The sequence below is a fragment of the Mytilus trossulus genome, chromosome 14 (genome assembly GCF_036588685.1).
Source record: "Mytilus trossulus isolate FHL-02 chromosome 14, PNRI_Mtr1.1.1.hap1, whole genome shotgun sequence".
Lineage (NCBI taxonomy): Eukaryota > Metazoa > Mollusca > Bivalvia > Mytilida > Mytilidae > Mytilus > Mytilus trossulus.
Window position 1 is genome coordinate 22745883 of NC_086386.1, and position 72089 is coordinate 22817971.

The 72089-nt window shown below is 31.8% G+C and overlaps 4 protein-coding genes across 6 annotated transcripts in view; 2 read left to right on the plus strand and 2 right to left on the minus strand.

The window, feature by feature from the left end:
- The window catches only part of LOC134697321 (torsin-1A-like), a 16824-nt gene extending 16012 nt beyond the window's left edge, over positions 1-812 (plus strand). Inside the window, exon 5 of the mRNA XM_063559524.1 lies at positions 1-812. This exon is cut by the window's left edge and continues 2944 nt beyond it. The gene's annotated coding sequence lies outside the window, so the exon portion shown is untranslated.
- A 10556-nt stretch (positions 813-11368) lies between these two features.
- LOC134695986 (torsin-1A-like) lies at positions 11369-20505 on the plus strand. The gene is made up of 5 exons (XM_063557495.1): positions 11369-11571; positions 12653-12918; positions 15934-16109; positions 18024-18151; positions 20085-20505. The coding sequence occupies exons 1-5, from the start codon at positions 11397-11399 to the stop codon at positions 20351-20353; spliced, it is 1014 nt and encodes a 337-aa protein (XP_063413565.1). The 5' UTR covers positions 11369-11396; the 3' UTR covers positions 20354-20505.
- A 7202-nt stretch (positions 20506-27707) lies between these two features.
- On the minus strand, positions 27708-44013 carry LOC134696416 (major facilitator superfamily domain-containing protein 6-A-like). 3 transcript variants are annotated; one of them, XM_063558201.1, is made up of 5 exons: positions 43602-44013; positions 36076-36171; positions 32767-34377; positions 30536-30718; positions 27708-29423 (listed from the first exon to the last, which is right to left on the minus strand). In XM_063558201.1, exons 2-5 carry the CDS (start codon positions 36158-36160, stop codon positions 29296-29298), a joined length of 2007 nt encoding a protein of 668 aa, XP_063414271.1. In that variant the 5' UTR covers positions 36161-36171; positions 43602-44013; the 3' UTR covers positions 27708-29295. The 3 variants fall into 3 exon arrangements, with proteins under 3 accessions (XP_063414271.1, XP_063414270.1, XP_063414269.1); XM_063558200.1 differs by lacking the exon at positions 43602-44013 and adding an exon at positions 39330-39395; XM_063558199.1 differs by lacking the exon at positions 43602-44013 and adding an exon at positions 39330-39395 and having other exon boundaries at positions 36076-36174.
- Positions 44014-51828: 7815 nt separating this feature from the next.
- On the minus strand, positions 51829-54554 carry LOC134695917 (UDP-glucuronosyltransferase 2C1-like). The gene is made up of 2 exons (XM_063557405.1): positions 54445-54554; positions 51829-53846 (listed from the first exon to the last, which is right to left on the minus strand). The coding sequence occupies exon 2, from the start codon at positions 53843-53845 to the stop codon at positions 52301-52303; it is 1545 nt and encodes a 514-aa protein (XP_063413475.1). The 5' UTR covers position 53846; positions 54445-54554; the 3' UTR covers positions 51829-52300.
- Between the last annotated feature and the right edge of the window lie 17535 nt (positions 54555-72089).

Sequence of the window (72089 nt, forward strand, 5' to 3'; positions counted from 1 at the left end):
TTTTTAAGACATATAACTCCTTATTTTCAACTTGTTTATGCATCCCTGGCTTTCAAAATGTTAAGGTTGAAATGAAATGAAGTTAAATCCAAACAAGTGCTGTATATTCACAAAATGAAACCAAAGCATTAAGAGCAAATCTAGAAGGGAGAAATTGTTTATCTGGTCAAGACCTATGTGTCCTGAAATTTTTAGACATATATGACAACCTGTTGTTTGGTTTCTGACCCTGAATTGGTAATTTTAAGGATATTTTGCAGTTTTCAGTTATTTTTATGAATTGAATATCATTATAGATAGAGATAAAATGTACACAGCACTAATGCTCAATAGAGTAAGATCAACAAATAAGTCAACATGGCCAAAATGGTCAATTGACCTCTCAAGCAGTTTTAATTGTCCTTTATAGTAATTTTTTGTAAATTTTTGTAATCTTGCAAACATGTTCTCCTTAATTATAACTGAGACAAACTTGTCCACAAATAAGCATTAGGGTATTTAGTTTTTTAAACATGTATCTGCTAACCCTGCTTGTCAACCAACATGGCTAAAATAGAAAATAGGGGAAAAAAGTACTTGTATCTCTGAAACTTAAGCAGAGTATAAAGGTTGCATTATTTCATGCATTTATTTTATAAAAAAAAAAATGGCATGTGAGCGACACAGGCTTCTTGGACTACTATAGAACTTTTTGTCCAAATTTGGGAAAGTAATTACTTTGTTTTGATATAGGTTTGACTTTTTTATGTTATATTATTTGTGATAATTTGCTGTAAGAAAGACATTGCAATTAAAGACTTCTATTGCTTAGTTATCTTCTTTACACATAAATAATTAATACATTCACGACTTGGTTGGCTCTCATGGAATAACTGTTTCACTGATGATATCGAATATGTTTCTTCTGTCGTACCTACAATCCTCTTCCCTTTTATGAATGTGACCTAACAAATTTGACTATTTACAGGGTTTGTTATAACATGAGCAGCACAACGGGTGCCTCATGTGAAACAGGATATGCTTACCCTTCCGGTATTATTTGTCTTTTTGTCTTTTATTTTTTTAGTCATGGCGTTGTCAGTTTATTTTCAATTTATAAGTTTGACTGTTCCTCGATGATTTTCTTTCGCCCCTCTCTTGCCAGTTTGTCATATTAACGCACATCCTTACGTTTTTAATCTTTATACGGCAGCTATGTTTATTGCATTTTCTATTTTTGGTAAAACGGGAAATACGTTTGCAGATTAGCTTATATATCTTAAAGAACAGTTTCGTCACCTTGAATAACATTTCCAGCAGAAAAAATTAACAAAACGCTTTATCTATTTATGAATATATCTATAGAAAGGGAAGTATCTATCAAAATTGACATAAAAGATAACAAAATGTAAACACTATCTGTCAAAATGATAAAAACGAGACAAAATAAAGGTGGAATTAGTGTCAACACCCATTGCGTGTGTGCATCATGACTAATTAAAGAACGTTTACTTAATTTTACTGTAGCATGTGTTCAAAATTGTTTTGTTTTATTTTAATCGCAACATCTACTATTAATGTTGACGCAATATGGACCTCGATATGGACATGGCCACGATTATGCTGGTTGCAGGAAGAATGGTGTCCTGAAACATGGATTCCCGGAAATTCAAATGGTAAATCAATACAAATAATATATTAACAGGTATATCTCTTAAATCAGTACATCAGCACTGCAAACTATTTTGAAATTGTCAATTGCGTGAACAAGTACAAAAATAGATTACTATAAACATAGGCTGTTTTTCCATTCGGTAATAAAATATTCTTTTTTACATTTTTCTATGATGTCAAATTAAGGTTTATGAAATCATTTTATTCCATTGGAATTTGTAGAACATTGATTTTGTCCTGATTGATAAATTTATTTTTGTTAAATTTTTTGTATCCAAAGTAATCTATAACTAATAAAAATACACTGCATTATAGTTGTTAAAACGATGGCTCTATTACTCATCACTCACTCTTTTTTTAGCTCACCTGGCCCAAAGTGCCAAGTGAGCTTTTCTTATCACTTTGCGTCCGTCTTTCCGTCGTCGTTAACTTTTACAAAAATCTTCTCCTCTGAAATTACTTGACCAAACTTTGCCACAATCATCATTGACGTATCTAGTTTTAAAAATGTGTCCGGTGACCCGGCCAACCAACCAAGATAATCGCCATGGCTAAAACTAGAACATAGGGGTAAAATGCAGTTGTTGGCTTATAACTCAAAAACAAGCATCTAGAGCAAATCTGGAAGGGGTTAAATTGTTAATCAGGTTAAGATCTATCTGCCCTGAAATTTTCAGATGAATCGAACATTCCGTTGTTAGATTGCTGCCCCTGAATTGGTAATTTTAAGGACATTTTGCTGTTTTTGGTTGTTATCTTGAATATTATAATTATAGATAGAGATAAACTGTAAACAGCTTTAATGCTCATCAAAGTAAGCTTTACGAATAAGTCAACATGATCAAAATGGTCAGTTTACCCCTTAAGGAGTTATTGCCCTTTATTGTCAACTTTTAATCATTTTTCGTAAATCTTAGTACTAATCTTTTAGAAAAATCTTCACCTCTGAAACTAATGGGCTAATTAAACCAATCCGGGCCACAATCATAATTAGGGTATCTAGTTTCGCCCTGGAATGTTCAGATGAATCAGATAACCGGTTGCTAGGGTGCTGCACCTGATTTGGTAATTTTAAGAACATTTTGCCGTTTATGGTTAATACACTAGCTAGTATCTTGGAATATTATTATAAACTGTAATAGTGTACTGCAAAGTAAGACCTAAAAATAATGTCAACATGACCAAAATGGTCAATTGACCCCTTAAGGAGTTATTGTCCTTTATATTAAATTTTTAACAATTTTCATAAAATTTCATAAATCATTTTCCACTGAAACTACTGGGCCAAGTTCATTATTGATAAAGATTCTGTTTAGTTAAGTAAGATCTACAAACACATCACCATCACCAAAACACAATTTTGTCATGAATCCATCTGTGTCCTGTTTAATATTCACATAAACCAAGGTGAGCGACACAGGCTCTTTAGAGCATCTAGTTTATTCCTCACCTACGACAGTAGAGAGGCACTATGTTTTCTAGACCTGTGTTCGTTCGTTTGTCTGTCACGCGTCAGGATAAAACTTTGATCGAGGTAGTTTTTGATGAAGTTTAAGTTCAATCATCCTAAAACTATGTATACAAGTTTCTTTATGATACGATCTTTCAAAATTAGAGTTTTGACCTCAATTTCATGGTCTACTGAACATAGAAAACGATAGTGAAAGTTGGGCATCCGTGTACTGGGGAGATATTTTTGTTTTCTGATCTTACTGTGACGATACGGCAATAATCAACTCATCATTAGATTCTAGGATTACAATTGTGCACACCGAATATTTGTTACTTTTCATAAGACACACAAGTGTCGCTCAAATAAAAAAATATTAAAAAGACAAAATATATAGACAATAATAGTGCATTGACTTGACATATCAACGATATAAGGATGAAGCTTAGAAACGAGGAAATTTATACTGTTCAACAAGCTGTCAACAGGCACATAAGGGCCCATATGACCGACGAAGATCCGCCCAAGGCAGTATCTTTATCATTTTATGGTGGACCAGGCACAGGGAAGACTACAGCCAGTTATATCATTGTACAAAGTATATACAAAAAAGAAATTAAAAGTAAATTTGTTCACTTCCTTTTTTCAACAAGACTGTTTTCTCACAGGGAAAACATAGATCAATATAAGGTAAATTTGTTACATTTAATGATTTTTAATGCCTTTAAATTGTCTTATGCATTTTGAAAACACCATATGAACTTTCCTTCGAATTTGTTTTTTCGGCTTTACATTTACATTTTTCATTTGTTACTGTGTGTATTTTCGTTGCTACCAATCTGCAGACTATTGAAAGCTGTAAATGTTACTCTCCTAGGAAATATGCAGCAGGCGACATTTTAAATTTCCATAGTTCATACACGAAGACTAAGGCATAGATGTGATTTGGGACTCTTCATTTCTGTGATATTCGTCAAAAGTTACCTATTTTTCTTGATAAGAATTTGCTCAATGACATTTTCTCTACGCTTCATTTTGGAACCCCTTCCAAATTCTCATCCATCAACAGGAACAGGAAGGGACATTGTCCGAATATGTTAAAACTCGGCACCCTCACGTTAAGTGACATATAATGTAGGAAAACAGCTTAGTTGACAGCTTCCAATCTGATTCATGAAACACTCATACAACGTCTAGAATATCTCAAACGTTCGATTTGTATTTCTCACTTATTTCCTGATCAGTGTACGTGGTGTCAATCTATATTTGTTCGTCCAAACAGAATTTCCGCTGGAAACATTGTTTTTTAAATCGTATCATATATATAATATCTGTTCCCATTTGAACATATGTTCCATACCTTTTATTCCATAATGAACAAATACTGTAAAATGTGTTTCATTGGAAATAAAATTGCAGAATATTTCTTCAACTTGGAACCTACATTATGAAAGGAACTTCTATTTCGTGACACAGGTTGCAATATGTTGTATCACGATGTCACTACCTTGCAGAAGTTGATTTGAATGACATCACACAGAACGTTAAGCAGGACATCTATTCTTTCTAACCAATGCTCTGTTTGTAAGAGTATTCCGTAGTAGTTTTCTATTTACCAAAAAATGGTCGTTGAATATATTGGTTTATATAGTCTTAAAACGTAAACCACATATGGTAATATAATATCTTCAAAATTAAATAGTGTAATGGAATGGGTGTCAAATAATTGAATATATTAGAATTGTTCAGACACATTTTTCTATGATTTAGTAGGGATTCAAATTATATTTTTAGTACTATAGAGTAAAAAACTAAACATTTAACAAATACACACAAATGGACCAGTGTTTGTCTGTTCTAATGTAAAAAAAATGTATCTTACGATCAGAACAGACGCAATAAGGTCACTGGCATGTTACATGTAAAGGTTATGATGTCCAGAGACCTTCCCAATACTATTATACACTCCTAAAATATTCCTTGTTGCATTAATGTACCATACGCTATGGTATTTATTTATACGGTTAAGAATGTGTTCAAGTATAATATTAATGCATCCATTGGTGAGGTTGTTGTTTCTTTGACACATTCACCGTTTCATTCTCATTTTTTTTAGTAGTTTTGCAATAACTATTTGGTTTTTGTTTTTTTGTAGGAAGAACTGAAATAACTTATAGAGACAAGTGTAAATAACTGTGAGAGATCAATGTTTATATTTGATGAGATAGATAAGATGCCACAAGGTATAATCGATGTTTTAATACGGTAACCATACTTGGAAAATCATGATAATTCCATTCCATACACATACGATCAGGACTCTAATTCGTCATAGATCAGACGAGAACACTCATGAAACGTTCGTTGGTGAAACATCGTATCTTCGAAACATTCCGCGAACAGCTATCAGTCAAATCATTGATAGAATTTCTCTCATTTCACTTAACGCAAGATCCGTAAAGAACAAATCGACTTCGATCTGTGATTTTATGCTTTCAAATGATGCAGATATACTAGCACTGACCGAAACCTGGCTAGGTACTTCAATTGACAAACAAGTTATCTCGGAAATTACTCCAAATGGATACAGTATTCACCAAATTTCGAGAAAAGGAAAGACAGGTGGTGGTGTAGCCGTTATCCACAAATCAAATATTGAAATTAAGCGTTCCAAACACGCACAAACCTTCACACATTTTGAATTGCTAGAATACGATGTGGAAGTTAAATCACAACATTTCCGACTATGCGTCATCTACCGTCCTCCTCCATCTCGGACAAATAAACTGAAAAACACCACATTCTTTGAGGAATGGTCCGAGTTCCTAGATCGGCTTGTTGTCATACCAAACGAGTTGCTTATTACGGGCGATCTTAATTAGTGTAAATTCCTTAGATGTTTTTAAAAAGCAACTCAAGACTCATTTATTTCGGACTGCTTTTAAGGATTTCTTGTAGTTTTTATATACTTTTAATTGACTGCATTAGTTTTAGACAGTTTTACATATTTTAGAGTACATGCATTTTTATTTCTTTTATAAGTATCTTATAAATTTTTATTTGCTTGTTTAATTCTTTTAAGATAGTGCTTTGTAATCTATGATTTATGTATTTTTGTATTTTATATATTTTTTAATGTGAAGCGCTTAGAGTAATTTTTGTCATTATATAATGCGCTCTATAAATATTGTATTTATTATTATTTTATTATAATCGTAATGGAATAAACTACAGAAAAGCTATCTTTATTTTCATAAGGTAAGAGATTGAAATTAAAGTCGCTACACACCTCTCAAGTATTGTTGAATATACTGTATTTCCTATGTTTTTTTCTTGTCGTACATAAATGTAACAGTATTATACTGTTGTTCATACAACACACCTATATGAATTAATGTCAAATCTAAGGGTTTTTTGTCTGTGTGCAACGCTGACATCCCAGGGTGTTTTTAACGAAAGGAAAACTATTCAAAAGATGCATCATCTGCCTTATATACCGTACAACAATGTTATTCCTGTAACGATTTACAGGATTTATATCACATTTTAACAATCACATTAAGGTGTTATATTCGTTTCCTATGAGTACTTAACGTTTTATAAAATGCACTTATTAATCTAGATACGTCTCATTGACAATCATATCATACATTCTAATTTGTATATTTAGAAACCACTGTCTCTATTACTGTAACTCCATGGGACAAGAAACAATTGACTTGTTTCAATAGCATTGGGAAAGTAAATTGATAAAATATCAAAGAGACATCAACTCGACCAAAGTGCAGATAGCAAATAAACTCATCATACATACCAGGATTAAAATTTTATATTTACGCCAGACGCGCGTCTACAAAAGACTCATCAGTAACGTCCACCAATGAGTCTTCAATGCAGCGTGAAATTTCGTCACTCCCAAATCAGAAATATGTCAAACAAAAAAAGATAAAAAAAAAATGGTCTGGTTTATTATGAAATGATATACGAAAAATGATAGCAACCAAATTCAAACCCCGGGTGACTGGCTCCCAATATGAAACAAGAAACATATAGAATAAACTATTTTATCCTGAACATATTATTCTAGTTGCTTTACAAATTCTTCCCTATTAGGACAGTTTGAAATCATTTTGAACAAGCAATGTACAAGCACATTTGAAAAGAAACAGTGTGAAGACAGAAAAAAAAACTTTGGTGATATGTTTCAATTAGAAAGTATTATTACAGCACTTGATAAAAACAGGCTTAAACCATCAGTTTACAAAACACAATACTGATAATACGTTTGAGCAAAAAAATATTATCGTAAACTAGCAATGTATCACACATGCCCTGTGGTAATCGTGGTAGCAATTTATTAAGAGCCAACGCGTAAATGTACAATGAATCAAAACATTTTTTCTTCAAACCAAGATACAATATACTTCCTGAAAATGTTGTAAATAAATAATGTAAATTTGTTTCAAGTAATACAGCAGGAACAGAAATACTACATCAAACACTAAGTTTCTGGTATGATGGAAAAGAAAGAGACACTATAGAACTAAAGGATATGGAAACGGTAATAACTACATCAGCTGTGAATACAAAAACTAGTAAGTCAATGTGTATTAGTAAAAAAGAAATATAGAACAGCCTGTCTGAGAAAAGGTTTTTAAGAATGTATAGCGATAAAATTGTAATTTTTGAAATACCGTCTAAGATATTGTCAGTCTCCTCTATCCTGAAAGCACAAATATGTTTACGAACTTTCCCGCTAAAAAACATAACTCGAAAGTGAACTATTAATAAACATGTCTATTTTAGTCCCAACATTGTATACTTATCCACTTTAAAAGTTGAAAATTCGTATTGCTCAGTCTTCTTTTTTTCTATAACGTTTTTTTTGTGTGTTGTGTACTGTTGTTAATGTGTTTGTTTCTTGTTGAGTCGTTGCGTTGTCAGTTAATGTTCAAGTAATGAGTTTTAATGTCCCTTATGTGTCTTTTGGTGTCATTTGCTTTTGGTTTTCCAATGACATTTTACACGTTATTCGTTATACGTATAGTGATAGTTACTTACGTTTAGGAGAACAAATCACATAATTTATTAGGTATTTATTCGGTGCTTTGTTTCTATTGTTCTTATGTTAATTGTGTTTGTGTCTCGTTCTTATCTGTCCAACCCTGTGCTGTTACAGTACTGGTTACTCTAAAGGAACGAGTAAGCATTCACAAACATGTTTAATCTGGTCAAACTGCTTGTCTCAAGTCAGGAGTCTATAGTTCAGTGTTTTTCGTTGGTTAATTGTTTTTACAATCAATTTTTGTTTTTTGCAAATTGTTTCGCTATGAATAAGGTCGTTGGTTTCGTTCGAATTGTCTCACAATGTCATGTTAAGGTGTGAAATCTATATCTGTTTTTTACTATTCATGAATAAATACATAGAGTGGGTGCCCATTTTCGCCACATCTTTCCATGTTTTCTACAGTTTATGGTCAGGTCTAAATGTTTTTGAAGTATACTGATATTTCTATATGAAGATAACTTCAAATGCAAACTATTCTTAAGCTTGAAAACGTGTTTGTTTGAAAAAAATCATCTGAAAAGTTAGATTAAAGGGTGCTTGAAATTTCCGGATATTTTGTCAATGGGGGACACATGTAATGCAGGGCAAGCTCATGCTGAATTGTCACATACATATGTTTTAATGGCATATTTGTCCAGTTTCTGTATTGTACCTTCGATATTCGTTCACTTAGATACATGAAATTAACTGAAACTCGAAAATCAATATATTTTATAAAAAAATCAACATGAGCTTGCCCTGCATTACATGTAATAGTATTCGTCCATACCAATTTTAAGCAAATTAAGTCGTCTTGCAGGCCTCCAGATATTTTTGAAAATTTAGTGTTCACCCCAAGAACCGGTTTGGCCGCAACATAACAATTTCAAGTTTATTTACAATTTACACAGTGTGTATATGTAAAGTATGTTTAAATGAACATATGTTTTCATAGTTAATGACTTTATTCATTATAGGTTGAAAAATACAGGCAAAGTTTAGATGTTTATGAAGTGTCCTATATTTTGACTTTAGTGGAACCTTAAGGTAGAGTGATTTAAAAAACTAACACGATTGCTCACGATTCCTTTATGTGTCTTTAACATTAACCTTAAATAGCTTAAAATAGAATTGGGTATTCTGAAACTAAATATAACTTTCAATTGATTTTTTAAAAGTCTATACAAGCAACAAATGGAACTTTTTAACGACCTTGACTAGCTATACAGCCCTTGCATGGTCGGATCTATACAAGCAACGCTTCGCAGTCAAGAGGTAACATTACATCCTTGGCTTTTAAAGATTCAGCTTTGGTCTTTTCTCAAAAAGTTAAATACAAAAAAGCGCTGCGGTCTCAACACATTCATAAAAATGTATAACATGTTTAAGTCTAAGTGCCTTTAAAGAAAAATTTTCTTTTTTCTTTTAAAGGATATTATTTTCCATTGATATTTGAATCAATCTTCTTGTACGTTTTCGTCCATTATCGTTTTATTCATTTGCCATACTTTCAGATTAAACTGTTGGATATGTTCACATTCATGCATCCTAGGGCCATTATCAAATATTTGAAGAGAGACATGGATTTTACTGGTACACATTCCGACTTGAGTTTTTGGTTAAATATCATAACAATAAAGACTGCAAATCGACAACATCCTATTTGTAGTCATTGAAATTGTGTGTAGAATATTCAGATGATCCACCATATTTGAAAAGAATCGTTGTTACCCAGTTAACCTCTTAAGAAAACAGACTAACACAAGGTAAACAATTTCGTTCCACTCGGATTATAGATATTTCTTTTCATATTAGTATTTATTAACATATTACTTTTTGATAACATGTAGCACGATGTCACGTACCAATTATCAATACTGGTGTAAAGATTCGTATTTAAATTTATTACATTGTAAAATTCTAAAGAACCGATAACATTACCATTGTGCACAGTTAATCCCTTAAATTAATGATTTGACAGTAGACATTTAATATAATATAAATTCCTCTATTTTTGTAGTACTCATCCTTACTTCAAAAACTATATATGTCATTTGAATTTAATAATTTAGATGACACAAGAATGGGCTTTTAACGAAGACTTGAACTTTAAAACAAAAAATCATTTACAGTTAATTATTTAATAAAAAGAACAATTAACGGTCATACTATTTTTTAATGTTTTTTGTATTCTGTACAGACTGATTTACATAGGGTTTTTCAGTCGTTATTTTATAAACAAGGCTATTCGAAACATTCCTGAAACATATATTAAAAGAGAAGGTTTCAGACTGAATTCAGGCATCACGGTCATAAAACTTTCGAGCATGATTTTTGTACTCAGACTCCGAAATCAACCAATCAAATAACTGGACTTCATGTTTCGAGCATGATTTTTGTGCTCCGAGCACTGAGCAAAGTTTATGCCTTCAAGACCAGGTTCTCATCAAACAAATCAATATTTCTGAGCAGGGAAATGATTGAAATAATTATCAAAGGTAATAGGATTATAATTTTGAAACATACCTTCGTGTGATTGCCATTACAATGCAGTGGTTATAATTATTACAACGGGTAAACAAAATAAAATCAGAAATTTGTGTTAATGTCACATAATAAACATGTACAGGGGATTGGACGGTCTTTTGGAATGTGGTGAATATGGAATAACAAAGTAGAGATGTTGTTTATAGTGGGCTAACAATTTGGGTTGATGGATGTAAGGAAAAAAGTAAGTGAGAGTATGGGACATAAGGGGTACAAAAGATGGCAAATGGGGTAAAGATAAAAGGTGGGGAAAATACACCTTAAAACAGCGTAAAAAAACAACATCTTCAAGTCACCCCCTTTTAATCCAGCAATGAAACACTAGTGAAAGCCACATATCGTCGATTATCCAATAACAAATTACAATTACTAGTCTGGTTGAGGCAAACATTAATTATTCTTTTTTTCATAAAAAATATAGCGAACGCTGTTGACAATAACTTAACTGACACAGAAGAAGAAGTGAAATGTTAAAAATAGGATAGCGATAGAAATAACCGACACGAGTGCCGTCGATTTCATTATTGATTATATCCATTAACAATTACCTTTTAAGCATAATTGTTAAAAATAGAAAAAGGTATTTAAAAGACTGAAAATAACCATAATCCGATTTTTTGGAAATTTAACAAAAACGAAACCTAGGTATTTGACATTGGTGCTCTAGATCCAGAAGGTTGACATTAATGTGTTTATAGGATGGATACTCTTCATAGCCACACTCAATCATTACTTGGAAGTCAATGTTTGGTTACATTGCTAACGAGCATAGGGTTTGCAACGTTATTTTTCACTTGTTGGATATCAAGTATTTCAGTTCGCAACATATATAATGAAAATTGCAATGAAAGATGGATTCGTTTAGATACAGCAGGTAACTATTTTGATTATCATACATTGTTTTTCTGTTAATAAATAAAGTGTTACCACCATAGAAACACGATATTGTGGAACATATTAAAACATAGTTGTTTGTGAAATAGCAGGTTGAGAGGATAAAACAATAGGGATAATCATGACAAAATATTGTGAAGAAAACATTTTTAGGGCAATTACAATTTTTCAGCTGGACTTACCGGTTTTCATGCATGTAGATAGATAAACGATGTGAAATAATTGCTATACTTCTTATGAAAATGTTATACCTGACAAAATTATTAAAATGAGCCTGGATTTAAATTTGCATCGGATCGGATGTATACTCGTTCTATAACTTTAACCTGATAACTATCTTTTTGGAAGTAAAGTATGCCAAAATTTGCATATTATTTTATTAAATTTGATTGAAAATAACAAGCCAGTGTTTTATCATCCAAAAAGCTTGTAGTATAAACAAACACTTGTAACTTTGATTTGAACATTCCTAATAAGTTTTATGAAGACGAAACGCGCTTCTGACATGCATAATCTAAATCTGGTATCTTTAACGATTTAATTCACAACGTTTTACTGTCTGTCACGTAAACTGTTGAACTTTTGTTTTGATTGACTATGCTGATGTTGTGTAATTCAAGTAAGCAAATTAGGAAAATAGATTGTTCTTTCATAACTTATTATGTTGATGGTTGACATCTACATAAAGGATCGACGTTCATATCTTCATGAAATATTAGAACATGAAATATTTTCCTTTAAAATGAAATATAAATTACAAGGTGTTTATTTCAATGTATACACAAAACATAGTTCGTACAATACTACTTCCTTGAAAACAATGGGGCTGCATTCCTCCCTAAATGGGGAAATATACCATTTTAATCTTTGAACGCACCAAAAGATCTTAGTGTTGTGAAACCTGTTACCTCAAATCCTAGATTTCTTCACTGAAAATGAACTTGATTTTACAGAAATTTACCATAAAAACCAAAATAAATTTGAAGACTAACATAAAAACCACAATAAATATGAAGACTCTATAATTACATTTGTCATCTTCTTACAAAACTTATTTCCAGAATTGAAGAATGCCTTGCATGCCAATGTTTATGGAGAACACATTGCCGTGAAGACAGTTGTGACTCATCTTAATGCTCATTTTAAAAATGAAAATCCGTCAAAAGCCTTGGCGTTCTCCTTCCATGGCGGACCAGGAACAGGAAAGACCTTGATAACCAACATATTAGTGAATCATTTGTACAAAAAAGGCTTTCAAAGTCAGTTTGTTCATATGGTTATAGCTACTAGAGATTTTCCTCACAACCAGACTTCATATCGAGATAAGGTGGAGTACAATTGATTGTATTTTTCAATTAAACTAAATCGGCTCAATTTGTGATAAGATGGTCATAAAAGAGGGACGAAAGATACCAAAGGGACAGTCAAACTCGTAAATCTAAAACAAACTGACAACGCCATGGCTAAAAATGAAAAAGACAAAGAGAAAAACAATAGTACACATGACACAACATAGAAAACTAAAGAAAAAACAACACGAACCCCACCAAAAACTAGGGGTGGTCTCAGGTGCTCCGGAAGGGTAAGCAGATCCTGCTGCATATGCGGCACCCGTCGTGTTGCATATGTGATTACAAATCCGGTAAATAGTCTAATACGGTAGGTCAAATTCATGAAAGGGAAGGGGATTGTAGTTCCGACGTAAGGAACATATCCGATATCATTTGTGAAACGGTTATTCCATAACGGTCAACCAACTCGTGATGGCGTCCGTAAAATTTTCGAAGGGATGATTTCAACTTCACCATTTGGAACTCTTGGTTTAATAGCTTCTTTGTGAGCAGTAACCCTCTATCAAGAAAATCATGATAGGAAATGCAAGCACGGGAATATCGTATCAATTGGGAGATATATACCCCGTATACAGGTGCTGCTGGAATGTTGCTGGAATATTTCATAATATGCATATAGTATAAAATATATTTCGTTTTAAACTAGTTTTCTTTTTATCCACTATGACGACGATAAAATATAGAAACAAACATCAAGGATGTAGTTCTTCTGCACAAATGGATATCACATCATAATGTCACCACAATGGTGTTATAAAGCGCATAGATTAAGGAAATGATCAATATAAACTACTTGATTCTTTGGATAACATTTTTATTAAAGGTTGTCAATTAAATACCTTAGTCAAATCTTAAAATTTCATTTTATTGGTACTTACATTAATTTTGTTTTCAAACAAAAAAAAATATTAATATGTTTGATATGTTGAATGTGTTCTGCGTGTTACAATATCATGACATTTGATGCGACTGTCATACAAGTTAAAGGTTGAGCTACCTATTAAATTGTGTTTAATTCACAATTTTCTACCTCAAAAAATGCCTGTACCAAGCCAGGAGTATGGCGGTTGTTATTTTTTTGTTTGATGTGTTTGAGCTTTTGATTTGGCCATTTGATTAGTATCTTTTGGTTTTGAATTTCTTCGGAGTTTAGTAATTTTTGTGATTTTTCTCTTTTGAATTGAGAGACAATGATTTATCAAAAAGTTTTGCTTGGCTTTCAGATTACAGTTACTGCAGTACTTTTATGTAAGCTGGTTGTGTGCCGCGTACTAATTTTTATAGGACGATCAATTGTTATTGGTTTTTAGTATGTGTACATATCTTGTGCTTTCCTCCATCGTCCCAGGTTAGGGAAGAATTTGGCACAAGTAATTAATCAGGCAAACATGTTTTACCCTGCCACATTATGTATGTGAATGTCCAGGGTCAGTGACTTGTAATTCAGTGGTGGTCGTTTAACATTGTATATATCATATTTACTTTCCTTTTATTTTTTGTACTTGAATCATGCTAATAACTGATTTTCTATTTTGAATTGTTTTATAACTGTGATATTTTAGCTTGTATAGTTTACTATGCAATATGAGTATTCACGGCGTTGAAGGCGACTTGGAAACCTATATGTGTTAACCTCTATGTCATTTTGTCTCCGGTAGAGATGTTCCCATTTGCAATCATACCACGTCGTCTGATTATTAGCTCAAAAGGACCAGAAGGGCCCAATGCGAGCTTATGTCATCACATGGCGTCCGTCGTCGTCTGTCGTCGTAAATTATTTCTGTAACTACTAGGCCAAATACATTCAAATTTTAACTAAATGTTCCGTATAGTATCTGGTTTATAAATTGTATTCGCAGTTTTGGTCCATCGACAACAATTTTAGAGCAAATCTGACAAGAGAAAATTGTTCAATAGTTCAAGATCTATTAGCCCTGAGGTTTTCAGACGAATCGAACAACCTATTGGTGGGTTGCTGCCACTAAATTTGTAGTTTTAAGGATTTTTTGCTGTTTTTTTTGTTATTATCTTGGATATTATTATGGATAGATATAAACCGCAAACAGCAATGATATTCAACAAAGAAAGATCTACAAAAAAGTGTTATGACCAAAATTGTCAATTGATCCCTGAAAGACAATTTTACAATATTTGTTCATCAAGTTTGTTTACATTTTAAAATATTCTCCTCTGAAACTTTGTGACTAATAATACTTAACTTTAAATGAATGTTTCTTCAAGAATCTAGGTTATGAATTGTATCTGCTTTTTTTAACCATTAACAAACATTGCCGCCATGGCTAAAAGTAGAACATCAGGGTCAAATGCAGTTTTTGGCTTATACCTCAGAAACTAAAGCATTTAGGGCAAATCGGACATATGGGTAACAATGTCAAAAAGGTAAAAATCAATCAGCCTTCCAATTTTCAGACACATCCAAAAGCTATTGTTGGGTTGTTGTCACTTAATGGTTTATTTTAAGGAAATTTTACAGTTTTGGTTATTATCTTGAATATTATTGAAGATAAAGATAAACTGTAAACAGCAAAAATGTTCAGCAAAGTAAGATCCACGAAAAACATTTATGACCAAAATTGTCAATTGAATCCATGAGGAGTTATTGCCTTTAATTACAATTAAACACAAGTTGTTTATGATTTTTTTTTATTTTTAAAAATCTTCTCAAAAGAATCTAGTATAAACTTTGTATTTTATTCCCATATACGTCAAGAAACATAGGCACTTGTAATATGGCTAAAATGAAACATATGGGTAAAACGCATTTATTTGATTTTGAAGAAAATATCACAGATACAATGAACATTTAAATGGCATTTTTAAGCCACTCATTAATATATATTGAAAAGCAAAAGTAATCATTGATGAAAGATTTCAAGCAAAAAATAACAGGTCATCGATTTAGACTCTTGAGGGCCCCTTGTTATATTACACCCTTGTATATCAAAATAGAACGTTTGATTGTTTTGCAGATGAAACTTAGAAAATTAATAGAAGACAAAACAAAACAATGCGGGCAATCAATCTTTATATTTGACGAAGCGGATAAACTATCACCTGATCTTTTAAATATATTGAAACCATATCTGGATCACCACGAGCACATTGACAACATCGTTTATAAAAAAGCCATCTTCATTTTCTTAAGGTAATTTATTTTATACATTTTGTAGCACATGCAGTGAACAATTCAGTATGATGTTGATTTATGCAGTCAAATAAAATCCATTGAACAGTCTGCATATAGAGTTAATATAACAATGTGTCACAGATCTGAATTTACCACAGAATATGAAATTGAAAATGACTGAACAAACAAATACTAAATTATTCATTGTTCAGATCACAATGTATATGTAGTGAGAAATTTTTTATCAAGAGAATTCCTTTCGGGATGGCATTGGTTTTTTAAAATACACATTATACTTCATTAAAGTATATCGTCTGTCCTGCTGCACGAATTACAGCGGTTTCAGCGTCTCAATTTTATAATTATCGTTTTCAATATGCATTCACTGCGTATATATTTTCTATAGATAGTTTATACATGAAACGATGTAAACAAACTTACGCTTACCACGTTTAAACATAAAAGATGGACGAATCATTTTGTAAATAATTTTTTGCACACTACCTGAGATCTCCTTCGGTTTTTCGTTAGATTCTTGGTGCTCATTTGATTGGGTTTCTATAAACCTCATTTTGTGTGTCGCTGCTCTTCCTCCCACAATATATTGATCATCATGCCTCTGTGTCTTATAGGTACCTTACATAGTTGCATTTATCATCCATTCTTATGATGGGTTATTTTGGGAGAAAAACGAAAAAATGGTGAAAATTGGCATGTATAATGCTGATACATGTACAATTCAGGATATACCTGGTTTCTATGAAGTTAAACTTAAGGTAAAATATTTAGAAAGCTGTGAAAATTGCAAAATTTGGTTGAACAGATAGGGGTTTTTAATTGGTGGTCTGACACCAAAAGGCGTCCGGATATTCATTCCGTCATCAAACCGACTTTTATATCAGACATGATTACCGGTTTTAACTAAAATATGGTTCTACTTTCACTTCCGGCTCTTAATTGACATAGGTTCTGATTTCACACACGCTGATGGGTACTGTTGGTTTTAACATTGAAATCCAATCGTATGATAGATAACAAAAATTAAAAATAAATAAGCCAATCAGAGTGTGTGCATATCGTAGTTTTTAGATCGTTAGAACCACTACTATTATACCTCGGTTTTAACTAGCACAAAGTACTCGGATGGGGAGAGGACAATTATGTTTTGCGTTTCTCTGCATGTTCTGAATAATATGAATAAAGTACAAGTCTATAATATATATAGACACTCTATATAACATAACAGTGATCGTCATGGAGAATAAACTTAGAATAAATAGTGAATAAAAAATTAAATACACTTTAATATTTATAATATTATGGATACGTATGTTCATAGTAGAGACATATAATGAATTACAAAAAGGGGCTTAACAATATTTTCCCGTCTCCATGTACCTATAGGACTTTTGATATCATTTTTGAAATTCCCCAGACATTAAATTTTTCTTGCAAAAATTCTTCCTGAAAGCGATATAATTCTTTCAAACTAAGCTTAACATGCCCGCGATTTCGCATTGAAGTCAAACAAGATTTCTGGTTTTAAACTTGCACATAAATTTCATAAGAGTAAATAGCAAATACACTTTATTTATAGGATACGTATGTTCATAGTATATAGAAACGCGAAAATAATCGAACTTAACAGAAAAAAACGGACTGTAGAAACAAGGGAAAGGGCTGAAACTGTTTCGAAGTACCTATGATATTTTTATACCTTTTCTGAAATTCTCCAGTAATGAACTCTTTTACTGAAATTCTCCAGACACAAAATCTTTTACAAAATTTCTCCCTACAATAGTATAAATACTTTCAACCAAGATCTAAATTTCCGCGACTTCACGGGTGTGTTTTGTCTATTCTGAATATAGGTTGTGGCTTATAATTGTAATCATGTCAAAACGCAAGACATTCTATGACTTTTTATTTTAGCAACACAGCTGGTCCAATGTTGACCAAACACATGATTGATTTCTGGCGTGATGGCAAGACTCGGGATGAAATTAATTTAAAGGATTTGGAAAATATAATTGCTGCCTCTGCAATTAATTCTAAAGAAAGTGAGTATACCTTAATTTGTCTTTGAAGCATCCTTCATTTAAATAAATAAATAACTGATATAATTACTTCAATTCGCACCCCAGTATGTACACCTACATAATTAATATATAAAAACTGTTCGCCTGTTATCTTGCCTCCATCGTGTGATCGTTGATCAATAGGTCATGAAGGTGGCAGGGTAGTATTTGCATTCCAGAATTTATGTTGCTCTTTTGTGTACTCTACTTAGGTAAATGTATCTAAGTAATTCAAATAACTGTGACTGTAGAATTTTTTGCAGTGTTAGAAAGTGTTGAAAATTCTTAAAAGGCTATCATTATCCCGTATAGGCCAGGAAATGTACCGTGCCACCTGAACAGGTCAACTAGCATTTAGAGATCTAGAGTCAAAGCGGTTCACGAATGTATTTTTTTCCGGAAATCAATTTCTGAAGTAATCTGTATGTACACAATATTAATATAGAATGTAAATATAACCATTTATTATTATTATTAGTTTACTGAACAATCTCCCTGTTTGTTCAGTAAAACTTACACTACAGGGATGCCCTGTCAAATATTGTAGACATGGTATCCATTATAACAGCAATAGTTCAATCACTCAGATTTAAGAGAGAGAAAAAAACACAAAAAAACACAAAAAAACAACCTTAATTTGTAACATAAAGAAGGACACATTTGTGTTTTCTTTTTTTTGCTTCGATTGTAAGCAGGTGCCGATGTTGGGTTTTTTTTTAAACTGTTGAACTCAACATAATAGTATCCGCTTTATACAGTAAGTTAACCATTGTTTACAGTTGAGAAATTAATATAACGATTACTTTATCAAATATGGAACTGACTGTGTACTAGAGATCTTATTATCCGTATTATTACATGGAACGTTTAGAAATGATTCTGCAAAATGTATTCTTAATTCAAAACGAGCTAGTCAAAATATCCTTGATTATTATTTTCATCAGTATATTTTGTTTCTGTTATTCAATCCAAACATAAGTGAAGATTGCTGCAAAGCTGCAATGAATATTAACGGTACTACATTTTGTCGATGTCTAATATTTTGGCATTGCACAAGAATAAATATGTGATCTAGATCTGATTGTATTGACGCCTAGCTTTACATTTAATCCATCGAACGTGTACTGATTGATACTATTCTTTAATTAATGTTACTAGTGTTTATTGATTTGCGCTGCGAGTTCTTTAAGTAAGGTACTTAATGTCTTAAGTTTGTTATGTGTAAGTGTGTGGATCTGGTATATCAACCTTTTTTCTTAATATTCCTTTAGTTTTTATGTTCTTATGTTGTGCTGCGAATAAACTCATCATGGATGCCAGGACTAATTTTAGTATATATACGCCAGACGTGCGTTTCGTCTAAAAAAAAGACTCATAAGTGACGCTCGAATAAACCAAAAAGTTAAAAAGGCAAAATAAAGTACGAAGTTGAACACTCATCTATATTCAACGGAGGTTTCAGCGCACACAAACATATTGAACCCCTCCCCCCCCCCCCCCCGTCAAAAACCTTTAACATACCATAGACCATTAGTTTTATCGTCCGAATTGTCTTGCATTTGTGATGTCGGAGCCTTTAACAGTTAGCTAGGAGTTATTGTTGAAGGGCAAATAATGACCCATAATTGTTTAATGTTACGTACGCCATTGTGTATATGTAGTGGATACTTGTCTCATTTATTAATTATATCACATCTTTTGATGTATATAGTTATATAAATGTGTTAGTGTATTTAGTCTGTTTTGTTTGTGTGCGTCCATTTCGAATTGAATAACAATTGAAGATAAATCATTGTCTTTATCTTTAATTTCGATTTGATTAATACCCTTTATTCTTTAATTGAACTATGGTTCGTTAGCAAATTCTACACGTTTAAAGTATTTCAAATAATTCAATGCGTCATTTTTCTTTCAGGTGGATATTACAAAAGTGATCTTTTATCCCATTATCTTATCACAGCATTTATCCCATTTCTACCTATTGAAAAAGAGCATGTGGTTCGTTGCATAAAGCATCACCTAGTAGCGAAAGGGCATAAAAACACTTCGATTAATACAATTGAAGAAATTGCTCAGCAACTTCAGTTTTATCCAAATGAAACAGTTCAAATGTTCTCAGCGACAGGTTGCAAAAGGGTAGAAGAGAAAGTTGATTATGTAATGGGAGAAAAAGATCAAAGCTGAATATGAGTGAAAACATGATACAAACAACTGTCCATGTTTTTTCTTTCGTTATAGACTACTACTTGCTCGAAAAATTAGCTTATCTTTAGAAAGACTTTAAAGTGTGAGGAATATTATCTATTTCAAATCTATACATATTCATTTGTCTTAATAACGTGAGAGCTTCTGTTTTTAGAATTTAATAAATCTGTTATGTTACAGCATATCTTTCTTTTAAATATATTTATAAAACATTGAGAAAACAAAAAATGTCCATAGTACACGGATGAAGACTTCAACTTCAACAAAAACTATCTTGACGAGACGGACGGGCAAACGGACGAACGAACGGACGTACGAACGGACAAACAAGAGGGGGCATAATTGTTACCAAAAAAAACTAAGTAGCTACAATTTCAGCTAAACAGGGAACTCATCAATTCATTCGTTTAAAAAGGGGTTATAGACTTTCAAAAATTAGAATAAAACAAGGACAGAATTAACGAACATAAAAAAATCCGTCAAAATGATGTGTTCATAGTTATTGGTCGCTTATGTAAACTGTTAGCCTCACCAACTTATAAGTCTTTGCTTTGTATAAAATTCTAATAGACGATACAAATGATCATTTATATAGTTGTTTTATTCTATCGATGAATTAACCATCTGGGTACCAATTCTGGAATATGACAGTTATTATCGATTTGTTTGATGTGTATGATGTTTTGATGTTGTCATTTCATTAGGGACTTTCCGTTTTGAATTTTCCTCGGCGTTCGGTATTGTTGTGATTTTACTTTTTATTGAAGTAATTTCATAAGTTTAAAGTTGAATAAGCAGTAAATACTTGTGAAATTCTTCAGCCATATTCAATAGTACTTGTCACTAAAGGAACAAGATTTAAAGGTGTAATACTACCAAAACATAGTATATAACTTCTGAATTAATATGAAAAGAGAGTAAACAAAATTCTCTTACATTTGTCAGTTTTAAGATATTTAACTCTATAAACCAATTTTACATTAAAACAAAATGACAAACGGCATAGAAATTAAAGAAACAACACACAAGCCTTCATGTAGGATATTCATGTCCCAAACCAGTTGGTATTCAAGAGCTGCAGCTGCTAATCAGACTTTGTAAAATGTCACCAGTGTTTGAGAAGAAAGTCGATAAACCAATAAAATTGAGAATGGAAATGGGGAATGTGTCAAAGAGACAACAACCCGACCAAAATAAAAAAAACACAACAGCAGAAGGTCACCAACAGGTCTTCAATGTAGCGAGAAATTCCCAAACCGGAGGCGTCCTTCAGCTGGCCCCTAAACAAATATATACTAGTTCAGTGATAATGAACGCCATACTAATTTCCAAATTGTACACAAGAAACTAAAATTTAAATAATACAAGACTAACAAAGGCCAGAGGCTCCTGACTTGGGACAGGCGCAAAAATGTGGCTGGGTTAAACATGTTTGTGAGATCTCAACCCTCCCCCTATACCTCTAACCAGTGTAGAAAAGTAAAAGCATAACAATACGCACATTAAAATTCAGTTCAAGAGAAGTCCGAGTCTGATGTCAGAAGATGTAACCAAAGAAAATAAACAAAATGACAATAATACATAAATAACAACAGACTACTAGCAGTTAACTGACATGCCAGCTCCAGACTTCAATTAAACTGACTGAAAGATTATGATTTCATCATATGAACATCAGGCACAATCCTTCCCGTAAGGGGTTTAGTATCATACCATCATAACATATATGAGAAGAACATAACCCGTGTCATGCCAACAACTGTTTTTAGAATAAATGTGTTTAGTTCCGACGCAAAGACCTTATCAGTGACTCAATATTAACGCCAAAATATGCAATCTTTAATGACTTGACAACAGTATCGTAATTATATCCCTTCTTAATAAGTCTATTCAAAGGTTTTGTAAGTGTATGAGGTGAATACTGACACCTTTGTGCTTTATAAAGAATATTTCCATAAAAAAATTGGATGTGAAATACCTGAACGTATAAAAAGTCTGCATGTTGAGCTATATTTACGAATGATGTCTTTATACCGATGATAAAATTTAGTAAATGTTTTGACTAGTTTGTGATATCGAAAACCCTGGTGTAATAATTTTTCAGTAATACATAAATTTCTCTCGTTAAAATCTAAAACATTGTTACATACACGAGCGAATCGTACAAGTTGAGATATATAAACACCGTAAGATGGTGACAAGGGAACGTCACCATCTAAAAACGGATAATTAACGATAGGAAATGAAAAATCATCCCTTTTATCATAAATTTTAGTATTCAGCTTTCCGTTAGTGATATAGATATCAAGATCGAGGAAAGAGCAGTGGTCATTGTTAGTATTAGCTTTATTTAAAGTAAGTTCTCCAGGATAAATTTCATTAATATACATACTGAAGTCGTCATTATTGATAGCCAAAATATCATCCAAATATCTAAAAGTATTATAAAATTTGTTTATCAGATGTTGTTTTGATGGGTCTTTGCTTATTTTTGTCATAAATTGTAACTCGTAACAATACAAAAAGAGGTCCGCAATAAGTGGTGCACAGTTAGTCCCCATTGGAATTCCGATAATCTGACGATATACGGAATCCCCAAAGCGAACAAAAATGTTATCTAGTAAAAATTCCAGGGCATATATAGTATCAAAGCATGTCCAATTAACATAGTTTTTTTGTTTATTGCTACTAAAAAATGACCTAAAAGAGTTTGAACATATATATTCACATTCTGATTTTTTGAATGCCCATTTAATTAGGTGTGTGAATTTTTTCTTAATGAGAATGTGAGGCAATGTGGTATACAGGGTAGAAAAATCAAAACTTTGAACAGATTCAAAATCACCAATATAAGCATGCAATTTATCAAGTACTTCCAACGAGTTCTTGACACTCCACAAGTAATTTATTCCACTATTTGCGAAGGCCTTATTTGAACAATTTATTATAAGGTTTTTAATTGTACCAAGTGTGCTGGTAAGAATAATAGACAATTTAGTAGTTGAACAATGGCTTGAAGACGAAATAAATCTATATTTGTAAGGGGTTTTGTGTAGCTTCGGAAGCCAATACATAGTTGGGACTTTCATTGTATTTGGCTCTGCTTGTAAAGCGGTGGCTAAAAGTTTATGTTTGTTACAGATTTCGTTTTCTGAAAATGGAGTCAGTTGGAATGTTGGTGAATTGGTGATTTCCTTTTTCAGAACCTCAATGTAAAATTTACGTCAAACAATAATAATATTATTAGCAGCTTTATCGGCCGGGACAAAAACAAATTCCTTGGCTAGTTCTTTTAGTTTATGTTTGATACGAGAAATAGGTTTATTGTGGTTATTGTTAATAGTAAAATGTTCTTTAAAATGTTGAATACGTATATCAACTATCTTCATTACTGAATTAAAAAAAGAGTCCAAAGATTTTTTGTCACTTTTTCCCGTTTTATCCATTTCATACAGTAAGTATGGAGTGAGTCGTGGATGATATTATGACACTCATTCCAATTAATAATTGACGGGCGACGATATTTAGGTCCTTTACTGAGAAATGATTTTAACTCTCGGTCTTGAACGATGTTAAGATCTCCTGTTATAACATGGGAAATGGGTCCATAAATATATTCGGAATTACTGCAATTACATGAAGTAGGTATATTTTCACTGATATTAACATCTTTACACAATTGACTATAATTAAACACAAATTTCCGGGTAGATTTCTTGTAAATATAACAAATAAGAGGAAGTTCAGTATTGTCAAAATATCCAGGAATTTGTTCTTTAACAGAATGGTCGTTAAATATACCGGCAATATTTACAAAATCAAAGCCTTTATTGACATACTTAATTTTGATAAAATGTTTTTTATGATCTTCAGGGCGATCAATTTTGGGAAATAATTTAGAATAACAATGTGCCATAATATTTTGAACAATTTCATACTTAGGACTGCTATATGAAATTGTGTTGCAATCCTCCAAAATTTTATTTAACTTATTAACCGGTAACGAACAGAGTTTTGTTAACAGATAATGTCTGCCGTTGTTTTTAGAAATAGAAATTAGGTCCTAAATAATGGTATGATTGGCCCGAAATTTTCTTTGATTGCGATTTGTTCTACAACCGTGTGAACGGTTTTTACGAACAGTTTTAGAAACAATATCCAAAATGTTAACGGAATTGGTTCTAGATATATTACCAATTCCCATGATATTATCATTTAGACCGAGAGGGTAAACTGTCTGTAATTTTTTAATCCAATTTAATTCAATTATTTTCCGTGATCGTACAAACTTTGAATGCGATTCACCAGGCTGTTTATTTACTACTTCTAAAGGTTGAACTGCTAAATATTTAAAAGGATGGTTGTGCTTCTTAAGGTGTTGGTAAATGATACTTTTGAATTTATTAGGTCTTTTAAAACGATACAGATGTTCTTGAGTGCGTTTTGATAAATATCTTCCAGTTTCTCCTACGTACTGAATACCACATCCCGGTTTGTTTCATGTGAGTAAATAAATAATACTGTTTGTTTTTCAAGTAATATCAGTTTCAAAATTTAAAGAAAATGTGCGACCATTAAACGTGGACCTTACCGTATTGTTGGTGGAAAGACGGGGACATGTAAGTCATTTTTTGGCATGACACTTATCGATAGAAGGGTAACCACGATTTCAAGTTTATTTTAAAAAAAATCTCGTCTTTTTTTTAATACAGTTCCAAATTGGAAGATACCAAAACTTTGTTAAATATTCCGTATTAAAATCACAAATGATAGTATTATACACGATGTTCTTCATGAATAGCTTCTAGGTACTGACGTTGTTTATCATCTTAATAACGTTATATGATATCCCTTTTTTTGTCTTTGTCAATTATTAATGTGCCTGTCCTAAGTCAGGAGCCTGTAATTCAGTGGTTGTCGTTTGTTTAGCTGACTTTGCGGTATGGGCTTTGCTCATTGTTGAACACCGTACAGTGACCTATAGTTGTTAGTTTCTGTGTCATTTTGGTCTCTTGTGGACAGTTGTCTCATTGCCAATCATACCACATCTTCTTTTTATAAGCTTTTCTACATATAGGAAATGTCTGTTCTAAGTCCGGAATATGACAGTTGTTATCAATTCTTTGATGTGTTTGAGCTTTTGATTTTGCCATTTGCTAAGGGACTTTCTGTTTAAAATTTTCCTAGGATTTTGGAATTTAAAAAAAAAAAATCCTTATTCCTATACAAGATTGATTGAATCATCTGATAGTAATATAACATATTTCTGATCAGTCATGAATTTTTCACTATTGTTTCGTTTATCACTAATTTCATATACATGTACAAGAAAAAACAACTGTTTAACGAAAAGTGAATATATGAAAAACATGCTCATTTTATTTTTTTCAAAAATATCGATTAAAAACAATAAACAACAAAATGTATTACAAAGACTTTATCGTAGAAAAGACAATAAAATAAACTATATACAAAAGACTAAATAATCAACAAATAAAAAACATCATTGCAACATCAATTACATTCCTTCAACTCAAACTATGAAAGAAAGTTTTTGGACAAATAACAAAGCTATATTGCTAGACGGCAGTAGACTTTAAAGGTGCATATTCAAATCAGTAACATTAGTCCCTGTTGAAAAATATTATTTCTTTATTAGTGGTGATCGTTGTAAGTCATTTCATAATGGTGGAGACCAGATCTGTGATCATCCTCTTTTAGTTTCTTGGTGAAATCTGAAATGCTTACTCTAGATCAGTTTTTTGTTTTTCGTTTTTCCCTTTTTGTTTTTCGTTTTTCGTTTTAAGTTTTGAGATTTGTTTATAGTCTATAGCATACAAAAAGTTTAAAAACCAATAATAATGTGTCGGGTTCCAGGGTGTAGTTATATAATGTCACTTAAAAATAATGAATATGTATTGTACAATCAACATTAAAATAACATACACTTTACAATTCATTAAAAAGGAGAAGGTCCGGTAAGGACTGATTTTGGCCTCAAATTTCAGGTTCATTTGACAAAAAGATTTTGACCACTTTTTTAAAACTTAAGTGTCTATTTCACTTGATTTAATTAGTTTATGTGAAAGATTTTAACTGATTTAGTCAGTACAAACCATCCGATTCAAGCTCAAATATGAAAAATCTACCAAATATGCCGAAAAATGTCACTTTATAGATGGTTTTTGTCAAAAATGAAAGTGGCCGCATCCGTGTTCATCCACAACCTTCAGATATGTTATGTATTATCATAAAATACAACTTAAATTTCAATATTAAGGATGAACACGAATGCGGCCACTTTCGTTTTACACGGAAACTGTCTAAAATTTAACTAAAATGCTAGAATTTTGAAGATTTCAGTAATTTAGCATGACTTAATAGTGCTACAACACGATATATGTGCATTGTATTGTCAAAAACAGTCCATATTTATGTAGCAGAAGCATTCTTTTGTCCAATAAATAACTAAAAATCTATAATTTAACAATTTTGTAAAACTGCTATATTTTGGGGCCAAAAAAGGGTCTAACTGGACCTACTCCTTTGCTAGCTTTAATATAAAACATTGCTTTACAAATAAAAAATAATAATACATTCATGCATGCCTGCCCAGAAATCAAACAACTCTAATAAAACTTGAGAAATAACAAATATCTACGGCATATGCTAGGTTGGCATGGATTGTTCTGAAGTATAATTAACAAATGTAAAACTTTGTATAATCTAAAAAAGCAGCCTACCAAAACCAATAAAAACAACATATTCTAGAAAACAAATCTGACATTAAAAGAAAATCAAATGTGTTTTGTATGTCTTGCTCTAAACAATTAACCAAGCATGTCATAATTTGTGTTTAAACACTATTTGTACAAATTGATATGTTACATTTCAACACAATTTATAAGAATATCATTTTTGTTTATTTGAGACAAGAAAATAAAGATAGGACTTACTGTCATAAAACAAAATTTATATACATGTTAGCATTACAAGTATGTTATAAAACATAATAAAAATAGTCATACAAAAATCTGAATGATTTCATAATTAAAACAATCTTACATTCATGTAAACCATGCAGTCAAATGAAATCATATGTCATGTACATACCATAAAAAATGAGATTCTTTGTAAATGAAAAAAACCCAGATTATTCACTTACCATTACATGTGAGGGAGCACTGATTTTTTAATAAGGACAAAAACAAATTTCAAACTTTTATTGAAAAAAACTTTCTTTTTTAGTAATATGCAGTTAATATAGAAGTTCCAAGGACCAGGGTTTCCTTTGGAACATTTTTGAAAAAAGAAAATTAGTGTGAGATTGGGTACTAATTATCAATAGAAACAAACTATTTCTAGTAAACTATTTCTGAAACAAATTAATAAGAATCAAGAAAATAATAAAATGATGCCCACAAATATAAATGGTCAGTCCTATGTATGTAATGGTATTTACAGTTTTAATATTACTTTTATCAAATGGTATACAAAAAAAACTAACTTCACAAGTGACTAAAAGAAAGCTAGTCGATAGCATTTAACTAATTCATTCATTCATTCATTCGTTAATGCCTAATGTTTAATTGTAGATATGTTATGCACATTCAGGATACTAAACAACAAGTATAAACAAAAACATGTATATTATCTAATAAAACAACTGGAATGTTCTATTAAAATTTACTCGTAAAATATCAAATCTTAGGAATAATTACTGGTCACATTGCTGCCACTTGTTTTTATTTCTATTTACCCCTCTGGCATTTCTTTATTAAAAGTCTTCGAAAATTTGCTTAATAATCTGTTTTTCATAATTAAATGCACTACATCTTAAACTTCATAACTTCATTGATAAATCATTGTTATGTATAAAGGATTTCAACAATCAGTTCAAAAACTAAATATTTGGTTAATTTCCAAATATTTAAATGCTTGTACTATTAACAAAAACAAAACAAAAAACGCATATGTGGGTTTTTTTCAAAAGCAGAACCACAAATACTGCTTAAATAATTCAAATTTCTCAAAACCAATTTTCTACAAAGAATCAACTGTCCGCTATGAAGTTGCAAATCTATATTTTGTTTAACCAAATCAAAGGATTTCAATCTTCAAAATAGTAAGCCAATATCAACATTGAATATCAGTAGTTATAGATCTATAATTTCTAATTTCATAAATAAATAATGTTTATCAGTACAAACTATGTATGCTGAAAACGAGAACTGCAGAGAGAACAACTTCTGTAACTTTAATTTCATAAGAGTTTTGTAAACCATAACAAAACTTACATATAAAAAATAAAAGAATCAAAGAATATATGAATCAATGTATGAAAATTGCTTTTAAAAAGGCACTTTGTATATTAAAAAATACTGTCATTCTGTCTAAGTGGTTACCATTTATATGACTTAAACTCCTTACTACAAATTCAACTATATATAAGTTGAACTTCAAAGGAAAATTCATTCAAATACTTATTAATAATTTCAATTAACAATTGAGAAAAAATAAATAAGGGACGATTTTCAAAATTTTACTAAGAGCCTTTAAAACTGACTTTTCAGTATGGGATTTAGTCATTGTGGAAAGCTATATAACCTCTATGATTGCTTTCATCCATGTCATTTGGTTTCTTGTGAATTGCTTAATTATTGGCAATCAAAACATATCCCATTACTTTCATATGCTACCACAAGGCAGTCTTGGCTATTTTACAAAATTAAACCAACAATCTTTTGAAAGTTGCTTGCAATGGCAATCCCTACCATACACTGAATCAGATGCAATCAATGCATTTTCATATTTTTGAGAAAAAAAAACTATCACAAATTCTGGATATTAACAATATAAAGCACAGATAACAAATCATCTAAACAGAGAAATGACACAACTCAACCTATATAACCACATCTTTAAATTTCATTTGTTTTTAAACTGTCTGTTTTCTCATCTGTTTTGGGTTCATCATGAAATTCAGCATGTTTATCACTCTGCTTTGCTGTATTGTTGCCAAGGAGATGATCTTCTGCTTCTTCTTCTCCTAAAGAAAACAATGAATTTTCTATCTTGAAATGAAAGCATGACAATAGAGAAAGCCAAGTGAACTTTAAAAATAAACATGTACATTTCTGGTAGATTGTAAAAGTTGCATGATTGTAAAATTCAAAACAAATTGAACATTTGAAATGGTGATGGTGATAAACTAAAAACAAATTAAAATTTTTGTTGCATTTTAAGTTTATAAGTTTTCAGGCTTGTCTACCTAAATTCACCTGTAAATGTTTTCTTTTTAGAGTATATCCATGTTCAAAAACCATGAGCACAGGTATAATATTTTCTAACTCATCTTTAACACTTTTTTCAATTTCTACAAAACATTGAGTTACACATTTTTATGGTCCTGGCACTTAGAGGTGGGGGTCATATAGTTTTACCCTTGTCTGTGATTTCCTCATTCTGCAAAGAGTTATTGTACGGATCTGTATTGAGCTGATACATATATAGTATATATGTTCAGTTTAAAGTTGGTGTTTTTGCCTAATTTTTGCTGAAATAACGGGTCTTTCTAAATTTTATAAAAATTTCTGTCATTCCAATTTATCATCTACATCACCATGATCACTGTACATTATCCTTTTTTTTTAAATTGATCTTTATTCTTTTGACACTTATTTTAAGAGTAAAGTTAATATATTAACAAAATTTATTCATAGTCAACGTCTTGATTGTTTAATCTAAGTTCTTAATTGGTCAAAATTCAATAATGACATGAATGAAGCCAAATGTTAACGATTTTTGTAAATCATACCATGATCATGTTGGGAAAAAAGGCAACCATGTAGGAAAATGTCTCATAAAAAAACACTTGCAGCTCAGTGAAAAAAATGGTTTACAAAGTATCTAAAAATCGTTAAAGAAACAGATTCTACCACCGAATTTGATGACCATATTATTCTACACTGAACATTTAATTTTATATATTTGAAAAGCTTGTCAGGCCTTGCTTTTACAATTTGAAAGTTTCAAGTAGAGACAGACATGTATTGTTTTTCATTAGTTGCAGTGGTAGAATCATTATCAGTATGTATTTAATGCTTTCACAACACTTATTTTGTTATTTTTAGTCATTGTTATATATCATGTTTATTGTACCTCCAGTTTTCAATTCAACTTCTCCACTAGGTCTAGCAGGTAAATCCTCTTTAAACCAAAACTTGTTGACAAGAACATATAAGATAAGGAGTACAATTGAAGATATTGCATATAAACGAAATGTCCATCTTATACCAATCTTCCAGTACAGCTGTCCAGTCACTAGACTACCAACCCCTTTACCTAAAACATAAAAAAAACACTTTCTTATTAAGAGTTGAAAAATTTATTAGTGTTCATATATATTAAAGTTATCAGTCTAAGGTCAAGGGTCTTTAAATCAGTTATAAGGGGAAAATAACACATGTGTAATCAAGGATACTTTCTCTTAATTTGTTGTATCATTGCTTGTTATCAGTTAAATGTGTCATAATTTATTATTTTTTTCAGTGGGCGATTCGGAATTCTTGAAACTTGCGCAGTAACTTAATACATAACCTTGAAAACTAATTTTCGAATTCAATTAATACATCTTGATCAACCATGGAGACAAGCTTTTAAAGTGTTAAACTTAGTTGTATTTACAGGCATTAAACTTATTACATGAGACACTTTTGAATTACTAGGAAGATTGTGCAGGACCTTATTACATGCTCTAATCATTTTTTATAACAATAAATTAAACAAGTGAAACTGCGAGCTACTGCTCACTGATGATACCCCCGCCGCAAGTGGATAATATTAATAGTGTAAAAATATGCAAGTGTTCCGTAAACAGGAAGTTGTTGCGTGATGAATCTGAAAACGCATTACACGGTATAGCTGACTAATACATGTAATATAAATCCTGAAACCAAATTTCAGAAATCCTTGTATTGTAGTTGCTGAGAAAAATGTGACGAAAATTTTCAACTTGGCTATCATGTGTAAAATCATACAAGTGTTCGGTAAACAGGAAGTTGTCGAGTGATGAATCTGAAAACGCATCACACGGTATAGCTGACTTATATAAATCCTGAAACCAAATTTCAGAAATCCTTGTATTGTAGTTCCTGAGAAAAATGTGACGAAAATTTTCAACTTGGCTATCATGTGTAAAATCATACAAGTGTTCGGTAAACAGGAAGTTGTCAAGTGATCAATCTGAAAACGCATCACACGGTATAGCTGATTTAGATAAACCCTGAAACCAAATTTCAGAAATCCTTGTATTGTAGTTCCTGAGAAAAATGCAACGAAAAATATTCATGGGACGGACTGACGGACGGACGGACTGACAGAGGTAAAACAGTATACCCCCCTTTTTTAAAGCGGGGGTATAAATACATTGTGATATATGTCTGTGAAAAGGCTTTGGAGAGATATATAGAGAAGCTCTAATGACACCCTTAAGTTATAACAGGCATATTTTTTCTGAAATAACATGGTTGTGTTAAGCATGATTGGCAAACTATGGACTGTTTTATCTTTTTAAAGTTTAATAGAAATAAAGACAATTATAATATCAATAGAACTTAGTTACAATTTACCATTTAACAAAATAAAGGATGAATGATGTCCCTTTGAAACATGTAACATACATACATGACATATATGCTATTACAGATTTTTTAATTTTTAGCCCACAATAACAAATGTATGTCATTTTTCTCCCTTAACTTATTTAAGTAAGAACCTTGACTGGTTATGAACCATGGTGTAACTGTTAAAAAGTTTTTCAAGTCAGTTTTTAAAAAGTCTGATAAAGATGAAAAAACCCAGCATATCTTAATTTTTTTTAGGAGGGATGACAGGCAAACTTCAAATTAAATAAGTTGTAAAAAACATTAAATTCTCAAGATATGGTAGTAGATACATGTACAGAATACATTATGTTTGCTACATGTGTCAAGGGTAATATTAACTTATGACCTCCTTTGAGTTGGTGATCCATACTGCAATACACACAAAGATTTAAAAAAGTGTCATTCTTATAAAAGGCAATGGCATACACTCTAATTGTTTCACAACAGTAATTATTAGGGTATAAAACTTAAAACATTCCCCCAATCTTTTGAGATAATGTTTATAAGTTGAACACTTTAAGTAATTGGTGGGAATTAAATTGACCTCAATATTGTAGGTGACCAGATTGTGTGCCTTCACTTATCAATATGCATGATATGAGTAAAATATTAAAAATGTTGTGATATACAAATGTACATTCCGTTGTTAGTACAAAAATGTACATTGTATTTTGCTCAAAATATACTTAAAAGACAATCAATACCAAAAGTAAATAAAATACTTACCAAATCCAAAATGGACCCCACTCAGCAATCCTTGTATGGTTCCTGACATTCCTGGTGGTGTTATTATACTGCCATATGATGTTGCAGAAGCCCACATAATTCCAAATGTAATACCATGTAACAATTCAACTGGTAAAACCTGCCACGCATTGGTAAGGAATGAATATGCTGTAAAGCGCATAGCATATGCGAAAAAGGCAGCATATAAACAATACATATGCCCAAATCTTTTTATAAAAAAACCTGACACGTACAATAATGGAACTTCTGCTGAACATGCAATTAAAGAACATAACCCTGGAATGATTTTCAGTTTGTTTCCAAGTTCCTCTTCTAAAAACCAGTAGAGAAAAGCCTCTATTGCACCTGTCAATGATCCAAAATAGAACACAACTAGAAGAAACACTAAAGTTTTACGATTACGTAGCAGAGTTATTGTTCCTTTCAGCAACTGTCCACAGGCTAGGTTGTGTGAAATTTTCATTACACAAGAAGTGAAAGCTATTGCCAGGTTTAAGGCACTAAACAAATAAAATGATACACTAAAACTGTTCATGCTGGTTTTTGAAAGTGCATCAATACTTAAGGTTGATACAACAGCAAACATTGCAAATCCTACTGTTCCCCATAATCGCTGTTTACCCCATTTGTGCCTATTTTTCTCTCCTAGAAGGTCATACAATATGGCATCTCCCAAACTCATTATAGGAGCAAAGAAAATATTTCCCAGTAAAAACAGTACGAAAAAGAACCAAAATGATGTTTGACTTAGATCGTCTGCTACTTTATGAGTACACGTGTTCACATGACTACATTGAAGGTCACACATGAAATCTGTGTCATCACTACACAACATCTGCCAGTACTCTTGACCTTTGTACACTACATCCTTCAGGTCAAAAGTCCTACACACTTGGTCATCAGTTTTTATTCTATTTGATAAAACTTCTTTGTTTAACAAATATCCAAGATCTGGAATTTTAACACTGATATGAGATTCCCATTTTCCAATATTTAAATTCACACTGTAGCATTCAGCAGCATCATATGTGCCTGTTGCATTAGTGAAACATACTTTTTGAGGTAAGTCTGGTGCTATCTTATAATTACAATTCAAACTACATGAAAGTTTAGACTTTGTTGCCACATTTTGTTCATTTGGCATTGTGCTGATAACATATGGCACATTATTACTGCTGCTTGAGTTCCCAATTGTTGTGACAAAATATTCCTCACTAATAATCTCTTTGGCTTTAGTAACATAAGTATGGAATGACATGGGACATGCTTCCATGTTTATACTTTCGTTGACATGGTAACAATCTCGTAAAAATGAGTCTCCTTGACTACACACAATTTCAGTTTTCACTTTTGTATGTTCTGTATGTTTCGTTGGAATTAAAATCATTAGATTAAAGCACAACCCTGTTAGAATGCAACATAGAACAAGAATCAGTTTGTGTTTTTGAAATTTGTCTGCTATGGCTCCAAATAGAGGTCTGACTAAAAACCCAACAAATGGCATAAGACCATAAATTATTCCAGTCTGTGATTTTGTCATACCAATCTGTTTCATATAAAGTGCCATAAACGGTAAAAGAGCACCAACAGCTGCAAAATAAAATAAACAAGTTAATATGTACATGTATGTAAAAAGATGGACATTAGTGTAATAATAGTACATCTCTAACAATATATGGAATACTGTTGATTCAGTCCTTGGATGGTGTAAACTTCCCACTAACACCATACACCATTACACCATACACTATACATCATTACACCATACACCTTGTACCATTACATCAAACATGTTACACCTTTGCACCATGCACGTTACACATAACACCATACACCATTCCCCATTCTATCTTCAGGATCGGAAATTACCCATAACGCAATTAAATTTCAAATATTAAGATTATTATTCATTGTTATTATTGTTTATGTTTACAATCCAAAAAATAAAATAAAGAGAACTTAGTTTTTAACCAATGAAATGTTGTACACTGTTCATTCACAATATTCCCAATCCCACGTTACACAATCACACCATTCCTCATACACCATTACATCATTCCTCTTACACAATACACCATATGCCATACACCATTACACCATACAGGTTTTTTTGGGAAGTTTCGACTATCCAAGGGCTGAACAAATCAAATTTTCGAAATTTAAATCTAATGTTAGTAAATATAGTACTTTAATGTATAAGCATCTTAGCTTTTTATCAATTTGAAAATTCCTGCTTCCGTAGGCATCCTTCAGCTGGTCCCCAAACAAATATTTATACTAGTTCAATGATAATCAATGCCATACTAAATATAAACTCCAAATTATACACAAGAAACTAAAATTAAAAATAATACAAGACTAACAATCGGCCCCAAGACCCCTCGCCAAAAATTTATATTTTGCCTCACTATTAACTGAGGTTAGATACAGACCTGTTACCCCTAGCAAAGGTTCTTTTGGCAGCAACCCTACCAGTTTATTTCTATTCATTTACAATTGAGAGTTTTTCACATCTTGGTTGATGTTGCTTAGTCTTTAGCTTTATTTGTTGTGTTTTGTGTACTTCTATTTGTCTGTTTGTCTTTTCCTTTTATAGCCATGGTATTGTCAGTTTATTTTCAATCTAAGAGTTTGACTGTCCCTCTGGCATATTCAGAGATTGGTTCGATTACTTTCAATGTAATTGATTAAATTACAATTACTTTGTCATTTGTACGATTAAATTAAATTAATGATTACATCATTTCTGAAAGTGTCTGATTAAATTAATGATTACATTGGCAAAGTAATCATGATTACATCTGATTACAATGAATTTAAAAAAACAAAACATTTTGCATGATGTGAATGAATAAACGTTTAATATATAACTATAGCATTTTTTTAGAAAGTATTGTGTTTACTGAGGCCATAAACATATAAAATGATAACTTCAAACTTCATCTATTTAACATGTTTAATGAACCTCAAAAGTTCACTTCATACATACATGAACATTGTGTATGGTTACGACCCATTGCACTTTATCATCATTAATCTCTGAATTATAATGACTTCAATTGAATATAGCTTTATATTCTAGACTTTAATTTATATTTGTTTCAAGTTACATTGTTACATACACGAACAAATTGTACAAGTTGAGATATATAAACACTGTAAGATGGTGACAAGGGAACATCACCATCTAAAAATGGATAATTAACGATAGGAAATGAAAAATCATCCCTTTTATCATGAATTTTAGTATACATGAATATATACATATGCAATCCTTTTAAAACATACCAGCCAATGTAAAGAAGTAAAACCCTTTTACTCTCAACAAACTTAGATCTACCCTGTACCATTTTGAAGTTTGTGAGTCGGTCATGTTACTTCTTCCTGCTAATAAAAAATGTATGGTATAATTAAAAGTACAATAAAAATCTTTACAGCTGATCAACACTTTTTAAATGTTATAGTTAGATTTTGCATTTTTGGCATAGTTCAGGGATTCACAATAATCAATAATGCATTAATTTTTTAAATCTACAGTATTTAGCAGGATTTTGTTTTAACAATGAACTGAAAGCTAATAAGTGAGCACTTATATTAATTATGTGGAATAAGATCTTCTTAACCTTCTGGGGCACATTAGATCACTCCCATTTTTTTATGTTTTTGGTGGGATTCCTAACGCTCATACTTTTTTCTATTTTGTCTTTTGTGTACTATTGTTTGTTTATTTGTTGGTCTTCTGTTTTTTTATGCCCCATTTATGAGAGGGGGTAGGAGGAGTCCTGATCCAGAAATCCAAGGCTTTAAAACATGAAATCCTGAGGTCCCAACTTAAATAAATTAAATACCGAAATTCTGAAATCCGAAAAAAAGAAATCCCTGGATCCTGAAAGGATGAAAGGGTCAATCCTGAAATACTGAGCTTAAAAACACCTGATCCCGGAGTCCTGATAGAGGTCCTATCTCCCATCATTTATGGGCATTATGTTTTACAGTCTATGTGTTTGTTCAATCAATCATATGTCTGTCCTGCTTCAGGTAATAGTTTTTGGTTTAAGTTTTTGGCCAAGGTAGTTTTTGATAAAGTTGAAGTCTAATCAACTTGAAAACTTGAGTACATGTTCCTTGTGATATGATCTTTCTAATTTGTATGCCAAATTAAAGTTATGATCCCAATTTCATGGTCTACTGAACAAAGAAATATAGTGCAATAGAATATATAATTATCATAAACAGCTGTGCCACAAGTGATGATATGCCCGTCGTCTAATGTGTAAAGTTTTATGCAATAATCATAATAAGTTTCAAATACAGCATAACATGTAAAAACCCCTTCTTTTACAAAAAACTTAATAACTCTTAAATAAAATTTAAAATCATCACCAAGAAGTGTTTAAAGTGTTTACATGGTTTAAGGGCATACGATACATTTTTGATAAAAATTTCCATAAAGACTATTTTTATCTGATTAAATCAATTACCTGAACTATGTCCACATGGTCCAGTGCACGATGTTTTGTTGATATTGTCAACATCGCAATTTCGCTTTATAGTGTCGTTATTGTGTTTACATTGTATCCTATTAATATGTTCTATACCTTTTTATTTACATCGTTCACATTGTAAACATCGCAATGTTAACATTATCTGTCAACATCTTGTTTATATTGTGTTTGTAGAGTCTATACCTTTCTGTTCACATCGATCACATCGTATACATCGCGATGTTGACAATATCGTGTCAAACTCATGTTTATATTGTAAATATAAATAAAATTGAGAATGGAAATGGGGAATGTGTCAAAGAGACAACAACCCAACCAAAATAAAAAACAACAGCAGAAGGTCACCAACAGGTCTTCAATGTAGCGAGAAATTCCTGCACCGGGAGGCGTCCTTCAGCTGGCCCCTTAACAAATATATACTAGTTCAGTGATAATGAACGCCATACTAATTTCCAAATTGTACACAAGAAACTAATATAAAAATAATACAAGACTAACAAAGGCCAGAGGCTCCTGACTTGGGACAGGCACAAAAAAAAAGTCTATACCTTTCTGTTCACATCGTATACATCATGATGTTGACAATATTGTGGCAACATCGTGTTTATATTGTATATATAGTCTATACTTTTCTGTTTACATCGTTCACATCATACACATCGCAATGTTGACAATATTGTGTCAACATCGTGTTTCTATTGTATATATAGAGTCTATATACCTTTCTGTTTACATTGTTCACATCGTATACATCGCGATGTTGACAATATTGTGTCAAATCGTGTTTCTATTGTATATATAGAGTCTATATACCTTTCTGTTTACATCGTTCACATCATATACATCGCGATGTTAACATTATCGTGTCAAACTCATGTTTATATTGTAAATATAAAGTCTATACCTTTCTGTTTACATCTTTCACATCGTATACATTGTAATGTTAACAATATAGTGTCAACTGTGGTTGTTGTTGTATATACATTTTTTTCATTCTTTTTTTTAAAATAGTTAAGCAGTTAGTCATTGTTAGTTATATAGTTTAAATTGTTTTCCATTTGACATGTCGGGGTTTTAACTGTTAACTATGCGATATAAACTTTGCTCAATGTTAAAGGCCATATGGTTATCTATAGATGTGCCATTTCATATGTATGTACTGGAAATTTGACTTATTTGCAATCATACCAACTCTCCTTTTTATATATACCTTTCTGTTCAAATTGTTGACAAAGCAAGGCTAACAATATTGTGTCAAAATCATGTTTATATTTTATATTGAGTCTATCATTGTCTATGGTACGTATATAAATGTTGAACTAACTGCATTTGTTTGCACCTGTCCTTAGTCAGGAATCTGTTGTTCAGTAGTTCAGTTCTGTGTTAATGGCAATACTTTGACCTATAGTGGTTTACTTATAAAACGTGGAACTTAAAGGAAAAGTTTCATTTGAACTTATACCCCATCTTCTTATATGTATACATAGCTATGTTAACGATGTCAACGATGTAAACAATATATAAGAATTCAAACAATGTGAACGATGTTGACAGGACATCATGTACTAATCGCGATGTCAACGATGTAAATAATTTATAATGGTTCAAACAATGTAAACGATGTTGACACTACATCATGTTAACATTGTAAACATCACGATGTCAAGGATGTAAATAATATATAATGGTTCAAACAATGTAAATTTTACCAAACTTGGATAGAAGCTTCTTACAATCAAAAGATAGCATAGAGAAGAATATTTTGATCGACTTTTTTCCTCATTTTTGTTGAGCTTATGATTAACAGCAAAAGCAGGCGACACACTGTGTTTCACTATGCATCGTTATACAACTTTTACTTGATTACATCATACATGTACAGGAGCACGTTGTTTTTTTCTGTACTCAATAATTGTTTTTTGCATATTGTAAACGCGGCGTGCTATGTTGTCAATTCATTAACAAGAACCTTCATTAAGTTTCAGATTTAACATCATCAGTATTACATTTGTCCCTGCGATATGATTAAATACTCACCAAATGTAAAAGTAAAAAAATATTGACTTGTTTCAGATTTTTAGGACGACATTATAGTAACAAAACAAAGACGGAAAGCAATGTAATAAACCCGGTAAATTTTCTACTACTAACAGTGATATGGGCCTTTTTCAAAAAATGTGGATTTTCTTGTACAATTAATATTTCTAAAAAAGTGTAAATATTTTTATCCAATTTTAAGATACATAATTTAGTTTTTGGTGTGTGTAACAATTTCCAGCAAATTCAATATGAAATTTAGCTACAGAAATTGCTTCCAGTGGGTTTCAAAGGGAGGCCAAACTACTAGAACTCAGGTCCTCTAGCTAGCTCGCCTATGAACACATCAACCGCTTAGTTTAAACTATGTATAGTATATATATATATCAACTAGAAGAAACAGTAGGCGACTGGCATCGTATTTAGTTGTCTTACAAATTCAACTTTATCATCGGACAACTTCATCTCTTTCGTGATTGCCATGATTTTAAGTCCAAAATGTTCTTGCATGGATAGATTTTCCCACTTCTGCAAGCAGTTCTATGTAAGCTGGCACATGTTTGATAATATCAATAATCCACTATAAACCCCTGATTCACAGCTTACACAGCTAGCATCTCCAGCTGACTCGCTGTATATTTTTCTTTTCTCATAAAACATGTAAAAGGTTGTTAATAAGATTAGTGGCGGATCAAGGAGGTGGGTTCCGGGGGTTTGAACCCCCTCTGTCTATTGACGTCCAATTCACTTGATTGGGGACATATCATTTGAACCCCTTGCTTTATTTTAGGATAGACGCCTTTACAATTGGCTGTATCCACTCAAAAGATGTAGGTATTATACAGAGATCATCTTTAGTTCAACGGCCATTTTGCCAGGTTATTTTTCTTGTTTATAGTTTGATATTTAATAATGGGTGTGTTTTCCCTGACTAATAGTTTGGTAGCGTAGATATCTCAGTCCATGATACAATTAAAAGTACGAGAGAAAGCATTTTATGAGTCCAAATGTTTGCAACCTTTTTCTTCATCAGTTTGTTCTGGATTTCTTTTTGTACATTTGTTTGAGGAAGTTCCAAATAAGGGTAGGCATTATTGAAGCATACCAATTTATTGATTTTTCGACGTCGATAAACCAATTTTCACGGTTATCCAAAGATTTTACAGTGGGTCATATTTTTGCAAGCTGCCTTTCCATATTTGTTTACATACCATTGTTATAGAAATTTCAATGTTTTGACATGAATTATTATAATATGAATGGGTAACAAGTCTCTTGCATGTATCAGATGTATTTTGATGCACGTGACTTTTAAATTAGCATGACGCAACAAACATGTTGCAAATTTATACAAATTGTAAATCAAACATTTTGATGAGGGGGGGCAAGGGGGGTCCCCATAACAGCAAAACAGTGAATTGATTTGGTGAAAAACAGATAACAAGGAATTGAAAAGGGACAATAACAGATAACAGTAAATGAAATATGAAAATAAATCTGTCCAGGACCAATCCAGTAGATGACTCGTAGATCTTAGTATATAACTTGTGGTATGGACCTAGAAAATTGTAATTTGTGTAAACTCGACGTTTCGGCCGTTGAGGCAGTTCTGCCTTGGTTGATTTTTTTTCCCGTAACTTGTACAAAAATTTTATAGTATGGATGTTGAATTTTTCTGAACGACATTACTAGTTTCTGTTTTTGATATAGGGATATTTTTAATCTAGGGCATTTGAGGGATCAATTTTTAATGATTTAGGTTTTTTTATTTAATTTTTGAAAATAGTGCAGCCAGTGACGCTTTATTATCAATTTGATTTTTAGATTTTTTATTTCTGAAAAGCAATATATATACTTTACAAGTAATAACAAAAACATTGATGCACAATATTTTTTTTTTATTTAATGACCTCATGATAAAACTTACTTATAAAATACAAAAATACCCAGATCAGTGGAGACAGGACATGTAACTGACACACGCATGCCAGTTATGGTTATTCTGATAATAGAAATTGACTCACGTGACAATTCTGATAGTATAATAGAAATTGGACCTAGTGAAAATGTGGATGTCACCAAGTGAAACACTAATCATGCATCTCATGTGAAATTATAGAATATGGAAAATTTGGGTACAGCATTGGAGAAGCTGTAGGATTTTTAAAAGGGTATTTGTCGAAAAATTAAACCGAAGACACATCTTTATTTGCATCAATAGTTTCTGAGCTTCAATTTTCGCCATGTGAAGCAGTTAAAAATCTTTTAAAAATATGGTGGTCAGGGTTCTCTTTCGTGTAAATGAAAAGAGAGGGAGTAGCACTTATAATATAAATGCTAAAAGAAAAAGATGTTGTATAATTCCTAAAGCCATAATTCAAACCCATACCACTTAGTAATGTAAAACAATTCAAAGGAGAAAACTAACTGCCTAATTTATCCACAAAATAGTGAACGAGAAACTTAGTAACACAGGAACAAACTACAACCACTGAATCCCGGCTCCTGATTTGGAAATAGGCACATACAGAATGTGACTGCGTCAACTTAAGCATGCTAGTTGGTGTCCAATCCTCCCCTAATCAGGGACAGTGGTGTAATAGTACAACATAAAGATTATTATGTGGTCATTGAATAAAAAAAATCTATAGGGTGTACCAATGCTATTTTTATAACAAAATCCATACTATAAGTTATTGTACAAGTAATAAGTGAATTATAATTTGTACAAAATGCTACATGTTCACAGACAACAGAATTTATTACAATGGATAATAATAATATATACTGGAATGGTCCTGGCCATGGGTCCAATTGATTTTAATATGTTTATGTGATGTACAATGTATGTTACTGAAATTCTTCTGCAAATACAGGGCCACCCGATATTACCAGTAGAAAGACCCCAATAGAAATACATTGTAAGAAGATGTGGTAAGCGTGCCAATGAGACTATTATCCATTCAAATCACAATTTGCAATTATCTTCGATTTCTAGTGAAGATTGGCTGTCAAAATGCTAACATTCCAATTTTCAATAACAGTTAACAGCAAAAAGATTCTCACAATAACAGATAACAAAATAGATAATAGTCCTATAACAGCTAACAAAGAATAAGACAATAACAGCTAACAGTAAATATATTTTCAAAATAACAGATAACAAAGAATTAAAATGCCCCATAACAGCAAAACAGTTAAACCCCTTGCCCACCCCCCCCCCCCCCCCCCCCCACCCCTTTGATGATGTTTTCTTATAGAGAGCTTTTTTTTTCAAAACAAAGAACAAGTTGTGGTTGCTTCAACTAAAATGTGTGTAGCTAATATTCTATTTTACGGTTTCTTTAAAAAAAAAAAAGAAAAGAAAAAAAAAAAGAAAGAAAAGATGACGTTAGTTATGGATCAAGGGGGTCTAGGGGCCAAAACCATCTTTTTAGACGACCAATACATTTGAAAGATCATCCTGAATGTGGACAAATAGTTGGAACCCCTCCATTTAAAATAGCTGGATCTGCCCCCTGGGTGTGGTGTGGCAGTGAGTAAGACAAGTTTTTACAACGCACGAAGTGAAACACAAATTAACAACTATAGGCAACCAACCGGCCTTCAACAATCATGAACAAAATCCAAATCGTAAAAGTCATTTATCTTGTTATAATAAAGAATAATTTATCACACATGTATTTAAGAGAAAAATCAAATAATGTAGATCGAGTAAACAGTTTAATAGTGACACTAGGGGAGGATGGACTAAGATTGTGTAAAAATAGATTAGAAGTACACACGTGGTATCATTAGAAAGGGACAATTACCCATCAAAAACATAGTACAAGAATGTGACCAATTATGATACAGAATATCAAACAATCTTTAAATTTAGCTAAACCTATACGCATAGTTACTTATAATATGCCTGAATGAGAAAACCAGTGTTATTCTTATATAAATCAAATAGAAGATGTGGTATGATTGCCAATGAGACAACTATCCACAAATAACCAAAATGTCACAGACATTAACAACTATAGGTCACCATACGGCCTTCAAAAAATGAGCAAAGCCCATACCGCATAGTCAGCTTTAAAAGGCCCAGATAAGACAATGTAAAACAATTCAAACGAGAAAACTAACGGCCTTATATATGTAAAAACTCTAGAACTCCAGATTTATAAAATTTATATTCACTTGGGACTATATATCATGATGCTTTATAATTTATATGTTATTCTGATATTGAACATTCATAAAGTAACGCTTACCAAAACTATTTACCAGATATTTAAAGATGTTCTCAGTTTTCAATTTACATAACACGGATCCTTTCTTCTCTTCTTGAAAACTCTTTCCGACACAGAGAATAAAGAGTCCACTTACAACTGAACGCGTGATCATTATCTTCCGCCATGTCCATGTAAAGAAGCAGAATCTTATGTAAAACGTGTATTACTGGTACTGAGTTCTTCTGTTGTTTAAAACAAAAGTTATTTCAGTCATAGTCCAAAATATTAAACAAGACCATTTGAAACAGTCTATTTCATATAAAAAATCATCAATATTCCTTTCAGATCTGTTTGGCATATTTACACAATAATGATAGTTTTCTCCTAAAACAAATTGAAATCGTAACAGTATAGTTTCCATGTAGAACACTGTCCACTGGTATAGGCCCGGTTACACCCTTAAAGGAAAAGATTAACCTAGGGTACAATGTATGTACATATATGTGTGTGCCTTGTATTTAAACGCAATAATATAATAAATTCAATCGCCAAGGAAGTACTTGATCTTAATCTAAAATATTGTATGGCAATCCTTATGGACAATTTGTAAAACATATTTGTATGAACAAAAGGACACTCATAAGAAATATTTCACGAGACAATACACCAACGACAATGATGACATTATGAAATTAAGAGGTTAACAGGTGTGAATAAAGTACTGTAAATTCAGAAATTATTGCGTGCACTTATTATTGCATTTTTGTCATCTTAGACTGCAATGCGATTTAATTTTTTACGATTTTGAGAAAAATCCCGTTTAGTTTATATGGAATATTTCAAAATGCGAGTTTAAATTATTGCGTTTACAATTCTGTCGCATTTTTCGCAATAATAAAACCCTCGCAATATTTTCTGAATTTACAGACAGAAATATTTCATCAACACGAAATATTACAATTTCAGGATAAGTGCTTGTTTTCTTTTTGCCTCTGTCATAAAAAAAATATATACGAAATTTTCTGGTTTAATCAACATCGAGTTTGCACACACTTCCTGCTTTTCTTTTCATCATTTGTTTACATATAGTTTTAAAATAAATTAAGAATGGCTTTTTCTAGTATCTCATAATCAAGGACATGGATCTATTACTGTTTCTGCTTTTTTATATTGGAACCAAGATGAAGCGAACATCCAAAACATCACAATAAGAAATGACATGAGCCAATCACCGACGTGTTCATGAAAATGTAGTTAACACATCTTTAACATATGAGTGTCTCCTGCGCACAACACAAGTATTTAGTTATCGGAATATAAAGGAACCATTCAGATCTCCGGCGAAATTTAGAGAAAGGTCCAGGTATAAATATAAAAAAAAACATGGTATCGAAAGTCATCTTCATTTCGGGATTTGCAAACACTATAAAATCAGGTGGACGAAATTGTTTCTGTATTAAGTGTCCGATACCAAATAAAAACAAAACAATTGATGATCATGCTTCATGACTTATACATTGTATGTTGTTATGGGGAATATTGTCGTATAAGAAATACAGGAAAAGTTAGAATGATTAAAGTACACCCTTTTTCACGTCTTCATCAAATATACAGTAAAGACTAGAGGTTAAACCTGATAAGTAGTCCACTGGTGCCATGTTGTCATGTGCGATTTTCTGTTTCTAGTCAGTTGCTTGTTTTCGACTTTTTTAACGGTGGAGGACGAGTACCACCTACCGATTCTCATTTCACTCGTTCTTTTCTGATGTATTTTTATCAAGCTGTACATTTGCAGGTCTTTGAATATGGGCGTTTCTCATTATTTGTATAGTTTATGGTGTCATCCTTTCAAGTACTTTTAGTATATGTTTGGTAATATATCATTTTCCTGGTTAATTGAACAGGAAGCAATTAACCTTAGCCCGGCATTTGATGGTATAATCGGTGAAACTTCAGTGTTAATATTGGTGTTGGCTTCTTAAACATTTTCTGTTACATTTTTCCACAAATTTTCTACGTGCACCAATGCAATCGCTTTTGCACATTTCTTTAATTTCTTGATGTGGTTTTTAATCCCGTTGGCGTTGAGCGTGTTTCCCTCAAAATACATCGAGATAAATGGCGGAAATAGCATATAGTGATGTAATAAAATTCTAAAATAAGTTGTGCTCCGTAATGTTGACATAATATAAGAAAATAGTAGTTTATTGTTGTAGTTGTACTTAGTTGCGTTGACATACTCTTTCGAGGGGGGCAGACGTTTTTTAGTAGATGATTTTACTTTTAACAATCAATAAATCGGATTGAAGCTATGACAAACGGCAGTATGCATAACGATAAAGACATCCAGTTAAGTTAAGAGATATGGATATTTGTCATATCTTTATAGTCTGTTCTTATGTTGTACTATTATACCACTGTCCCAGGTTAGGGGGAGGGTTGGGATCCCGCTAACATGTCACAAGTTAACCCCGACACATTGTTTAAATAATTTGTGCCTGTCCTATTCAGGAGCCTGTAATTCAGTAGTTGTAGTTTGTTTAATGTGTTACATATTTGTTTTTTGTTCATTTTTTTTATATAAAAAGGCCGTTAGTTTTCTCGTATGAGTTCTTTTACATTGTCTTATCGGGGCCTTTTATAGTTGACTATGCGGTATATGCTTTGCTCATTGTTGAAGGTCGTACGGTGACCTACAGTTGTTAATGTCTTTGTCGTTTTGGTCTCTTGTGGACAGTTGTCTCATTGGCAATCATACCACATCTTCTTTTTTATATTTGTAAAATGTACCATCTGATGACCACTCTTTTTGCGCCTGCTTAAACATGTTAAAGGTATATAGGTTTAAAATGTATTTAATTTCAATATATACTATTTTGAACCATCACATTAGGATACATGTAGTTGATATCCATTCATTTGATATGTTTGGGTTTTAGATTTTTTTCCATTCAATTAGGGACTCCACGTTTTGAACGTCCCAAACTTCATATTGTTTTAATTAATTGTTTGTCCAATTGTTTAATCGCACTGAAATACATATTTGTTTTGTCTATGTGAAGAGTTATAATAAATTTCCGTAGAGGTAATTCTTACAAAGCTGAAAATATTGAATGTATTTTATCTGTAAGTGTGTGTTAATAGTTATTAAAAACATCTATTATAATTGAATTGTAATTGTATATTTGATAGATATTTAATTGTAAACTGATACACGTGGAATAAGAAGGACAAAAGAAAGATCAAATACACATGCACGGTTTCGTGCGTCATTAGTTGGTCAGATTATATCTATGTTATGGGACCTTTGGCTTTGAAAATCTTATTTGTATGAAAACCATAGACAAAATAGATGATACAGAACTGACAATTGTTTATTTATATGTTAATAGTTATCAAAGGTACCAGGATTATAATTTAGTACGCCAGACGCGCGTTTCGTCTACAAAAGACTCATCAGTGACGCTCATATCAATATATTTATAAAGCCAAACAAGTACAAAGTTGAACATGATGAAGAGCATTGAGGATCAAGAATTCCAAAATGTTGTGCCAAATACGGCCAAATAAGTCTACATGGATTGTTTAGGGATAGGCTATGCATATAGTTGTCATTTTGTAAATTTAAAGGTAAAAAATCAGTTGACAATTAGGGATGTATAAGAAAGGTCAAAGAGTTTCAATTGATGACATTTTCAAAACTCTAAATTAAGAGTAAACTAACCGTTTTCCATGAACCATATAGTATGGCCTTCTATCAATTCTTTTAAGAATCTTTTTGTGTTTGTTAAATGAGCCACTAGTATCTTTGATGAGTATTTATACTATATATAGGGACTGCAAATACATATTTGGTGTATTATTATTATTATTACAATTTTTCTATAGCGCCAAATCTAAAACAATATTACTCAAAGCGCTTTACATCACATGTTAAACGAAATATACACACAGACAGTGATAAAAATATAAAACATGAACACACAAAATGAATATTTAAGTGTTAAAACTTTTCTAGAAAAAAGGATTAATAATGTGGAAATTTTTACAAAAAAGTTGAATATATATATCAATGAATCAAAATAAAATTATACTGAATAAAGTTGGTAAAATAAAATAGCCAAAAAAGTCTAAAATAAGATTGCTATTAAAAATTATCAAATATAAGTTAAAAATTTGAAAACGTATTCAAAAGATAAAAAAAAGGAATATTACCATGTAAAAATATAATTACTGAAATGAAAAAATATGTGTGCTACTAAAAACATACAATGTACATATTATAAATGAAACATATCTCCAGTTAAAAGAAAGGTTCGATAAATCAAAAGCAGGCTAACGTCTATGGCACAATGTATCACAGAAACGAATTTAAGGGATTAAAAATGATTGTCGAAAAAAATGAGTTTTTAAGTTCTTTTTGAATACAGGCACCGACTTTGCATTTTGAAGTTTTTTTGGTAATGCATTCCAAAGGATGGCCGCTGCTTGATCAAATCTTCTATTGCCGTAGGTTTTGGTTCGCACAATAGGAGTTACGAGTGTTAAGTTGTTTTCAGATCTTAATGATCTTGATGGCCTGTATAAATTTACAAGTTCACTAAGATATAATGGCGCTTCATGTTTCACGGACTTGAATACATATAATAATATTTTGTATTGCACCCTGTGTTGCACAGGCAGCCAGTGAAGAGAATCAAGTGTCGAAGTAATGTGTTCGTATTTCTTTTTTCTTGTAACCACTCGCGCAGCAGTGTTCTGAACCCTTTGTAGTCTCTGAATCATGTAAGCTGGTAGTCCATAAAGTAAAGCGTTACCATAATCCAATCTAGAAATAATTAACGAATTGACCAGAGTTTTACATGCATCCTCGTTGATGTACGGACGTATGCGGCCTATATTTCTTATTTGATAAAAACATGATTTCGAAACTGAACTGACTTGTTGGTGCATTGACAGAGTCTTATTAAAATGAACACCCAGATTTTTAATACACTCAGAACTTGTAATGATGTTTCCTTTAAAGGTGAGATTGCAATCCTTCAAATCTTTCACCCGTTTTTCCGGAGCAAATAGCATCAGTTCTGTTTTGTCCTCGTTCAGTTTAAGAATGTTTTCACACATCCAGGAACTTATATCGGCCAAACAGTCCTCAATTCGATTCGATGTGTTTTTCCAGTTATCAAAAGGTTCGAAAACTAAATAGATCTGCGTATCATCGGCGTAGCATTGATAAGACATGTTGTGACGTCTACAGATTTCGCCGATCGGCTTCGAAAATACAGTATATAGCTTTGGGCCAAGCACGGAGCCCTGCGGCACACCGCAATTAAGACGAAATTCGTTGGAGTGGGCCGAGCCTACTGCTATACGCTGTGTCCTATCTCGGAGGTAAGAGAGTAACCATTTTAGAGCAGGACCTGAGATTCCAAAAGCATATTCTAATCTAGCTTCGATAATGTTATGGTCAATCACATCAAACGCCGCTGAAAGGTCGAGCATCAATAAAACGGCACAACAGTTTTTGTCTAGCGCACTTGCAATGTCATGGTAAACTCGAAGTAACGTTGTTTCGGTTGAGTGTCCCGCACGATAGGCAGATTGAGCAGGGTCATGAAGAGTGTTTGACAATAGATGCTCTTCTAGACGACTTTCAACAATTATGGGTTACATAATGAAATAAAAGTAAAATAAACGCTCTACTTGTGATATACCAGCTAAATATATTAAAAGTAAAAAAACATCAGGATATAGGAAAGACACGTAATAATGTAAGCAAACTACGTAAAACTATTGATTAAAATAAAAAGCAAATTAGCAAAAAGGTATCCAGTATTTACATTTAATGGTTTAGATAAACATTGAATACAGGACATACAGTAGCATATATCCAATTCCAAACAATGATATCGAGTTAAACTAGTTTATGGATATATATGTTTTATAATTTTTTGATAAGTTATTGAACATTATTCTATGAAAAAAGCGATCGGCGTATTATGCCTATGTTACAAAACGGGGTTCAGACGTCACCATTGTGTTGTAGTCTTAATCGCTATGAACACAAACAAATGTGTCAACAAAGAAAATAAAAAGAGATATAAACGAAGCACAGTTACAACACGTAGCTAAGTCAGACTATAACACAATGCTGACTTCAGTATCCCTATTTTCAACCCTTTACATAAAAAATACGTCTGTTTGTTTTGTTCACACATTGTTGTCAGTATAATGGAATTTTATACGACTGGGATACAAGTGAGATGTGAAGCTAGCTATAAAAACCTGATCAATCCACTATTTCTTCTTAAGAAAATGACTGTAACCACGTTAGGAATATGAAAGTTGATATTCATTCGTTTAATATGTTTGATATTATCATTGAATAGGGGACTTTCTGTTTTGAGTTTTCTTCGGAGTTCGGTATATTTATTATTTTACATTTGGCATACCCACCTTGCACTTTTCTGTTATACTCATAGGAAGTCGATATCGTAACATTAGAAGTAATACATGTAGTTGAATAGATTACAGAAAAATACTACTTTTCTTAACAATGTTGCGGACATATTCAAAAAGAATATAAAATATACTAGCAGTTTGTGTAGCAGAAGTAATGTTGAACAGGGTTGATTATCACAAATAAAGTTTAGCCACTTGAATGCATCTTATTTTGAATAGACACTGTACATTTGTAATTCTACTCTGTCTGTGTTTGTTTTTATCTTTTGTTAGATTTTTTTATAATTTTGGATTTTTCACCTGGAAGTTTACGACAGAGCGATCCTTTATTTATCAAAATTCCGGCCACAGATCCGGCAATTAGTGTTGAGATAATACCAATAATAATCAAAATATTTATTGCGAAGTGTTTACTGCAGTTATTGGAAACAAGTACACACGAAACAATTATGCATGACACTCCTACAGTTATCCAAATCAAGGAACAAACAATTTTCAGGCAGAATCTTTCTCCCATTTTTGAAAACATACTAAGTCCGGCACAAAATACGCAAAAACAGCCTACAATGGGTAGAGCTATAAATCCATTTCGGGAAGCATCATCTCCTGGGTTACATGTAAAACTGTGAATAACTTCAGCTACTAAGATAAAAATTAATCCAATCATGGTCCAGAATATCAAGCATGACCATTTGAAACAACCTGTTCCACAGACAATTGCATTAACATCCCTTTTCGACATGCTAACTTAGTTAGAATATTGTTTTCTCCTTATAAAATAATACAAATTTAAGTTGTAAAAGAATAGTATGTACTGAACATTAAAATCTACATCGTTGTCATTACACTGTTAAAGAAGCGACAAATGAATTGGGTTTGTTCCAGAATTAATTAGTTTTAATATCGTATTTAAATGCATTCAACGGAAGAAAAGACATTACTCGTTTAAGACCATGCCTATTTACTAAAATGTAACAATTGATTTGCAAAACGATTACCTTCAAATGCAATCTACATTGTGAATGTGTTGAAAACATATACGACATACTAATGGCAATTAATATAAAAGTTATATGTATATATAATACATAAAGAAGACGTGTTGTCAACCTAAATAAGACTGCAATCAAACGTTACAAATAATGAAATACCTGCAAATTTGATTTATATCAAACAGTCTTACATTTACTCTACACACACACAAATGATAAAAGTCAATACAAAATTTAAAAAACAAGATGAAATGAAATCGTCTTGCAATATATTTCTGTAAAACAAAAAGCCATCTGTGCCTGTCTTATTCCAAAAGCGTTCAAGTTGTTTGTGTTTATAGAGATAATTCCTTCATACATGTAAACTTATAAAATCTTATAAGGCGTGGTTGCGTTTGTTTTCATCCTTATACATGTACTTAAATAGACAAATACGAATATCTTTGAGCAGAAGGTTTGGCTAGTCAATAAACCAGGTTCAACCCACTATTTTTCTTAAAGTGTCCTGTATCAAGTCAGAATATAACAGATGTAATCAATAAGTATGTTGACGGGTTTTTCTTGTTGCCCTTAAGTGTTCCTGTTGTAGTTGATGTGTTTTCCTCAGTTTTGGTTCGTAACCCGGATTTGTTTTCTCTAAATCGATATGTAACTTTTGAACACGGGTATACTACTGTTGTCTTTATTTTACATTCCCATACTGAACTTAACGTTTTCTTTAGCTTACTTGAGAGAATTATACTTTTGTACAGTATGATTTCCAAAATCTCTCCGTACATATTTTATATTACAAAAGAGTAGGAAGATACCAAAGGGGAAGGCAATCAAACATCCTTTAGCAAATAAGAAGAAAATACGAAAAGACTATATTGAAAAGAAAAGGATTTACACGTTAAAAAATCTTACAGCTAAACACCGGTATACTACTGTTGTCTTTATTATATTAAACGAAAGAGCAAGAACTCCTACATTCAGTAACAGCATGTCCGTAGCTGTTTCTTCCATCACACGATGTTTTTTTTAAAACATGGTATTGAGTTATCTCTATCTGTTCACGTGTGTTTGCATCGTTGTCGTGTCATCTCTGGTGCAACAGTCAGCAGTAAATTGTCCATCTTTATTTTTCACCTTTATACTTGATTAATAATAGATCACATTAATGTCTAAATCGTGTTGATATGAATGTATCAGAATTAGTTTTCTTATATTATACATTTTGAAACAAACCTTAGTTATTCTCTTTTGTAACATTTTCTGACATAAGTTTGTAGATTCAATTTACATAAAACACTTGGATTTATTGCAGTTTTTCTTTGGCATTCTTTTTTCTACGACATATTATAATACAAAACTTCAGAAATAACTTAAAAGAATACACGACTAAAACTAGTCCCACAATATAGACCAGATACACGTCTACCATAAAATATGAATACCATGACATATCTAGCGAGGCTGGTCTGAAATGTTGTGATCCATACTTAGTCATTAAGTCTATCCAATAAGCTGCTCTTTGTGTTGGGGTTTGTGGACGACTGTGGAAAATCGCAGATGCATTTTTGATGCTGAACATGAAAGTGCTGCTATGCACTACTTTTTTTATGTTGTCAACTAATTCGTTCACAGAAAAATCTAAAATATCCATTGAAAGTCCATAACCTTTGTCTTTAATAACAGCGGCATTTGATATTTGATCAAGAGCAATTGGAAATGCAAGCATAGGTACGCCATGGTAGAGAGCTTCAAATACGCTGCTCTTCCCACAGTGAGTGATAAATAGTTTCGTTTTTACATGCCCAAGCAGATCATTTTGTGGTAACCATGGCAATAGTAATATGTTTCCATCTTCTTTTTCACTATCTCCACTACGAAATATAAAACTGAAATGCTTCATATTTTGGAAAGCTGTTATTAATTTATTCATTATATTTTCAGGACATGACTTTATTATGCTACCAAAGGCAACGATAACTAAGACATCTTTAGATTTCTCAACAAATGCCTCTATCCTAGATATCAATGATACAGCGGGCCTGGCTGCTAATCCACCACATAAAATGGTATTCGAGGCAATGGGAATTGGATAATCCATTAAAATATCTCCGTCGACTATGTGCAACAAAAAGCTACCTTTCAATTCGCTGTTTGACATAAACGGCTTTTCTGGAACATATTTAGCAACTAGATTGCCAAATGAAGGCATTGTGGGTTTGATAAGGTGAATAGTATACAATATGGTATTAATCATTCGTTCCAGGAATGTCATTTTGTCTGTAAATCCTGACCAGGGTGCTGGCATATAGGCAGGATTAAATGGTGTTCGGTGGAGACTTGGATCATAGTGGGAAGAACTTAAAATGAAGGGTAATGAAAGTTTGTATGCTAAAATTTCGTAGCAAACAAATGGAGCAAAGTCAATGATGGCATAGTCAAACTTTGCAGTTTTTAAGATTCTGAATAGTTCATCATCGGTCAAAAACGAATTACAGTGATCATATGCATTTCTAAGTAGTTGAAGAAAGGGAAAAGACTTAGAACCATTCATTTTGATTTCCATTATCATTTGCACGTCATGAAAAATGGACGCATTATCAAGACTTTTTGCCACTACAGAATTAATCGACAATCCATTGGAACGTATTTCTTTGTCCATTGATGTTGAAAGCACAAATGTTGCTGAGTGATTGTACTTTTCTAATTCTCTTGTAATGGCCATTACAGGATATATGTGACTTCTCAATTGGGCTACGAAAACAATACATCTTTTACAATCCACATTATACAAATGTGTCAAACATCCCAGGGTAAGGGCAATACAGCATGTTTTCCATTCATACGTCATTCTGAGAAATATAAAATCACTTAATCAGAAAATACAGTTGGACGACACTTAACTTACAATTTTTCATGGGTGTTAACTCGGAACGCAGATCTCACTTGATAACAGTTCTATATAAACCAAAATTATATATTAAACATAAATGATAGACACAAAACTTCTTACCTGTATAGATCTGGTAGTATTTATATCTTAAGCTTTACAGTTTTTTTAATGCTTTTTGATTAACAGAACTTCTATATCACAAATTTTCAGTGGATCGACATTTTCTTTTAGAGTTTTGGTTGCAAACAGAGTCAGACACATCTAAATGGACAGAAAATATAATCACACCTATAAAAAAAAAACTCGAGCAAGTGCTAAGTTCAATTCGATATTTGTTCAAGAAAAACTAAATATAAGGAATACAAAATAATTGAACTTTGAAAACAATCAATGAAATAACCACAATATACACTAAGCTAACAATTGTAGGTCAAAGTACGGCCTTCAACACAGAGCCTTGATTCATACCGAACAGCCAGCTATAAAGGGCCCCAAATTGTAAAACAAAATATTTACTTCCGTACTCATAACAACAATATTATTATATTCAAACTTACCTGTGTACGATGTGTTATTACTGTAATGTCTATATTATATGGAATCTAGGTTTTGATATTTCGATTATGTTGTGTCATAAATGAAACTGATTCGTTCAGGGTATGTTAACCTGTTTTTGTTAAAAGAACGGGTTGAGCCATTTCAATTGATATTTTATAGTCTTTTTATGTTGTAAATTTACACTGCTGTCTCAGGTTCGGTTGAACGTTGCCGCTTTTTCGTTTAAACCCGGTGCATTTATTTACACTATTGTAAGAATGTAAAATTTGTAATAAATAGGTATCATGTTATATAATACTCCGTGTTGTGAACTAACGCCTGTGTGAATTATTTCGATAGTATTATTATGTTATATAAAAGATGAAATAATCTCTGAATACATTTTTCTACATCCCTAAAACCGTTTTAAAAGAATACGTTTTTAGTATGTTCTAGTTTGTCTAATCGATGTTAGTATCAATATAAACAACATTCTAAGATTTTATTACAAAATGAATATAACCTTTACTAATAAGTTTGTTTAAAGGTTCAATGAGTTAACACAGATCACATGGTGATTTTTTACTTCAAGTGTTTATATATAACCCATTGAGAATATTTCCTTGTTAATCCTTTATAAAAAAAATATGACTGTCTTTTACACATATGCTTATAACCGCTCTGGTCTCGCTGTAACTTAAGATCTTAAAATTAGATTACTATTATGCATATTTAAATTTGATTGTCAGAATTATTTTTGTCCCTCTATTATCATTAAAATATTGAAATAAATTGCGTTGGTCTTCATAGGTCCTTTCATTTGAATTACTATATATTATTAAAAAAAGACAAGAAATATAAAAAAAATACTAAATTTTATTTTCAAATAATGCATAGTTAACTTGTTAAAGAGATCGTGTTTGAAGATAAAACAGTTTTTGTTTACATGATGCTGTTGATTAATTATAATATCATATTCATTCTGTATATTGTTAGGTTTAGTAAAAAGTGTTTGATGATTGCGAATACAGTGCAAAATTAAGACTCATTTCCTTTATCTAACTTCAAATGAACTCAAATCTAAAAGTTATCTCGGGGAAGTAACCTTGAACCTTTTGATATTTTGTTTTTTTCATGCATGTCCCTTTCTGCGAATGCACCCCTTTGTGATCCTATTTACATCAAAGTGTATATCAGTTATTTATGTCCATCTAAATAAAAGCATCATTATTGTCGGTTCAGTATTTACATAAATATATGATAATACTTATAAATTACATTTCAAGTATATTAAAAACCAATAAAAAATATTTGCTTGGCTGATAATTACTAAGAAAATAACATTTATAAATGAACATTGGACTTGGCTTTCTGTTTGATAACTTGCTATAAGGTTTAAAGTATATATGGTATGAATTGATTAATTAATAACTAACATAATCTAAATTCCCACATCCTGGTCGTAGTTTATTAATTGCTATTCATGAATTAGTTTATGTTAACGTAGAATGTGTCCCCAGTACATAGCTGCCTCACTCGCACTATACATTTCTATGTTCAGTGGACCGTGAAATTGGAAAGATCCTATTATCGGGAACATGTGTACTAAGATTAATTGGACTTCAATTTCACCAAAACAAACTTGACAAAAATCTTTAACCTTAAGCGGGATGGCGGAACGAACAAACGGACGCACAGATCAGAAAACATAATGCCCCTCTACTATCGTTAAATTCTTTCAACTTTAAAGACCTGTAAGGGTTTCAAATTAACTGAATTTGTTTTATAAAGATGCAGTGACAAATAAATATTGCGTTCATATTTAGAACGAGTAAGCATTATAAATATATTAGTTATATATTTGGAGGGAGGTTGAAAAAAGTAAAATCACAAAAATACTGAACTCAGAAGAAAATCAATACGGAAAGTCCATAATCACATGGCAAAATCAAATAACAAAACGCATCAAAAACGAATAGACAAGAACTGTCATATTCCTGACTTGGTACAGGCATTTTCAAATGTAGAAAGTCAGTTATTTAAAGTGTTTAGCTTCGATTCCCGGTTGGAAATTATTTTATCCATCATGATGAAATCAAAAGAATTGAAATGCGTATCCCCAAAAAACTAGCATAACGATTTATTTGATAACGATTTCAACGTTTCAAGAACTCTTTGCTTATGATTATTTATGGGATGACTTATTTATGCACAAGTGCATGAACCAAACAGACCTTTAACAAACCGTGTTAACACGGACTTATAGAATCTAAATATAGATTTGCGTTTCTCTTAAAGATTGTTTTCTTTCACAGTGAGACTTTGGAATAATTAACATAATAACTATACACTACTTTCTAAAACACATGATACTGGTGTTTGTTCAATTAATCTATGTCGATCATTGCAGCAGAAGGGTTTATTTAGGATAGAATAAGGGAGCTGAGATTTCATATTGAGTGATAAATTGGAATGTTCCGTCATATTATTTTTTTCTAGAGAAATGCATTCTAGAAAGTGAAATTGAAGAGAAAATAATGATTAATCAGTATTCACTATTCTGTTTCCAATGAAAAAAATCATTCCTTGAACCAATGAATGCAATTGACTAGAATAATTTTCATAATATTATACTAACGACTTACTAAAATATAATTGAACTCACATTTGTGTCCCATGAATATTTTATTCGAAAAAATTAAAATGGAAACTGGGAATATGTCAAAGAGACAGCAACCCGACCAAAGAGCAGATAGCATCAGTGTCACCAAACGGTCTTCAATGCAGTGAGACAATCCCGCATTCGGAGGTGGACATCAGTTGGCCCTTGCAACAAAATGTGTACTAGTTCTGTGAAAATGGACGTCATACGATATATACTCTAGAACATATAAATGAACTACAATTTAAAAAAAAAATTTAAAAAATACAAGACTAAGAAAGGCTTCTGTCTTGGGACTGATTAGTGTGTATATTATTTGACCCCTTATTCGTACCTTTAACGTTAGTATATAAGAATTGGATTTTAGCTAACGAATTCTAACAACTAAAATACACTTACAATACTGAATTCTGTCATAGAATGCAAAGACTTTCTCCGAATTATGTATTACAAATTAGTAAGTTGATATCCGATTTTATATGCTATCATGCTCATCACATGGACTAAATTCTATTGAAGATGAAACCCATTATACAGTAAGTTGCCCTTTGTATAGCGAACAAAGAAAACTATTATTGGATAAAGAAAACAGTTTTTGTACTAGTTGTAAACAATACCCAATGATAACACATCACCAGCCCAGTAGTCTGCACGTCAATGTTGACATGAATATCAATTATGTGGTCATTTTTACTGTATAAAACTTTGAATTTTTTCGAAAAACTAAGGATTTTCTTGTCCCAGGAATAGATTACCTTAGCCGTATTTGGCACAACTGTTTTTGATCCTCAATACTCTTCAACTTTGTACTTGTTTTGCTTTATAACTATTTTGATATGAGCGTCACTAATGAGTCGTATGTAGGCGAAACGCGCGACTGGCGTATTAAATTATAATCCTGGTACTTTTGATAATTATATATGGCTGGCTGTTCACAAATGAGCATTAACCAACTATTAGTTGCCTAGGAAATGACATTATTCAGTGTGTAGATATGAGATCCAAAAGGAACCAAAATATATAAATGATATTTGATTATTATGAGATATGTTGTAATAGTTATATGAGACACATGAGGCTTAGATACTGTCCATAACATGATAGAAATATTTTAGGTTTTTGTTTTTACTTTTTCCAATGATATTGTGCATATTGTTGTGGAATGATGGCCCCTTCGTGGGTTGTACATTTCATTCTTAAATCTCGTATCTCATCTATACATCGTGCTGCAGACTTCCTACGTCGTGTTTTTGATCATATATTTGAAAACTCTATGTAATCAGTGAGTGTCAAAATTGACGAAAAGTGATTTCTTAATTTACCGTTAACATTATATATCTTCAATAAGGTAGATTTTCTATTTCAAAATAGCTCTTTTTTATTATTTTTTCTAAAAACCTACGTTAATTATGTTTGTAAATTTTATGAGGTGGCGTTGACGTAGTTCTATTTTTTTAGGGGCAAAATAAGTTTTTGAGTTGTATAGTTATGAAAACGGTATCCAACAAAATCTCAAAATATGCCTAACTGGAAAGTCTTTAGAGTCTTAGTAAATGCGTTCAAAAGAAACATATATTAAGTTGAAGGGTCCATTATGTTATTTACCCCTAACTTTAATGGACCGGCATACCTGCAGGCTTTAAACGAATTTTGCAAAGCCAATACCTTAAGCTATTTTGCTCGGTCGTAGACATTTCATGCGGTACATTTTTTTTTATAAAATGGAAAGAAAAAAGACATTGTGATTTTTTTTTTACAAATTTCAAGATGGGGAAAAATTGTGAATTTTGTTACTTTTGTTTTGGTCTTTTGACATATGATTTTGCATTTATATACAGAGTTTAATTGTTTATTCATAATGTAAAACTATAATCCGTATTTTTTTCCTTCATTTTCAATCAGTTTAGCGAAAGCACACTCCGTATTATTTTAAACAAGTGGTTATAAAATTTGTTAATTTAATGATTTTCCGAATTAAAATGTTTTAAACTTCTTATTGTAAAGTAGTTTCGAAGCCATTCCAAGTCAGTATTTCTTATAAATTAATTTTAATGAGGATTTTTAACTTTGCATTATAGTTCAATGAATATGATATGGACCTCTTCGTTATTCTGATGCTCATTGAAAGATTCTAGTAATGTTTTTAAACTTCTTGTCGACAAACTGCGAAAATACCTGGCAAAATGGAATACATACTTGCTTTAAACATAAACATGTTAACCCCATTTCATCCTGCTCTAGCGTTACAATTACACCAAGAGTTTGGCTCTATATCTTTTATTGAAAATCCAAACTCTTATTGTTTTTGTGCATCCTATTCTAAGTACGTAGGTGACAACGCCAATGACACGAGACAAGAAGAATGTCTCTGATTTGATAGGATATACGCATTCAAATATGTCTTATCATGTCTTCTACAGTCCTTTGTCGAAGTCTCATTTCCTTACTTTCGATGATATGATGAAGACCTAAAAACTCAAAAATTCCAAAAAGCTGTACCAAATCCGAGAAGTCTATAAACGGGAGATTAGGAATCGCCATTAACATTAGAAGTGCATTTATTGCATCATTGTATGATCCTAAGGGAACAGCACATCAAACGTGAAATGCTTCAAATGGCAGTTTGAAAAAACTCTTATATTGCTAAACCAGTAATCATATTTCTCTGGTTGATAAAAGGGTAAAAATTGGTTTGCTCTTGGTTTTCCTTGAGGGACCTATGTCAGTAGATGTCATTCAAGACCATGTTTGTACGTATACGGACAAAGGAAAACAGCTTGCAATAACAACTGTGTATGCAACTAAAAGAAATCCGCGTATACTAATGTTTGATAAAGTGAAGGATCTGATGGTTGTAGAAATATTTAACCCACGAGCAATATTGGGAGAAGACGACAATGAAAACGATGACTGATGCCAGGTTTTCGAAAGTTGTCATGCCCTGTGTTTGTTTAAATACCCCATACACCCACTTTTTCTAAGGGGTTCATGAGTGCTTTTGTAAGGCAAAAGGCTCATAAAACCTAAAAAAGTTCATAGAGTTAGAATATACGCTGAAACTTTAGTCCATCATTAAACTCCTTTGATTTAATTGCCTTGTGAAATATTTGTGACTGGCAATAAAAAATATTTCAAAGCAAAAACCAAATGACTTCGATTTTTTTTATAAATGCCGTAAAATTCAAAAATATATATTTAGAAAAACATGCGATATAAAAATAATTGAATTGAGATTCGGTTGTTCCATCCTCTATTTCGTGGCTAGTCTGATTTCCCTTTGAAATGTGCATTTGGTGGTTTAATATTTTTCACATTAAGTTGAAAATGAAGTCTCACAGTTTATTTTATCATGAACTTCTTATTTAGTAACAATTCAGATATTTTTTGGAGACTTTGCCTGTCCCAAGTAAGAAGCCTGTAAATTCAGTGGTTGTCGTTTGTTTAAGTGTTATATATATTTTTTTCGTTATTTTTTTTACATAAATAAGGCCGTTAGTTTTCTCGTTTGAATTGTTTTACATTGCCTTTTATAGCTGACTATGCGATATGGGATTTGCTCATTGTTGAAGGCCGAACGGTGACCTATAGTTGTTAATGTCTATGTCACTTTGGTCTTTTGTGGATAGTTGTATCATTGGCAATCATACCACATACTCTTTTTTTATATTTTTATAACCCCTTGTGAAATAAATTGACAATAGTGAAAAACTCAATTATTATCCTTTGACCTTGTTTGAAAAAAAGTGCACAATATTTCAATTCTACGACCAGGCAAACATTAAAGAATAAACATTTCTCTTTCCAAAAAGGCATAATTTAACCTGCAGGTTGGATGGTCCATTAAAGTTGAAAAATTGTTGGCTTGGTCACCCCACTAACAGTTGATATGTGTAAAAATTAAATTAACTCTAAATTTATGATTTTCACTTCTGTTCATTCGAAGGGAAGTTCGGAAATATGATTATTGTAAAATGTTATACGAATAATGAATAAGTCAAAATAAATTCACGTTTTTTAGTATCCTAAATAAAATCTTTCTGAAGAACAGTTGTGCCAATTCTCGTATTCGAAGTTCAGATATATGAAGATTTCCCTTCATTCTATAAGCCACATTGAAGTTAGAGCATTTCATTTCATTTTCATTCTCAGTGTGCTTGTGAAAAAAGACACTATCTAATCTTGAATGGCTGCGTCATATCTTGTCCTTCGTTTTCGTTGATTTTGACACAAAATGTAACAAACAAAAATCTATGACAAACATCACCCGTGAATTCAAAATTTCAAATGAAAACGTCCCAGTTATGAACAGTAGCATACTCTCTGCTCCATCGTTTTAGCTTTTTCTTATCTCATTTGATTCTTTAGGCTTGTGCATGCTACAGCACCAACTATATGAAAAAAGGGGTGCTTCTGAAACACATCTTCAAATGAAAGAGGAGTCAGAATCCAAATGGACATTGACACTTATACCATCGGAAAAGTCGGAAGACAATCTCAACATTCTCTACTTGTGTGTTTTACTCAAGTTAGATAAATTTCACACGGAGTATGTTGGTTTACAGGGTTGAAAATATGGTAAATACCACAACGCGAGTCAACAGTTTCACAGTATTTCTGATGACCTTCTTTCACGGCGGACAGAAGTTTTTTCAATGAAATGGACAATTCTTTAGTTGAACATGCAGATGACTGGCAAGGTACAGTTGGTTGTACGAAATTTTGCAAAGTTTAGTTATTAAATACAAACAAGACAAGACATGTGATTTTCTGTTCAATGCAATGTTCATTGAAGCCATGACGGACTTATGATTCGCCAAAATCTCATCCTTGTCAAATGATATGTTTTTATATGTGGGACTACCTGAGTGCTCATTTATTCTTAATTCTTTTACAAGACAATTCTAATAGTACGATTTACATACAAAGACAATATTATTTGAAGATTTGTCGGCAGGAACAACACATAATAAACATGAAGATATGATAGACATTTTGCTGCCTCTTTTTTTCTGAATACGGACTTTGGCCGATATTACCGTACAGCCAAATTAACTACTAGTATTAACATATTTGTACTTAAACATGATAATTCAGCAGTGAACAATGCTTACGTTCGTTAAAATATACGAACTAGTTGGGTTATATAAATACCGTATGATGGAGTCAAAAGAACACCGAAGTCTAAAAAAGGAAAAAATAACGATGTTAAATCATCTGTTTTGTCGTAAATTCTAGGATAGGGTTTTCCTTGAGAAATTGTAATGTTTAAATTTAGAAAAAAAATATATTGCTGTCTATAATAGATTTATCCAAAAATAAATTCCTTTGTGTAAATTTTGGTAGTATATTTAGAGAACTCGGGATCATTAAACGAAAAAATATCAATAATCCTAGAAGTTCAGTATTTTTGTAATTTTACTTTTTGTAAAGATAACAATCTTCCAACACGATGAATGAAGTTGTATGGATTTATATTTCTGCACAATAAAATGACTCCATACCTATCTGTCTCATTTCAGATTGTGGTAAAATAACGAGTTTTCTATGTTAAACATTCTGATAAACTATATTGCTCTTTCTTACAGGATGTCTTGCACGTAACAAAAGTTGTAATTCAATTCTAAGTAGGCGCATTTCAGTACGTGTTCATCATTATTCTTAAATAGACAAGTTATTTTGACAATCTTATTCTATTCAAATGCCAGGGATAAACTCAAAAACCATTTGGTAAAAAAAAGGCTATATGAAAATACTCTTTTCACTACAAAAGGATTCCATGGTATTACGTCCGAAACTAAAATAAATTATTGAATCTCAGTAAAATCATGTGCATGGGTAAGCAATTTGGATTAAACAAAACACTCATATGCAATGTTTTTCTTTAGAAGCACAGTGGTGAATGATCTTCAACAAACTTTAGTGAAAATTCATTTACATTAAAAATGTGGCTTTATTGCAGTTTTTCTTTGGCATTTTTTTTCACCATAGTTTAATACAAAACTTCAGAAATAAGTTAAAATAATACACGACAAAAAATAGTCCAAGAAGGTAGATCAAATACACGTCTACCATAAAATATGAATACCACGGAATATCTAGCGATGGTGGTCTGAAATGTTCTGATTCATACTTAGTCACCAAGTCTATCCAATAAACTTCTTTTTGTGTTGGGGTTTGTGGACGACTTTGGAATATCTCAGATGCATTTTTAATGCTCAATATAAAAGTCCTGTTATGCACAACCTCATTGATATTTTCAACTAATCCGTTCACTGAAAAATCTAAAATATCAATTTCAATTCCGCTACTTGTCTTGTATAACAGCGGCATTTGTTTTTTATCAAGAGCAATTGGAAATGCAAGCAAATAGTTATCAAAGGTACCAGGATTATAATTTAGTACGCAAAGGAACGCCATGGTAGAGAGCTTCAAAGACGCTGCTCTTTCCACAAGGGGTGATGAATTGTTTAGTTTTTACATGCCCAAGATGATCATTCTGTGGTAACCATGGCAATTGTAATATGTTTCCATATTCTTTTTCATAATCTCCATTACGAAATATAAAATTGAAATACTTCAATTTTTGAAAGGCTGAAATTAATTTATTCATTTTTTTTCAGGGCATGCCTTAATTATACTACCAAATGAAACAATTACCAAACCATCTTCAGACTTCTCAACAAATGACTCAATCCTAGATATCAAAGATTGAGCAGGTCCGGCTGCTAATCCACCACATAAAATTGCATTCGATGCAATTGGACTTTGATAATACATTAAAATATCACCGTCAACTATGTATATCAAAAAACTTTTTGCTAGTTTGCTGTTTGACATTAAAGGCTTTATGGAACAAATTTAGCGACGAGATTTCCAGAAGGCATTGTCGGTTTGATAGGCTGAATAGTAAAGAATTCAGTATTACTCATACGTTCCCAGAAGATCATTTTGTCTGTAAATCCTGACCAGAATGCTGGCATATAGGTAGGATTAAATGGTGTTCAGCGGATATTTTGGTCGTAGTGTGTTGCACTTAAAATGAAGGGTGACGAAAGTTTTTTTGCTAAAATTTCGCAGCAAAGAAATGGGCATGATCAACGATTTCATAGTCAAACTTTGCAGCTGAAAAAGTTTCGAAGAGTTCATGATCGGTCAAAAACGAGTAATTCAAGTGAGGGGAAAGACTTGGGACAATTCGTTTTCATTTCCAGTATTACTTGTAGAACATCATATACAATTGATGCTTCATCAAGACTTTTTGCTACTACAGAATTAATTGGTATTCCCTTATATTGTTGTTCTTTGTCCATTGATGTTGAAGCACAAATGGTGCTGAGTGATTGTACTTTTTTCTAATTCTATTGCAATGACCATAATAGGAGAGATGTGACTGCTCGATTGAGCTACGAAAAAAACATATTGAAAATTATCTGAACTTATATAAATAAACTCAGAAAACTGTCAGTTTAGTTTTAACACTTCCTCTAATGCAACTGTCACAGTGAGAGGTTTATATAGCTTTGAAACCAGGTTTCGATCGACCATTTTTTACATAATAAAAGTGTATGGATCAAGTTAGGAATTGGACATTTGATATCAATTCGTTTTATGTGTTTGAGCTTTTGGTTTTGCTTTCTGATAAGGCACTTTTCGTTTTGAATTTTCCTCGAGATCGTTTCTTTCTTTTTTTTTTCGGTGATTTTTCTTTTACACATAAAACGTTAATTTTCTATGGTTCTTGTCTCGCTCTGCCATTATAACTTAAAACAAAAGGGATTATATGCATATTAATATATGATTGTCGAAATTATTTGTGTCTCTCAATCATAAAAATAATGTATTGTTATAAATTGCTAGGCTTTTAATGGGGAATACATATCGTATCTTATGATATACAACAAAATATGAAATAATCCACAACTAGATTTAGAATAATAAATATCTAAATTGTTAAACATAATATGTGTGTAAATAAGGACATGCATGTCTGATGACTTTACTTATTAGGAATTCATAAATAAAACTAGATCTTGTGTATATGATATTACTTATCAGCTTTATTATACTAACTTCTCTCTTAAGATTATATTCAAATTATTTAATGACGCAAATTTGGTGCAAAACTTATTTGAATCAGATTACATTTTGGCAATTTAAAACACAATATATATATTTTATAAATCTAAATAAACTCAAATGCATTTCAGGGGGGCTTCAAAATTGGTATCCTTATGTACCCGCTTGTGATCCTCGTTATCTATGGCCGTTTTCTCATTGACCTAGACTCGGTGTTGTGTAGAGTAATTCACGCGTAACATAAACACAATTACGTTCCCATTGAAAAAACTCAATAAAATTGAGAATGGAAAAGGGGAAATGTTTACATGTAGTTTAAATCATGTTTTGTCTACATGCAGTCGATAGTCAATGTAGAACTGGTGTGGTTCAGTGCACACAAAACAAGGTATTTAGAACATCCATTTTACCATGTATATTTGAGGACGAAACGTTGTTTTTATAAAAATGATATTAATTACATGAATTTTGTAAATTTCTTACAAAATTATTTGTCTGAACTCGATATATCAATTGGTTTGTTATATATATATATATTATTTAAGTAGCCATTTTAGGGAGCAACCATTTAATTACATGCGGGAAGGGGTTATGATTTTTATGTTCTTCACAGATTGTTTTGTTTCGCGCATAGCATGAACATTTTTATTTAGATTTTCAAAGCTATCAATCAAATATTTTTATTCAAAATTTAACATTATATCGTATGGGGAAAATCTGACTTCAGAAAAAAAAATCCTCATGGAACAGAATAGGGGCTTGAGGTTGGAACCCCCTTTTTTGGACGATCAATTTTTGGAACCCCATTCATTTTAAGAATGCGTTTATCCACCTCTGGTATAATCGAGACTTCATTAGTATCTTTAAAATAGGTGCAAATCATTTGAATGGCTTTCATCACTGCTAGAAAAGTTGTCCAAGAAATTTTAAATCGATTCTATGTTATGAACATTTAAATAACATATAGTTTATAAGTGTGAACAAAACTTATGCACAGGTAACTAAACTAGGTGTATATATGTGAACACATTTAATGTGAAACCAATGTACATCACATTAAACTAATTGTAAACATGTTTACTGTACATGGCGTTTGGTGTGAACACGGCCTATGTCGATCGAAATCAATGCATCATTGTTATGAATACGTTCAGTAGTATTCACACAACAATAAAATGGAAACTTAGGTAGCATTGGACATGTTAGAGTAGATTTAAAACAGTAACAACATAGGCTTGCTTTAAAAAAGACTACACTTTTGTTTCGTTCAGTGTGTTAGGGTATCAATGGGATTTACAGAATAATACCAATGATATAAACATAAAGACTAACAAAAACAGATATAGAATAGTCAACAAAAAAATAAGAGATTTTCCCCAAATCAAAAAGTCTGTCTGTACTTTATTAATTGATTAAATAAAAATTTTGCCGAGGTTAGGGAAAATTGTTTTGCCAATAAAACTTATTTAATATATTTTAGGAGTGACTGTTATATTTTTCTGTCTATGATGAAATAAAATTAAAAACAATGCGGCGCACACAAAATATGCCGAGTAGTTATTCCTTAAAATTTAATTCTAAATTCCATAATAAACCGGGTAAATCATTAAAAAACGTTGGTGACGTCACGATCACATGACAAAATCATGTCTTCGAGTTGATAGTCAAGTCAGCCAATCGAAAAACGCGAAATATCCAAAATTAGATTATAATATTCTATCATAAGACTTATATTAATTTCTAAAATAACAAATGTTCTCATAGAAAACACAAGATTGAACTTGAATTTTCGTTTCGAGGTGTGCAAAACGAACGATCGTTATTTTCATTTTATGATGAACTGCTGGTCTTCACTAGTAGCTAGATTAAAGTCTGCAACGGTCATTTTGGTCTGATCTAGTCTTAATCGACATAATTTACCGCTAGGGAAAAACGTTAAGGCCTCTTTAGACACTCGGACTCTGTTCAGATACATCGTGTTCAGTAAGATCAGTCGTTCAAGATTAAAAAAAAACAGATTCTTCTAGCATTAAAATAATAAAATTGAGAATGGAAATAAGGAATGTGTCAAAGAGACAACAAACCGACCATAGAAAAAACAACAGCAGAAGGTCACCAACAGGCCTAGGTCTTCAATGCAGCGAGAAATTCCCACTACACCCGGAGGCGTCTTTCAACTGGCCCCTGAACAAATATATATACTAGTTCAGTGATAAGAAACGCCATAATAAACCCCAAATTTTACACAAGAAACTTAAATTATAAATAATACAAGACTGACAAAGGCCATAGGCTCCTGACTTGGGACCGGCGCAAAAATGCGGCGGGGTTAAACATGTTTCGGGGGAGGATACCTCTAGCCTATGTAGAAAAGTAAACGCATAACAAGACTTGATAAGATCCCATTCAGATTAAAAAAGACCAAAATTAAAAATCTGTTTAGTTGCTGTAAGAATGTGTTCAGTCGTGTTAAGATTTTAAATATTTTGAATAAATGGGCGACTCTTTATCTGTTTTTTATCATGGTCATGGGTTAATCCCTCTTAATGAAGACAACTTCTTAGCTTGGATCAGGGACTTTCTATACTAACTTTTTAGTAAAGAAAGTCCCTCCTTGTACGCTATTCTTTTGTAGTCTTTTGTGGTCTTTGAATGGGACTGTATATCTGTTTCATTAAATAAAGTATGCAAACTTTTTAAAAAAATAGTTTTTTCTCGATAATCTTCAACATTAAATTGGTTATATAATAAAAGATTACTTGTTGTAACCGGAAAATGTGTTAATCCGCCTCTATAACCATCTTTTGTTCCCAATAAATGTGCTGTACATACAAAAAATTGGAAATTATTGTCAGTAGTGTAATTTTAGACTGTTTTTATTCCAGGTAAAGCTGCTTCTTATTTGACAAATGGAATAAAAGACAATCCTATAAACTTAACTCCTCAATCTCAAAAGAGAAAATCATCCGATCCTGGTACATCAAGTACCTTATAAAAACCAAAAAATAGATAGATAAAATTGTCAAAAAATGAGGACAAACAAGATGTTGTCAGTAAAATCCTCCCATGTCCTGGATATAAACAAAAATGCAATATGACTGAAGTACGCAAAAAGGGAGATAATTATCTCAGACGGTTTTTCAGTTGCAGTCTTCCAAGATCAAAACAGTGTAATTTTTTTAAGGTTTGTAACTAGTATTTTTTTCATTAAACATTATTTTGTTCAGAAAAAATATGCTTGCTTACTATTGAAATAAAAAAAAAAAAAAGAATTGGGGTAAAACTACCATTTAGACAAAAAGCAACATAGGCAAAACCATGACATATGTATTCGAATTTTTGAAATACAGTGAATTCAGAAATGATGGAATGCATTTATTATTATCGAGATTTTGTCATTTTTAGACTAAAATGCAATTTTGATTTATGTAATATTTAGAAATCCCTGTTTCATTCATACACAAATTTTCAAAATAAGGGTTTTAATTATTGCGATTTTAACCCCCTGTTGCATTTATCGCAACCATAAAGATATCGCATTAATTTCTGCATTCACAGTACTATATAGGCAGAAATATTTTAAAAAATATAATAGGACAGATTCACAGTTAAATGAAACTCTTAAATTCCATACCGAGCTAAAACTATAGAAAACATTAACGTGAAATATAAGGAAAGTAACTAACCTGAATTCCATTATAATATTAAGACAAAATTAATGTTCACCAATATTGAAATAAGTAGAAATTTAGAAATTAAACTCTGACTATTAAATACCAGATAGATGTATAGTTTCCTAAAATATTATACACACGTGCCCATTTGGACAAAAAATTGGTTTATACGAATAATATATATACATAATTTTTCACTTGATATATACCCCTCATAAAAGAGATAGTTAATACACTGAAGGGTTGCCCCAAACCTCTTTGTTGTTTGTTTAAAGTTATCAATTATAGGTCAAAGTACAGCGTTCAACACGGAGTATTGGCTCGCACCGGATATCACATTTGCCCCAAAATAACAGTGCTCGAACATTTATATCAATTACGACTGGAAGGCGACCTAGTTCCCCATAAACAATAAAATTTAAAGCTGAGGATTTCAGATTTTTCAGGCATTTTCTGTTGGCTTATATCATCTGATCCACAGAGAGATTAGATAGCACTTAACAAAATTACTCCATACATCAATATAAAATTAGACGCACTGATATGCTGAAATAAACTCATCATATATACCAGGACTAAATTAGGAAAAGAGTATATCAATCATATCAAACGACCCATTCAAAATATCCACATTGTTTATTTTAAGGAAAACTAAATGTGAAGAATTTCTTTCCATTATGTTTTCCCTGCTTCATCACAGTCCTTATTGTACAGGGTTTCACATGTCCTTCGCACAATGAAAAACTCTTATCTGCCCACTGAAAGAATAAACATAAAATTGTATTTTTTGTGGTTATCGTGGATATTTTTGCAATAAAAAGCAATATTTCCTCAATCCTATAAAATTGATACCCAAGAAAATAAATGAATCCCCAATACAAGTTTTTTTTTATTCAGATTTTGATTTGAAGTATTATTCAGAGGGACAATACTGTTTAATTTACTGTTAAAACTTTAAATTAATTTTTTTCAAAAAGTTATGAATGAATATCATCTTCTAGTACATGTATATTGAACTTTATCTAAATACAATGTAGGCAATTTCATTTCTCTCTATTTACATTTCAAAATATTCATTAGACAAGTTCAATTTCTTTATTGCCATATAAACATATCATAATTAGTTGGTGACAAAAACAACAAGCAAATGACAAACATAAAAAGAAATTAACAAAATAGTTGTTTCCGAAATCATATTTGTAGTTTTTCTTAATTATAATAAACTGTACCATATTTTTTTTATATCGAAAACTAATGTAAAAGAATAGATACATATACATCATTGTATTGTAACATATATGAAGAAAACAAGATGGTTAAATCACTGGCTTTAAGTTCCTATAAACATAATCATTTGCATAGCTGCTAACTGTCACTCCCAATTGGTAACTTTAAAAAAGCAATATTTTTCACAATTTAAAACAAAAACAATCAACTTTAACACTGGTATAAGTTTGTAAAAAAAAACCGGAAAAACAAACAAACAACACTATAAACTGTTATTACAGAGATATGTGTCACTTTTTGGTTAATTTCTATAATGCAAACACTTTAACATGCAAGTTTTGCAAATATTGAAGTATTTGAACCATGACTGAAGGTACATGGCTAAACAATCTTCATTGATATATGATGTACCGATGCTAAGACAACGGCATACCAAATGACATTGACTTTGTAGTTCCCTTCAGACAAACCTAAACATAAACTAATACCTGTAAACTAAGCAAACGTTCAAAGTCAATAAACAATAACTGAGGGTCTGGGATATAAAAATTTCCATGGTAATGAGATGTGCCAATGATAATACAACTGCATACCAAATATCATTGACCTACCACTAGTGGTTTCCCATTACCTGACCTAATTACAAACTTAGTAAAAACCAAGCAAACAATTCAATGTCAATTAACCATGTCAGAGGGGACGGGGCATAGTAATCGCCATGGAAATGAGATATGCGAATGCTTATACAACTGCATACCAATTACCATTTACTCACCACTAGTGTTCACAATAACTGACCTTATCACAAACTAAAACATGAAAACCAAGCAAAAGTCAACAGACCACAATTGTGGAGCCGGGCCAAATAATCTCTATGGTGATGAGTTGTGCCAATATATATACAACTGCATTCCAAATATCTTTGACTTACCACTAGTGGTTCACCATAAACTAGACCTAAACACAAACTAATATATTGTTGACGACACCGCCAGCATATCTTTGACTTGATTTTTGACTGCGTCAAGCGAGACAAAAATGAATTGGAAACCTTCATTAAGGGTTTTGAATGAATTTGGGAGTAATTTTGCACGTTTAACACGTATGGGCATTTTGAATGTTGGCTGGTATGCATTTGCCTGATCAAAGGTTAATAAATATTCATCTAATAATGCAAACGAACAATAGATTACAATACCCATGATGTTAAATAATTTTGCTTACCTTAAAAAATAAAAGAAGTTAATAGAAATGATATATGATACCAATAAGTGGCTGGCATCCAAGGTTTTATGACCCCTGAATAAATGGTCATAATTTGTTGTTGAACAAAGCAGATGAAATCTTTGTCTATTTTTGTCTTTTTAAGGAGCTTGAGGTACATTGATCTTCTGATTTTCTTTTTTGAGAATAAGCAGTTAAGTTTATAGGACTGTCTTTTGTTCCATTCGTCATATAAGAGGCGGCTTTACATGAAATAAAAGTAAAATTAAATCAAATGATTATGTATATGATCATTTTACAAAATAAGGGGATTTGGTCCTTGTATCTTTCAAAGGTTTTATCAGCAAAAAATATCCTTTTTCATCTGATAATATTAAACTTATTCACTACTTTAAGAAACATGAAAGAAGTCATTATAATTTTATGCTTGAAGGAATACGCTTTAGTGTATAATTACACTACTGACACTCATTTGCCTTCTGTTGATATGTTCCAGACCATATGAGTATTTGGACCGTACGCGTTAGTTCGGACCGTATACGTATACTCGTATGGTCCGACCATACGCGTACGGTCGGACCGTATAAGTATACGCGTATAGTCCATTATAAGCTGACCTTAAGTCTTATTGGATCATACGAGTTAAATCTAAAAAAAAACAACATTAATCACAATATTCATTTTTAGTTTTACTAATTGATATTCTTACAATTACATGGATGAAATGAAAAAACGAACAATTGAAATTAACTAGTTGTTAAATTGTATATCTGGGTCCTATATTGGTACCTTCGCTAAGGTG

What these genes read in the sequence shown, in the direction of transcription:
- LOC134695986 (XM_063557495.1), top strand. Translation starts at nt 11,397, where the DNA reads ATGGATACTCTTCATAGCCACACTCAATCATTACTTGGAAGTCAATGT. An exon ending in GCCATCTTCATTTTCTTAAG is followed by an intron (nt 16,110 to 18,023) that starts GTAATTTATTTT and finishes TTTTTATTTTAG; the next exon opens with CAACACAGCTGGTCCAATGT. An exon ending in TGCAATTAATTCTAAAGAAA is followed by an intron (nt 18,152 to 20,084) that starts GTGAGTATACCT and finishes TTTTTCTTTCAG; the next exon opens with GTGGATATTACAAAAGTGAT.
- LOC134696416 (XM_063558201.1), bottom strand. Translation starts at nt 36,160, where the DNA reads ATGACCGACTCACAAACTTCAAAATGGTACAGGGTAGATCTAAGTTTG. An exon ending in TTACTTCTTTACATTGGCTG is followed by an intron (nt 34,378 to 36,075) that starts GTATGTTTTAAA and finishes TTTATTTTGCAG; the next exon opens with CTGTTGGTGCTCTTTTACCG. An exon ending in AGTTGAATTGAAAACTGGAG is followed by an intron (nt 29,424 to 30,535) that starts GTACAATAAACA and finishes TGTTTTCTTTAG; the next exon opens with GAGAAGAAGAAGCAGAAGAT.
- LOC134695917 (XM_063557405.1), bottom strand. Translation starts at nt 53,845, where the DNA reads ATGACGTATGAATGGAAAACATGCTGTATTGCCCTTACCCTGGGATGT.